This window comes from Nomascus leucogenys, chromosome 9, assembly GCF_006542625.1.
Source record: "Nomascus leucogenys isolate Asia chromosome 9, Asia_NLE_v1, whole genome shotgun sequence".
Lineage (NCBI taxonomy): Eukaryota > Metazoa > Chordata > Mammalia > Primates > Hylobatidae > Nomascus > Nomascus leucogenys.
The window spans coordinates 19,068,121-19,133,108 of record NC_044389.1 but is presented as its reverse complement, the minus strand read 5'-3'; the positions used below and the strand labels follow the sequence as shown (position 1 = coordinate 19,133,108).

Genomic DNA, 64,988 nt, shown 5'->3' with positions numbered 1-64,988 from the left:
GTGGAAAAAACATTTGTGTTTAGCTTTAAAGGTAAATTAAGTGGAGGAAAATGAAGATTTTCATTAATAACCCTAATATTAATAGACAATGGTGGTACTGAGAAGAACATCTGTCTCTTTTTAGGCTTCATGAGGAAATGATGTTTTTCAGTGTCAACAAATTAATCTCAACTGTGTGGTTTGCCCACCAAATATCATGTCTGTAATAATATACCGTACTTGGTCTACCATGTTTTAAAATGATTGGTTTCCAACTATCATGGCATAGAAGAGAACATATAGATAGTTGAAGAGTTAAAGAAATTATAGCATAAGAAGCATGCAAAAAGATTCAGTTATAGCATTATAATGACTGTCTAGAGATATTTCAAAACATTTATGAGGGGGAGTAAGTTAGCTTTTGATGAAGACTGTCACAGTCAGTGAAGCAGGTAACAGTGTTATCCAACATCGAATCAGAGGTCAAGTGATTTTCTAAAAGTGTGACCTTTACGGATATTGCCATATGTCGGGGATGGGGGTAGAAGAGTTGATCTCTTCTGAGCCCTCCACATTTTAAGTTGTATGATTCAAAATTATACATACAAACCTTGTTTTAATTATACTATATTTTAAAAACTGCAGTTATCTTTTGAGTTAGCTGGATGTGTTGACACAGGCCTGTAGTCCCAGCTACTCTGGAGGATGAGGTGAAAGGATTGCTTGAGCCCAAGAGGTCGAGGATACAGCCAGCCAGGATTGCGCCCCTGCGTTCCAACCGGGCTGATAGAGAGAGACCTCTTCTCAAAAACAAACACACAAACAAACAAACAAACAGAAATTCACGTTTTTTGTATTTTATTAAGAATTTTAACACCTCTGTTCAACAGGGACATGAGCCTGTGGTTTTCTTTTTGTGTTGTTTCCTTGTTTTGTTTTGGTATCAGGGCAATGCTGGCATGCTACAATAAGTTGGAAAAATTCCATTATCTTTACTTTTGGCATAGTTTGAGAAAAATTACTCTCAGTTTTTTTTTTTTTTTAATGTTTGGTAGAATTCAGTATTGATGGTAACAGGTTTTGGGCTTTTTTGATGAGTGAATTTTATTACTGGTTTAATCAACTTACCCATTATTTGTCTGTTTAGATTTCTATTTATTCCTGATTCCATCTTGATATGTTGTATGTGTCCAAAAATTTATCCATTTCTTCCAGGTATACCAATTTATTGGCAAACAATTGTTCCTTATAGTTTTTATAATCCTTTGTGGTTCTGTAGAACCAGATGTAATGTCTCCTTTTTCCTCTCTGATTTTATTTATTTGGATCTTCTCCCTTATTTTTCTTAGTCTAATAAAAAGTTTGTCAATTTTTTTTTAAATTTTTGCTTTACTGATTTTGTCATACTTACATTTAGTCTCTATGTTGTTTGTTTCTGCTCTGATATTTATTAATTCTTTTTCGACTTGTTTTTAGTAATGTTGTTCTTATATTTCTAGCTCCTTAAGGTGCAATGTTTGGTTGTTTATGTGAGAGCTTTCTTCTTTTTGATAAGGCATTTATTGCTATAAATTTTCCTCTTAGAACTTGTTTTGCTGTATCTCAGCTATTATGGTATGTTGTGTTTCCATTGTTATTTGTCTCAAAAACTTTTCAAATTTTTTTTTTTAGTTCCTTCATTGAGCCATTGGTTTTAAATGAACATGTTGTTTAATTTCCAAGTGTTTGTAAAGTTTCCAAGTTTTCTTCAGTTATTAATTGTTGTATACCATTATGATCAGAAAAGATTCTTGATATAATTCCTATTTTTTTCAATCTGTTACAACTTGTTTTATGACCTAACTTATGATCTATTCTGGAGAATATTCTATGTGCAGTTAAGGAGAATGTGTTCTGCAGCAGTCGAATTAAATATTCTAAAAATGTCTGTTAGATCTATTTGGTCTAGAATGTTCTTTAAGTCCAGTGTCTTTTTGTTGATTTTCTGTGGGAATTATTTTTCCATTGCTGAAACTGGGGAGTTGAAAACTCCTACTACTATTGTATTGCAATCTCTCTCTTTAGAGCTATTAATATTTGCTCTCTCTCTCTCTCTCTCTCTATATATATATATATATAGGTGTTCTAATGTTCAGTATGTATATATATGTTTACAATTCCCATGTGCATATGCTGATTTGTTGCCTTTATCACTATATAATGACTTTCATTTTTTCTTTTTCTGTTTTCAGTTAAAGTCCATTTTAGCTGATTTACACATTTCTGCTCATGCTCTTCTTTTCCAACAGCATGGAATATCTCCTTCTCTCCTTTCACTTTCAGACTGAGTCCTTAGAGGTATCATGTGTCTCTTGTAGCAAGCATATAGTTGAGTGTTTTTTTTTTTTATCCACTAACCGACTCTATGTCTTTTAATTGAATAATTCAATCCATTGACATTCAAGGTAATTATTGATAGATAAAGATTAACTATTGCCATTTGATAATTATATTCTAGTCGTTCGGCAGATTTTTTTTTCTTCCTTTCTTCTTCACTCTTTGGTGGTTAAATGATTTTTTTCCATCAGTGTTATTTGACTCTTCTCTTTTTACTTGTAATGTAATTATTATAGATTTGTGCTGTGGTTATTTGAGGCCCACAAAATTCTTATATTTATAACAGCTTATTTTACCATGATAACAACTTGTGATTCGCTTTTTAAAAGAAAAAAAACAACTCTACATTTTTACTCTACCTTATCACACATTTTGAATTTTTGATGTTACAACTCACAACTTTTAAAATTGCATATTCTCTAATCAATTTTGTAGCTATTATTTTTAATTGTTTGCTGTATTATAGCTTCACTTCTAAGTTCTAGGATATTCAGGGTGGTAATCTTGGCTCTCGGTGGTTGCTTTTAAGTTTCTGTAGGAGGGAGAGAAGCTGGAGAACTCCTACACTGCAGTTTTGCTGATGTTATTCTCTCCACGATTCTCTTATTTTAATGAATGGTATCTTAAAACACGGCTAGTATAATAATGTAAAATAAAGAATAAACAGAAGAAGTCAATGAGAGGACATGTGTGGAATTGAGTTATATTCTTCCAACAAAACATAAATTTATACCTTAAAATAAAAGATACCCGAAAACACAACTTTAAAAATATTTAAATATCAAGAATATGCTGAAACTTTTGTACTCAGTATGATCTATTGTGAATTCTGAAAATCAGTATGCTACTCTAAACACATAAAAATACAGAGAGTGGAATGGGATCCAGACACACCGGTTTGTTTTCATACAACCTTAAATAAGTAAGTTGGGTACTGGAAAGCAAAGGACAACAGAAAATTTTAGAGACATGGACCCTGAGAGTTACCCATTTAATGATTCATCTGTATGTGGAAGAAACTCACCTATTTTCCAGTGTTTAATTTTAAAATTAGTGTTCTGATTTTAAGAAGAGTATGTGGGATAAGAGATAGTATTTTGACCATTTCTCGGGGGCGGGGCGGGGACGGGAATAGTTTGCCATGCTCAAACAGCAGGATTTTCAGGAGATGAGTGTGCCAGATGTTTATTTTCAACTTGAAATCAACCCAGTTCCTACCTTCATTTTCTTCTGCGTTGCAGAAGATCAGCCCGAAACTACAGTTTCTGAAGTTCCTTTCTCCATAGCTTGCTTCTCCCTTAGATTCCCCCATGAGATGTACTCAAAGAAGACTTGGAAGAAGAGAAAGACAAGGCATTATCTGGCAGCAGCTGCTGGTAGCAGCTGAGATCACCAACAGTAGCTTTCCTTGATTCTGGAGGCTTTCCTGAGAAATATCCACTGCAGCACCATGGATAATTAGTGAGGGCATCACTAAGATTCCTGAACATCAGAGTTTTCTGGAAATAGCATTTTTGACCTTTGTTCCCTCAATTCTTCCAGTAGTTGCAGAAGCCTTTCGTTCCCTTTATGAAAACTCTCTTTACTCAAAAAATGAGAAATAAAATAAATTAATGTTTTATATTACCTTTGGATTCAGTCCATTACTGTGCCTAAATAAAATTGTACCAGTACATATCAGGGAATTAATTCCACAGAAGATTGTGAAACCACTAACTGGAATTATTGAAGGATTTTGCAAAACTCTCTGAACTTTGATATTTACTAAGTGACCTTAAAGCCCTAGCTTCATGGTAGTGTACTTAAATTCAGAACCACACTTGGTGACTAATAATGAAAGATTTCAAACCCCAAACAGTGCAACTGAAACTTTTGTATTAACATACTACTAAGAATATTTAACATGTTGTTACTAATCAACGTCATTCTGACCTTGTGGGTTTCCTATGCTAATGGACAAGGTAAGTTAAAAGAGATCTAAACACTCATCTTCCCTCTTAAATGTAACTTCATGTAATATCTAGCTTTGTATGTCTATAATTTTTTTATGAATCAAAGAGGATTTATTCACTATGCTAGTAGAAGTGACATATTTTGTAAGAGTATAACATAAATTAATTTTATAAAATATTATCTCATTTTAACTTAAAGAAAAATGAATAATGTTTTGTTTTCTAAGTTCTACAGTGTAAAAGGCATTTAATATTGATTATGGAGATATGTGAATATACTCATGAAACTTTAAGTAGAAACATGTCATTAGACAGATTCTAAGCTTAAAATGTTCAGAATTTTCTTATACGTAATACAAGGGGAACATTGGGAGTGATTGATGTTTTCATAATCTTACATATGGTGATTTTTATAGATTTATATATCAAAAAATCAAATAATACATTTTAAATTATGCAGTTTCTTATATTTCTATTATATCTTAAGAAAGCTGCTAAAACTAAATAACATTAATATCAACTTAATATTTCATTTACATTTATATCATCTCAATAGTTCAACAAAATTAGCAACATACATATATAATGAAAAAATAAAATATAAACTTACATTGGAATGACAGTAAGTTTTCATTGGCATTTCTGAGTTCACTAGCAAATGTTCTATAAGTAAATACACAGAAAATACTTTTCATAGCATTATGTCATTGTTCACTGATTTCTCCTTGATAGTCATATATTTTCTATATTAACTATCCTTTTGAATGCAGGCCTTGCATATTAAAAAACTATATCATAACACTAGCAGTGGAACCACATGGGTCAAAAATCGTGGACAATCAAGGGTGTGTGGCCATTAACGAAGAATACAAATTTTGTAATATCCAAAACTTTGTATTTCAGCCAATGTAATGGAGGGTAATATTGGAAATCCCATTATCAGTTTATGAGACTATCTTTTCCCTCAGCCACTCTTCGAAAAGCTATGCCACCTTATTTGATTCTGGGGAAGGAGCTTTAGGTTTTACAGTATTATCTGTCACATGATTTGCTAGTTTCATTTGTTGTGCAAAATCAACCTTGATGTGTGCCAAAATGGAAAAAAAAGGAATTTCACCAGTTATTTCCTTTTTTAACTGAACTGTTACAGGTACATTTCTTATATTAAATAAGAATTTTATTACTGATTTAATCAACTTACTCATTATTTGTCTGCTTAGATTTCTATTTATTCCTAATTCAATCTTGATATGTTGTATGTGTCCAAAAATTTATCCATTTCTTCCAGGTATACCAATTTATTGGCAAACAATTGTTCCTTGTAGTTTTTATAATCCTTTGTGTTTATAAAGGATTAAATATAGATTTAATTACATTAAATTACATAATTATAATAAAGATTAAATAGATTAAAGTAGAATGCAAAGAAGAAAAATAGTACTATTTTGAAATGACTAGAATTAGAGAAGCATATGCACTATACTTTCTTACTTACTTTCTTAAAAACACTATAGAAAAGAATGATGACAAATTCTTTCTTATCTGATATTCCAGTGGAAAACTTGCCTCCTCCAATGAGCTCTTTGTAAGAGTAAACTTGAGCAAAATCTCTTGTAAATTTGGGTTGCACCTATATTTCTCGAAGGAGAAAGTGACTCATTGGGTTACTTTCAATGTCTTGGGTAGAGAGAAACATCTTTGTGTATTCAGTAGCAGTGGCTTAACTGCATCCTGCCAAAATCCATTTGTTAAAGTCCAAATTCCCAATACCTGAGAATGTGACTGCATTTGGAGAAGGAGTGCTTAAAGATGTAATTAAGTTAAAGGTCAATGATTCAGGTGGGTCCTACTCCAATATAACTGGTGTCTACATAAGAAGAGAAAATAAGAACACACCATATAGAGAAAGATCACGCAAGGCCTATAGAGAATACAATCATTTACAAGGCAAAGGAAGAGGTCTCAGGAGAATCCAATCCTGTAGACAGCTATATCTCAGACTAGTAGCCTCCAGAACTGTGAGAAAATAAATTCCTATGAAATCAGTGGTACTTTGTTATGGTAGCTCTAGCAGATGAACACAATGATATTTACACAATGTATTAAAAGAATATTAATAATTAAAAACAACCTTTTACTTTTTACTCAAGGATATAGATATATATATACCCACCAACATAGATTTTACAGGGTATTCATCAGAATTTGGTAATTATGTCTTGGGTGTATTGTCCTTGCTGATTTTTGTCTTGTTGAATACTTTATGCTTACATATTATCTATATTCATCTATATTCAGAATCTAGTAAATGAAATCAACAAATATTTTTCATATGATTAATGAAGGATATACTTTTTGAGTTGCTTATGCTAAGAAATTTTTTTAATGGTGGTTGATGTTTCAGTTCTGAACAATAAAATCAGCACACCAATTCTTTTGGAAGCCACACTATTTGAAAGATAAACTTGACAGAAAATTTGTAACTGTAACCTATTATAATGTTCACTGAATTTGTATTGACCAATATTTCTTCCATCAACTCATAAGTTATTTACACTTATTTAAAAATAGGTTGTCAGGAAAATTATTTTTCATTATGAATATCCTTTCAGAATTGTATAAACTTTATATTCATCTACTAGACTTGCCATAACAAAGTGTCAAGGGTGAGAATTAGTAATATAGAGCAGAGTTGCTTCTAAATCCCTTTTAAACTGATCATTTTCAGTACCCAGTGCCTTACAATTAATTGCCATTGTACTTCTTTGGGACTCTCAAATTTATTTCAAATCTCACTAAGAAGCTGGCTTCTGTGTATATTTCACGTGTCCCCATTAAGCTTTGGCATAACAAAAGGTCCCAGGAGTTCCTTGACTTTTCCTACTACAGACCAAGTTCCAGTAATTTCTCTATGAAATTCCAGTGCCTTTTAGTGGGAGAAACGATTTTCAGACACAAACCTAAACTATGAAAAACTCACTACAGTTTCGAAATTATCATTGAGTAAGAAAAGCAATTTTTGGTCGAGCCGGAGGGCTCCCGCCTTAATCCCAGCACTTTCGGGGGCCAAGGCGCAGGGATCACTTGAGGTCAGGAGTTGGAGACCCGCCCGGCCAACATGATGGAACGCTGTCTCTACTAAAAATTCAAAAAATTAGCCGGAGTGGCAGCACACATCTGTAATTCCAGCTACTCAGGAGACTGAGGCAGGAGATTCACTTGAACCTGGGAGGCAGAGGTTGCAGTGAGTCGAGATGGTGCCACTGTACTCTAGCCTTGGCGACAGAGCAAGACTGTTAAAAAAAAAAAAAAGAAAGAAAAAGAAAAATTAAAATGATTTCCTTTAATATATGTCCCTTTCTTCCTCAGACTAAATATCCTGCAATCATAAGAAAATGTAAGAGTATCTCAGGAGGTTACACAGAGCAGGGAGGTTTAGATTTTCCAATATGGAGGAGACACTCAGCAGAAAACTGTGCATCCGTGCTTGAGGGACTGGGTCAGAGAAGCTGTCATGCGTCACCCAACAAGCCTCTGGAGCCAGTTCTGTAACTAGCAAACGTTTCCTACAAAGTAAAGATGTCACTTCTCTGAACTTAGTCTTCTCATCTGCACGCTAAAGCTGTTGTGCCGCTAGCCTCCTTCCCATACTCTCTGATTTATGATGATTCAAACTTAAAGATTTTTCTTTAGTTATATTCTTAAGATTTCATAACAAATAGAATGTAAATATTAATTTCTATCATTTGTTTCAGAATTATAAAGAACTTGATATAAAGAAACTTGTTTCAAAATTATAAAGAAACAAATTATTTGGTATTTAAATTTTGGTGGTGTTCAACATTCTCTATGTATATACATACACATATCTACATAAACATAGAATGTATGAATATATATGTATATTAGTGTGTGTACCTATATTTTTATATCAATAATATGTCTCACCTGATGTATGAATTCTAACTATGGTAAGAATGTATGCCATCTAATAGAAACAAAATGCCACAAAACTCAACAAAATGTTTTATTTCTGGAGATAATTTGCTATATCTCAGATTTTTTCTTATGTTATAGTAATATTTCTTTTCTCTCTTTTCCAAAAAACAATTATTGCTAATGTGTGCACCCTGAACTGACAGCTTTAGCACAACTTGGTATAGTTTTAGATAAACTCAGTTTAAATTAATGCTGATAAAATTTCCAGAATTGCCGAAGTGACCATACTACGTAGGAGAAGTGGATAAAGTGGAATGAGGTTCTTCTTGTCTTGTTACCTGATTTGGGAGCCACTAAGGATTTTAAGTGGAGCAATAAAATGACCACATGAAAGGTCATTCATTTATACACAGGAAAATAGATTATAAAGATGAGAGGTCAGGATCAGGAAACTAGTTATGGTTGCTGTAATCCCAGAAGAAAATGGTTGAGAGAAGATGATATCAAAGATTATTGGCAGGGTTTATTTGTGCCTGTTGTGTTTGTTTCTTTGTTTTGATAGAAAAATTGAATGAACGGGAACACCACAAATGCAGAAGTTCGGTTAATTTTGAGAGAGGTAATGAGAATGATTAATATGAATTTCCCCCAAAAAAAGTTCCATCAATAATTACCGTATTATGAATAAATAGAGCATGGGTTATTTTTGCAGCTGACTCAGAGAAAATAGCTATCACAGCAAACCTATGTCTGTATTGAAATTCACATATACATTTAAAGAATATTACTCTATACCATTTATCTCAAGAGAACTAATCTTCAAAGGAAATAAAATCAGCAACATATTTTTAATTAAAATTTTAACTTCTTTCAAAAATGCCTTTATTATTTATCTGTTAAGAGCAGATAAATCATTCATGAGGCATTCAAGTCAAAAAGAATTTTTATTTCTTTGTTGGCAGATTTACCTAGTGGAAACAACATTTGTATTTAGCTTTAAAAAGAAAATTCCATTAATATCAGATGAGGAAACATTCAACTAACAATGCAATTAAGTGGAAGAAAATGAAGATTTTCATTAATAACCCTAATATTAATGGACAATGGTGGTACTGAGAGGAACATCTATCTCTTTTAGGCTTCATAAGGAAATGATGTTTTCCAGTGTCAAGAAATTAATCTCAATTGAGTGGTTTGCCCACCAAATAGCATATCTGTAATAATATATTGCACTTAGTCTACCACATTTTAAAATGATTGGTTTCAAACTATCACGGCATAGAAGACAATATATAGATAGTTGAAGAGTTAAAGAAATTATAGCATAAGAAGCATGCAAAAAGATACAGTTATAGCATTATAATGACTGTCTTGAGATATTTCAAAACACTTATAAAGGGGAGCAAGTTAGTTTTTGACGAGGACTGTCACAGTCAGTGAAGCAGGTAACAGTATTATCCAACATCGAATCAGAGGTCGAATGACTTTCTAAAATGGTGACCTTTACAGATATTGCCATATGTTGCTGGGATAGGGGGTGGTGGTAGAAGAGTTGATCTCTTCTGAGCCCTCCACATTTTAAGTGATATGATTCAAAATTACACATACAAACTTTGTTTTAATTATACTCTATTTTAAAAACTGCAATTATCTTTTGAGTTGATTTTATAATTTATTTTTCTTTTAATTTTTGACTTGAGCTCACAAGCAGTTCCTTGGAAAATGTATTTCACTACACAATTGAGCGATCTTCACTTATAAGCATTGTTAAGAAAATATGTTAGAAAGAGGTTTATGAACACAAGAAAATGATAACCCACATTAGATTTATGTTTGGCTGATGGTATGTGGAATACCATTGTTTGTCTTCACATGTAAAAGGCTTACCAACACAAGAAGCAGATTTTCTTGTTATTTGGGAATAATTGTATTCCCAAATCTCAGTAGCTTAATAAACCAAAGTTTATGTCTTGTTCACACTTTGTTTTCAATATAGCTTAGAAGGGAATTTTGTTTATTACATGAATTCTAAGACTCAGGTGACACAGAGCTAATCTCTCTATGTGCTTCCATGATAACTCTTAACGGCTGGGAAGATAACACAAAAATTTCTCCAATGGCTTCTTAAAATTCCTCCGAAGCTGAATATTAACTCTTATTTACACCTATTACATATTACAACACTCGCAGTTAAATTGCACCTGCTTAACTTCGCTAATATAGAAAAACTGCTCCATCCCCCCTTTTCAGTTGTTAATGTCACAGAATTTCATCTTTACACATCATGTGCCCAAAACTTAATATTCATTTAAATGCATTGGTTTCTTAAGTTATGTAGAAAATGAAATGTGGAGTTATAAACCAAAGTTACAGCAATAAAAGCTTTTAGGTTAATAATTGTTTTTCTAAACTTCACTGGTCTCTCAAATCATATAGAAAAACGAAAAATAGAGACAAAAACCATTGTTACCATAATGCTAGCCTTTTTAAATTGCCCATGTATTTACCTTTATTGAGGTCATTATTTCTTCCTACAATGTCCAGTTACTGTCTAGTATTATTTCACTTTACCCTTCAGGACTCTATTAGACATTTCTTGAAAGGCAAGTCTAGTGGTCTCAAACTCCCTCACCTTTTGTTTATCTGGGAATGAATTAATTTCTCCTTCACTGTTGAAGGACACTTTTGACAGATATGGGATTCTTAGTTGAAAGACGTTTTTTTTTTCTTTTAGCATTTTGAACATATTGGCCCAATGCCATCTGGCCTATAAATTTCTGATGAGAAATCTAATAATCTTACTAAGAAATACTTACCTGTGAGAAATTGCTTCTCTCTTGCTGCATGCAAGATTCTCTCTGTGTCTTTGCTATTTTAAAATTTGATTATGACCAAGTACAGTGGCTCATTCCTGTAACGCCAGCACTTTGGAAGGCTGAATGGGGAGAGTTGCTTGAGGCCAGAAGTTTGAGGCCAGCCTGGCAAGCATGGCAAAATCCTGTCTCTAAAAACAACAATAACAACAACAAAATTATTCAAGTATGGTGAAAAGCACCTGTAGTCCCAGCTACTCAAGAGGCTGAAGTGGAAGGATCACTTGAGCCCAGGAGGTCGAGGCTACAGTGAGGCATGATCAGATCACTGCATTCCGGCCTGGGTGCCAGAGCATGACCCTGTCAAAAAAAAATTATATTAAAGTAAAAAACTTAGCCTGATATAGTAGAGCATGCCTGTAGTCCTTACTATTCAAGAGACTGAGGCAGGAGGATTGCTTTAGACTAGGAATTTGAGATTGCAGTGAGCTATGATCACACCACTGCACTCCTCCCTGGGTGACAGAGCAAGACCCTATCTCTACAAATTAAATAACTTAGTTAAATTAAAGTTTGATTATAATGTATCTTAATATCTATCTCTTTGAATTAATCTCATTAAGTTCATTAAGCTTATTGAGGGTCTCTATTAATGCCATTATTTCTTCAAACGTTATTCATCTTTCTCTTCTCCTTCTGAAATCCACTTTGTGTATGTTGGTCTGCTTCCTGGTGTCCCATGTTCCTTAGATTCTTTTCACTTTATACTTTAATCTCTTTTTCTGTTATTCAGATTCAATAATTTTGGTTTTTCTAAAATTGCTAATTCTTTTATCTGCCTGCTCTACTATGCCTCTGAATCTCTTTTTTGAATTTTTTCCTTTTAATTATTGTACTTTTTGCCTTCAGAATTTCTTTTTGGTTCCTTTTCAGGCTTTCTATCCCTTTATTCATATTTCCATTTTGATCACACATCATTTTCTTTCTTCACATCTTTCTTTACTTCTTTCACTATCTTTAATACAGTTATTTTAAAGTTTCTGTCTAATAGACCTATCAGCAGAGCTTTTTTAGGGAAACTTTCAGTTTATTTTTTTTCTTTTAATAGGCCATACTTTCCTATTTCTTTGTATTACATAATTTTTTTTGTTGAAAACTGAACATTTTAATCTAATAATGGGTAACAATGGGAATCAGATTCTCCTCCTTCTACATGTTTGTCGAGGGGCTTCCTGCATTGTTTTCATTTATTGTTTTTGTCTGAATGTTGTAGGCTATGTCTGTGTCACGAATTAGCCTGTAGTATAGACTTTAGGTTGTCTCCAGTGTTTTCCAAGCCTGCACTTTTTGCTAAGTGTTCATAGTCATCTTCTAATTTTCCCCATTCATGCGGTTGCTTTGGAATATCCGAGTGTATCTCCCCTTGGACAAATTCACATCAGCCAAGGGGAGGGACTTGCAACAATGGAGAAAGCTGCAAAAACAAAGGCCGCCTATCTTTCTGTCTGCATCTCTGTGATCAAAGAACCCAGTAATCAGAGCACAAATCTCAAATATTTGAAGAATCGAGTTGTTTTTGACACTCTCGTTCCCTGCTGCCTATGTGTAGGTTGCTGCATAAATACACATACAGCTGCCTGCCATGTGGCTAAGGAGCGCGATATGAACATATGACACTGTGCTAGGAGCTAAAATTGACTGAATGTGAGTGCAACTTACGATCCAAGTCATCCCTAGAAGTTGTAGGCCTTCAGTAGACTCCAAAAATAGTACAATCAGACAAATTCTGGCCATGCAACTGTAAAGGTGAGGAGTCAGATTCCAGGTGTTTCCTCCTCCGCCATCTTCCCAGATTTCTTTTTCTATATTTCTTAGATTGCTTTCAGTAAATAGAATAACAAGCTAATGAATTTAATCTTTATTATTATTATTATTATTATTATTATACTTTAAGTTCTAGGGTACATGTGCACAACGTGCAGGTTTGTTACATATGTATAAATATGCTGTGTTGGTTTGCTGCACTCATCATTTACATTAGGTATCAAACAAAAACACTACTAGCTCCCTCCTTTGAGTTGTTCTGAGAAGAAAAGGCAGGGCTCTGAATTCTGATGGAAGGGAACAGAAAGAAAAAAAAGGACTGAACTGGCGAAAGCACCTTTGTCTTTCAATCAAGATGAAATGGGAGAGTTCCCTGATTCCTCTCGCAGGATGTGCGAGAGGGATGTCACCTGCTTTGTCGCCCCGCAGCTCAAACCCCTAGGGGTAGCTTGCAGACGGGCAGGTGCAGAGGCCGGCATGAGTGCTTTTGAGCTCTGGCCCCACGGCAGCGTCTAGGGTAGGTGTCTGTGACTACAGAAGCCCAAGTGGACGTATGTTACAAAACTCAGATTTGCTCTCTGCAGACGGCGTGTGTGTTAATCCGCTCAATGGACCCTCTGCCTTATCTCAAGAGCCTGGGGCCAGTGTGACAGCCTTCTGTATCCTGAGCTCTTGCCCAGTGGTCCTAAAGAATTGGATCACATGCGGGCTCAAAGGATGACTGCAAGGTTTTAATGAGTGACGGAGGTGGTTCTCAGCAAGTTGGATAGGGAGCCCGAAGTGGGGGAAGGAGTGGGAAGGTGGTCTTCCCCTGGAGTTGGGCCACCCAGCGGCCAGATTTTTCTCCGACCTCCCCTAGCGGAACTCATTTCCCTCGGCATCCAGACATCGCTCCTCTCCTCTCTTTCTCTGCCGCCTTGTTCCGCTGTGATTGGTCTTCATGTTCAGCCGCCTATGTGTGCCCGCTAAGGCGTTGGGTTTATATGGGGGCTGGATGAGGAGCATGGAGGGCCAAAAGGCAACATTTTGGACAGGAAAACAGACATGCCGGTCCTCATTTAGGGTTGGGGTGGGGCCTTTGGCAGGGACCCGCCCTCTTCTACCCAGTATTTGCCTGTCTCCTTTCCGTATCAAAGACTGTCACTAAATCAACCAGAGCTAAGATATGTGTACTCGAGGAGAAAAGCTGAAAGACTTCTGTGTAGAATACATGGATGGTTAATACTGGTAAGTCCTTACTCAGGCCTTCCTTATTTGCATTTTTACTGTGTTTCTAGCAAGAATGTACTTTATTTTAATGGGTAGTGATTTCTACATAGTCCACACAGCCGTTTTCTTTTCAGAAAAAAGAAAAATGTAATCCTCCTTATATTCAAAATGGTGTCTACACACCTGAAAAGACAAAACACAGAATTGAAGACTTAATCATATGTGAGTGTATAGATGGCTTTTATCCTACAACCCAGGGAAACAGGGCAAATGCACTAGTAGTGGGTGGGTACCTACCTGCTCCAGGATGTTGCAGTAAGTTCCAATCCATATACTGACTTACATTTAAAATCCAAAATTACTTTCTCTTAAACACAAAAAAAGGGGAAACAATAAATTTCAATATTTTAGTATATGGAGTTTTGAGAAGTATTTGCTTTCCAAAGTAGATAATTCTAAGTAGAATTTAAAACAATTATTGTAAAATAAAATTCTCTTTAATGTTTGCTACTCAGAATTATACAGATGGATGTGTGTATATGAATAGATATTTCTCTATTCTTCCAATGTCCAAAATAATACACTGGGTGAGACTAGTACCCTCTAAAGCCTACCATATTAGTTATGTATGGTTGTGTAACGTATTTTGCTAAAAACATATTTGCTTAAAACAATAAACCTTTATTTTCTCACAGATTTTGTGGGTCAGGCATTTGGGAGTGACTTTGCTGTTTAGTTCTGTGTCAGATGCTCTCCTGTGTAGTTGTCAAGGATGTTGGCCTGGGCTGCAGTGACCTGACAACTTGGCTGGGCTGCAGGATCTGCTTCCAACATGGCTCACTCACACAGATTTTGGTATGAGGCCCCAGTACCTTACCACATTGTCTCCTCCACAGGTTGCTTAAATGGCAACTAAATTTCTCCAGAGCTGAAGATTCGCGCGAGAGAGAGAGTGAGGAGGAGGAGGAAGCCTTCATGTCACTTATCACCTAGTCACACACTCTCACCTGAGTCATATTTATTCTGCAGAAATGAGTCACTAAGTCCAGCACACAACAAGTGGAGGAGAATTAGGCTCCATTATTTTGAGGAAGGAGTATTGAAGAATTTGTGGAATTTCCACAAATCATCAAATGTAGCAAAATGTCTCTCACGTCAATAGGGTGTTTTATTTCTATGATGGTTCCTTTGGCTTTTTCAAGATTTTTTCTGTCTCTACAAACATATTCTTTTTTTTTTTCTATCTAACAGTGCATTGTAAAGGTGAGCCATACTTAAAGTGGATAGTCCATGACAGAAAAATGTTCTTTTCTCTTCTTTTTAAAACAAGGTCTTCCTCTGTTGCCCAGGCTGGAGTGCAGCAGCACAGTATACGTCGCTGCGATCTTGACCTCCTTGGCTCAAATGATCTTCCCACTGCAACCTCCTAAGCAGCTAGGAATATAGGCATGTACCACTATGCCCAGTTAATTTTTTATTTTTATTTTGTAGACACAAGGTCTTGCTATGATGCCTAGGCTGATCTCAAACTCCTGGCCGCAAGCAGTCCTCCCACCTTGGCCTCCCAAGGTGTTCAGATTATCGTGCCCAAACCCACATGAATTGTCAAAAGCATGAGTTCTTAAGAGAGGTAGCTATTGTAACTGTGAAACCAATTTCATCGTGCATAAAAACTATAAGGAAAATAAATAATTATTCTATAGTTGGCTTATGAAAATGCTAGATCAGCCCAAATGCTTCTGGACCAACTGAATCCCAGCTATATCTGGTTTTCTGCAAAAGTATTTCCCAAGTGACCTTCTGAAATTTGTGTGGAAAAGATGGAGAAATTGACTGGTTTGATGATTTATCAAGTAGTTTGTAGTTTTATTAAATATGTTTTACCTGATTATCAGATACAGCGTTTTATTCTCAGGCATCATTACTCTTTTGTGTCTGCCCATAGTTTAACGGTTTAGAAGAAATGCAGTATAAATTCACAAATGAAATGCTACAGCAGATGGTGATAGTGAATCTGCATTAGTATAGATTCATAATTCCAGAAGAATCCTGTGTGCAAAGCTAAATCTAAAAAAATTAAATTTAGTAGTGGTAACTGTAAGATCCTGGTCTTGGGTCAAAGGAATCAGCTGTACTAGTACAAACAGATTAGCAACCACTATAAAAATTAATGAGTATTTTAATCAATATTAAGGTCAGTTTGAGTTAACATTGTGATAGAACCATCATAACTGCTTGTGAGTCTACAATTTACATTGGTAGAAGATTAAGAAATAGAATGAGGCTGCTCTAAGTTCTGCTGACTTCAGTGCCAATCAGATCATAGGTGGAATTTTTTTTTTTTTCTTTAGAGAACTACCATGTGAAAAAGATAAAAATGGTTTAAATTTGCTCAGCAAAAAAGAAAAGTCATGAAGTGGCTCAAGCCTGTGGTATTAATGATAATGATAGCTACTTTTAATTATACTTCCTTTTTGATTTGTTGAAAAGAAATCTCAGCAGACTATGTTATTTACAATCTATGAAACACCATCATGAGATATATAACTATACTTGTTCTGAAATCAGAAAACTAAAGTTTAAATCTCTGCTCTACCATTTAATGGAAATTTTAATTGAGTTTTTTAAGGCTCACTTCCGCAAATCCAAAGACTCAAGCTTGTCCAAGGTGGAATTAGTGTTAAATGATCTATGTCGATGTATCATAATGTATCATGATGAAATTTGCAAATTTCAAAGGTAAAGAGAAAATAATACAAATCTCCAAACAGTGGTCGGGGGGGAATCAACAGAATGTAACATAGAAGGAATGAAACTAAATGAGGCATTTTAAGCTCAACTTTGGAAGTTCAAAAAATGGGGGGCAAAATCTATCAACCATGAGAGATATGGATATAGGCCAAGAAACTACACAAAGACAAGTTATTGTTCCCAGGTCTTTGTTAAAGACATTTACAACATGCAGGGATTCAAAGTTATAATCAGCATAACTAATCTGTAGAAACCGCTTGAAAAATTTTTCTAGCCAAACAAAAAGAAATAGATTGATGAATGCAAGATGTGTTAAAGACAAATTATTCATCTGACACTTGTTAAATATGACAAGACAGATTTTATTTGACTATAGCAATAGGGGAAAGAAGTCTTGAGCTAAGCTTGAAAAGCAGCACAGCTGAGGATTTATACCCTAAAATCAGAGTAATTAAAACGCTATTTATAAACAATGAAACTGAATGAATATTTGAACTTCCACATTGGAAGTTTCAAAATGTGGCAAAAAAAAAATAGTGAAGATAAATATGGACTGTAGGCCAAGAATCTATACCTAGAGAAGTTACCCACATATCTTTAAAATGAAGATACTTAAGAGATGCAAGAATTCAACATTTATAATCCACATAACAAGACTGTAGAAACTGCCTGAAAATCTTGCTAATGAAAAAATAAGAAAGAAAGACAATAAACCAGTGGACTAAAGAATAATGGAGATAATAAACAATATTGTGCGTGCGTGTGTGGTGCATATGTTGGAATTTTTTATAATGTGGAGTATAAGCTTTCTTGAACAATGATCATATTTCATAGAAAAAATGAATACTCTTCTGGTATTACAAGTAGTAAATTATCTCTGAATCATCCCATGGAAATGGAAACATTTTTGGCAATATCAAGTATAAGCCTTATAATAACATAGTGCTTAAACATATATGTCAAATATTCAATATACACAAATTCCTCAATAAACCATAATTATAGTGTGCTAAAAATATTGTATATAAAACATTAAAAACATCTTATTTTCTAATCAAAATTAAAAATCAATAAAAATGCTTATTATACTCTTAGATATTTAGATATTAAGATATATTCCTAGTTCATTTTCCTGGTTAAATAAAGAATAGAAATATTGTCTTAATAACTGGTTTGAGACATGAATTAGCAATATTATTTTGTTGTGTGATGTGATCAATGAGAAATTCCTATGTTTCTCTGTAGTTTTTACATTCCTTCCAGTCAATTTTTAAAAATCTTCAAAAAACTACTATCTCCCACTATAGAGTTGGTCTGAGAAGAACAGGCAGGGCTCTGATTTCTGATGGGATGGAACAGAAAGAAAAAGAAGACAGATGAGCTGAATGTTAAAATAAGCACCTTCATCTCTTAACCAGGACGCTCACTAATCAACCAGGGCTAGGATATGTGTACTCATGGAAGAGTACATTAAATAGGTCTGCACAGTTTTCTTCAATCTTCATTAGCGAACAGCTCTTCACATATCTAGGTCATTGGATTTCTGTAACTTTTCTTGCCCTAAAAGCTCTAATTCATTACGCTAAGAAGAGAATATAATTTATTGATCAAAAATGTCATCTGTTATATGATTATCTGTTATAGAAAAACATTATTTATACTGTTTTGTGTTTTTTATTACAAGAAGTGAAACCTTGTGAGTTTCCAGAAATTCAACATGGAGGTCTATATTATGAGAGTATGCGTAGACCATACTTTCCAGTGGCTGCAGGAAAGTCTTATTCCTATTACTGTGACCGAAATTTTGTGACTCCTTCGGAAAGTTACTGGGATTACATTCATTGCACGCAAGATGGGTGGTCGCCAACAGTCCCATGCCTCAGTAAGTAAACCTCTTTACCACAATATGTGCATAAAACTTGAAAAGAGTGAGATAACAGCAAATAAATGATTATATTGTCTTATATAACACAAATAGGACTAAAGGAAGAGTTGTTCAAGCAAAAAGACCAAAATGGATCTTTTCTGTTATGAGATCTTCATGAAAATTACATGAGAAATAAATGTGGCAACTTTATGAGAATACCTATATAATTTAAATATATTTTATCATAAAAAACTAAGGTTAAGTAACATTGAATACTGACTTTTTTGTACAAACATTTAGTAGTAGCTTTAGTTTTTCTTGAGTTATACATTATTTTCGGTATTAATGCAGTCTTATTTAAATGTTCTAAAAATTATTTTAATATACTATTTTGAACAAATTCATATCTCTAATTTACCTTTAAATCATTTTATGGTCCTTAGGACTATGTATTTTCAATTATTTGGAGAATGGATATAATAAAAAATATGGAAGAACATATTTACGACTGGTCTCCTCCTCCCAGATGCATTCGTGTCAGTTAAGTCCACTCATTTGAGATCCCAGTATGTCCGTAACTGACTAAGATCTAGACATTTAACTGGAAAATTTTGTACATCAACTCTCAAGCTGAATTTATGTCTTTTCATTTTAAATCAGAAGCCTGTCTAGTTTCCAGTTCCAAATGTGTCTGAATACATTTAAAATTTCTGGATAATTAGTGGATTCTGTCACTTAATAGGGCCAAGTAGCAATAGAAATATAAGTTAGGGGCCAGGCACAGTGGCTCACTCCTGTAATCCCAGCACTATGGGAGACCGAGATGGGCAGATCACTTCAGGTGAGGAGTTCAAGACCAGCCTGGCCAACATGGTGGAACCCCGTCTCTACTAAAAATACAAAAATTAGCCGGGTGCAGTGGCACATGCCTGTAATCCCAGCTACCCAGGAGGTTGAGGCTGGAGAATGGCTTGAACCAGGGAGGCGGAGATTGCAGTGAGTTGAGATTAGACCATTGCACTCCAGACTCGGTGATAGAGCAAGACTCTATCTCAAGAAAAGAAAAAAAAACATATATATATATGTATATGTATATGTATACACACACACACGTCATGAAGATCACAAAATACACTAAATACACATTAAAGTAACACTGCTTCAGTATTTATATCAAAGCGAATGCATTGATTTAAGTAGATTATAAAATCATAGCATTAATTAACAATGCTTGCCCAAAGGTCACTTGTACATCTCTCACAATTGTATGACATCTATTCTTATAGCTAATGATCATGCTCTTTTACTTTAAATGAAGACTTACATTCAGTTATAGATGACTTTCACTTTTTAGGTAAAGGGGTCTCTGAAAGTTTTTTTTTTTTTTTTTTTTTTTTTGAGACAGAGTCTCGCTCTATCGCCCAGGCTGGAGTGCAGTGGCGCAGTCTCGGCTCACTGCAAGCTCCGCCTCCCAGGTTCACGCCATTCTCCTGCCTCAGCCTCTCCGAGTAGCTGGGACTACAGGCGCCCGCCACCACGCCCGGCTAAGTTTTTGTATTGTTTTAGTAGAGACAGGGTTTCACCGTGGACTCGATCTCCTGACCTCGTGATCTGCACGCCTCGGCCTCCCAAAGTGCTGGGATTACAAGCGTGAGCCACCGCGTCCAGCCTGAAAGTTGTTTGTGTGTATTGTTTGCAATTTACAAAACATTCCATTATAGAAACTATATGATAATTAGGATACAATAGAGATAAAGGACAATGGGAATCTTCTTACACATTCATAGGAGCACTGCCCTCAACAACAGCCTAAGCCTCTGGAAGAGAAGTCCCTTTTTCTCCTGCCATAGGCACCAACTCTGTTATTAATTCACTTAACAAATATTGTTGTGTGTCAAGTGCCTTTATAGGTATTGAAAATAAAATTGTTTACAAGAGAAACTAAATACTGTAGTTTAGAGGCTGGAGGAGAGTAATCGAAAAGTCAGCAAGAATAGATCAGAAAACTCATGATTATGACAAATGCTTTATTATAAATATGTATCATCTTTAACATGATTAATTTTCCTTTCAGACAGTAAAATTGGTCCATTTACATTTTTTCTAATTACTAACCAAAAAAGAACATACACATTACTAATAATTTAGAACATATACATTACTAAAATAATTACTACCTTATACATATACCCATGAGTAATGTATAGAACATATACATTGATAATATATAAAGAACATATACATTACTAATATATTAGAACTTATTTTTGCTATCTTGTGTGTTTCTTCCTGCTTACATTTCCACATTTCTCTCAAACACCCCGGCTATATGGGTTTAAGCATCCACTTAAGATGACAACTATTTTAAATTCCTGGAGACAAAAGATTTACAAATTTATTTCCTTGCCCATGGTAGCAGTGTGTACTGTATCTTTGCCTGGGAAATGGCATTTGACTAACTGAGGTCTAAGACCTCTTAATAGCACCAAAAAGATTCAGGTTATTGCAAAGTAGCCAGAAACTCTTCCAAAAAATTATAGGGACTGGAGAGTCTGCTAGATCTGCATTCTTCAAGGCCTGCCAGAGCTCTGTTGACAGTCTCAAGAATTCTTTGCTTTTATTCTGCCCTTCCCTGTGTTTTCACTATTTTCTTTCAAAATTCATGGATGTCTAGGAAACTTCCAGTTTTGCTGTTTCAATTCATTAACAAATGTTTCATTGTTTTACCATATTGCCATTTTTTACTTGTTCCCTTCTATAAAAGAAGTATTCAACAAATATTTACTTTTTTCTCTACTTTTTCTATTTTAGGAACATGCTCACAATCAGATGTAGAAATTGAAAATGGATTCATTTCTGAATCTTCCTCAATTTATATTTTAAATAAAGAAATACAATATAATTGTAAACCAGGATATGCAACAGCAGATGGAAATTCTTCAGGATCAATTACATGTTTGCAAAATGGATGGTCAACACAACCAATTTGCATTAGTAAGTTATTTACATATTCCCACTCAGTTTCTGTCAACTTCTTTCCTCTCTTTGAGATGATAGTGTTTTACAGAAAAATATGGAAAACACTTTTAGGAGTAAAGAGATATAAATACTTCTAACACCATTTGACATTCTGTGCCAAACTAAGTCCTTTTTGCCTTTTTAGAGTAATGGCTGCTTGGGAAGATGATCATTCCATCTCTCTCAATTCAATTTGCCTTTACGTAAAAGCAATCCCATCAGGTACAGACTAGTTAGGGAGCTGCATGGGTATATCAGCACAATGCATTAGTTGTCAATAAAAACTTTGTTCTTTTCCCTTTCTTTGTATTTCAAAATTATCAACTGCTTGTATTGTATTCCTTGCTCACACTCAGAAAAGATGAACATGTCGGGGAAGGGATGAGTGATTAATTCTGAGTTTCTGCTAGCATCAGGAGAATGAGACCTTAATAATTTGTATCAATGATGCAACTGAGGAGAACCAACTCAAAAAACGATTTCCAGCTTATTGTCTAGTACACAGAAAACAAGTAAAGCAAAAGAGTAAGTGGGTGGGCTGGATGTTTACAAACCTCATACTTGGCAATGGGTTCCTTACAACTAAAGTTCTCTAAAACATTCCCAACTTGTAATTACTTATTAATAAAGAGATTGCATAATGAACAATGGAAATCTTGCAGTGGCAAAAGTTGATCTTTTTTGTCTTTCCTCTTTAGACATTCACGAAGATTTGTAAAGATAAATTGTTTAATGTGTTTTTAACACACGTATTGATATATAATTTACATACTGCAGAACCCACTTCATTTTCAAGGGTACAATCCAACTGTTTTTAGCCATGAGACGAAATGGAAGGACAACTGATATGTAATAGAACATGGATGAATCTCAAAAATATTAATCTAAGTGAGAAAAAAGAAGAGGATACACTTAGAAAGTGATTATCTCAAAGTTACTCTGAGATTTGGGAGCTATAAAATATCAACTCCTGCATTTCTAGAATACTGTTTCAATTACTATGCTTATCATGGGCTCTGCAAAAGACAAAGCTGTATACTTTAATCAGATTTGACCAGTTTTAATAAAAGATCTAATATAAGATTTGTAAAATAAAAGAGGATGCTTTAAAATTTTTATAGAATGTATATCAAATGAATATAATTTTAATCCAACATATACACCCTTACTGCCAGTAAATTGAGTACATAGATATGTACATTAACTTTTAAATTCACAAAATTTTATCATCTTTAAAATAATACATTATAGTAATAAAGGTAGAATGTAATAACAGCCAGTGAGGTGTTCACAAATAAAAATAGATCTGACTAAATAGTCTTAATATGTTTTTCATAGGGTTTGAATGATGAGAAGGATCATTATAGGGAAATATATTTTTCTTTTGTAATTAACTGTTACAGCACAAAAAAACACTGATTGTCGGACTATTTTTAATAGTACTCAATTTATTAATTAGCACACACTGATTGGTAAATTTTATTCCTACAATGGGACTTTCTTAGTTGAGTTGTACATCATATGGCATAGAAAAGCAATCCTCAATTTTATTTTGTTTCAGAACTTTGTGATATGCCTGTTTTTGAGAATTCCAGAGCCAAGAGTAATGGTGTGTGGTTTAAGCTCCATGACACATTGGACTGTGAATGCTATGATGGATATGAAAGCAGTTATGGAAACGCCACAGGTTCCATAGTGTGTGGTGAAGATGGGTGGTCCCATTTGCCAACATGCTATAGTAAGTATTTTATTCAAGTATTTCTTTCCACTACAATTAATTAAATAAATAAGCATACATATGTATATGTACACATATATGTGTATGTGTACCTATATGTACATATACATGTAGCCCTCATTTGAGTGTGAATTACCTTGAAACTTAAAAAAAACAAGGTTGAAAATTCAAATGTCTTACTAAGAAATCAAATAAGATACATTTAAGAGTATATAAAAAGCTTTATTCAGAAAGTTTCCAATAAAACTGTTGATTTTTCCCCAATAATAAAGTACTTTTTTCAGATTCTTCAGAAAAGTGTGGGCTTCCTCCACCTATTAGCAATGGAGATACCACGACCTTCCCGCAAAAAGTGTATCTGCCATGGTCAAGAGTCGAGTACCAATGCCAGTCCTACTATGAACTTCAGGGTTCTAAATATGTCACATGTAGTAATGGAGAGTGGACAGAACCACCAAGATGCATATGTAAGTTCTTAATATTCTGGATCTGAGAAAATTAGAGTAATAAGTTTGATCCTTGTTTATTTATACTAAAATTTTTATGGGTTATTACTCTAGAACTGTGTTCACAAACAGCTATTCTGCTGAATGTTTGCCTTTCAGATCTTAATATATAAGTGTATAAGCTTGGAAAATTTCATGTAAACAATGACAAAGTTTCCTTTTTAAAACAGGAATGTTCAGAGACCTCAATTTGTTAATGGACACAATGAGTCTTCAAGAATGATATCCATTTATTGCACACATATGAAATATAGCATCTCACCTTAACATCAATAACCATTTTCACATTATGAATACTTAGGTAAATAGTTTTTAAAGAGTTTTGAAAACACTGTTTTAAAAACCATGGAAGTGGAACCAACCCAAATGTCCAGGCCCAAATGATAGACTAGATAAAGAAAATGTGGCACATGTACACCATGGAATACTATGCAGCCATAAAAATGGATGCCTTCATGTCCATGTCAAAAGTGACATGGAGGAAGCTGGAAACCATCCTTCTCAGCAAACTATCACAAGAACATAAAATCTAGCACCACATGTTCTCACTCATATGTGGGAACTGAACAAGGAGAACAGGTGAACTCAGGGAGGGGAACATCACACACCAGGGTCTGTCACAGGATGGGGAGCTAGGGGAGGTATAGCATTAAGAGAAATACCTAATGTAGGTGATGGGTTGACGGGTGCAGTGAATGACCGTGGCACAGGTATTCCTATGTAAAATAACTGCATGTTCTGCACATGTACCCCGAACTTAAGGTATAATAAAAACCATGCACTATTAACTAAAATCCTACTTGAAAAGCTGAAATGCTTCCTGATAGAGCACATAGCTAGTTAACACTGAGTTCTTTCTCTGATTATTGTTTTTTCTTACACTTTACCAGTATTTCTAGTAAGAAAGAAAGAAATTAACAAAAAGTTCAGCCATTTCCAAATCCCAGTGCTTTCTGTTTTTACCTTCATCTCCTCTCCCCTTGTCCCAGAATGAAAATGAATACACGAAAAACCCCTCAAGTCTGTAATATAGGTATACTCTTAGAATTTTGTCCCACAAATCCTATGAACTTGAAGCAACACAATTCAAAAGATATGAGCCAAAATAATTATGGCAACAAAAAGAAAACCTAAAAGAATGTTTGCCACAAATTTCTACTAGCCTATGAGGTAGAGAACTGAGATACCCATCAGACCTTGCATATCAGATAACTTATTCCTGTCACAGCTCTTAAACTGTAAACTCTTGAGTTTTTCAAATGCTCAAGTTCCTAAGTACAGGATGATACAAGCAGTTCTTTTCTGTGATATGACTCATTTCTTTTATTTTGATGCTATGCTACCTTTTACCTTTTATATTGACTGATGATGCTGATATTTTGGCGGATCCTATGATGGGCTAAACCTTAATTATTATCCCTATTTATGTATCCACTTCTGTAGATGATCATGTGTAAGTCTAGGCTCCAAATCATGCACGTGGCAAGACTGCAGAGAAAATTAGTATCCTCAAATCAAAATAGTTTACCAGCATCTTCAAAGTTGATTTCATAGGAAAAATTAAGTGTTAGGTTTCAGAGATAAATTCTGAGTCTTAAATTAGATTGACAGCAGAGATGGACACTCCTAAGATGGGTTTCACAGCAAAAGCATTACTTCTTCTCATAATCAAGAACAGGAAAGGATTATAATTATCTGAGGACATAAGATCAGTTCCATGATACAAGCAAGACTTTCAGTCTTAAAATCTAAAGAAGCAAAGAGCATTCAAGCAGGGAATTCTAGGGAAAAAGGCAACCTTATGAAAAATATTACATATACATATGGCATGTTAAAGTAATAAGGAAAACGTTCCAGAACAGCAGGAAACTTTAGAAACTTTTGAAAAATATGTTTGGAGGAGTATGTAGTGCTCAAACAATATTTATTTTTGAATTGGAAACAGCCCCTGAATGTATTAAAGAGATCTTAAAAATTTTTGGATTTCAAAAGTGATATGTACTACGTTAAGAAATTTATTTAAGTAAGTGCTTGAAAAATGGATTAAAATATGATTTGGGGAAATGTCTAAAGAAATACTAATGTTAATAAGGGCTAGATTTGAGTGCAGAATACTTGCATCAAAAGGAGAGAAGAGGAGGGAATTATATCATCAAAAATGAAAAGCTTACCATGGAAGAATTGGGCTTAATACCTACGGTATGGGTTGATGGGTGGAGCAAACCACCATGGCACACATTTGCCTATGTAACAAACCTTCACATCCTACACATGTAACCAGGGAACTTAAAAAATAATTGTAAAATTTAAAAAAATCTAAAAGAAAACCAGCCAGGCACAGTGGCTCACACATGCAATCCCAGCCCCTTGGGAAGCCGAAGCAGGTGGATCACCTGAGGTCAGGAGTTCGAAACCAGCCTGACCAATATGGTAAAACTCTGTGTCTACTAAAATTACAAAAATTAGACGGGCATGGTGGTGGGCCCATAATACCAGCTACTCGGGAGACTGAGACAGGAGAATCACTTGAACGTGGGAGACGGAGGTCACAGTGAGCCGAGATCACACCACTGCACTCCAGCCTGGGAGACAGAGCGAAATTCCGTCCCATAAAATAAAAAGAAAGAAAGAAAAAAAACCATTATGTGGAAGGTAACATAATCAAAACAGTCATCTCTTATATCATTGTCTGTTACAGTGAAACATTATTTATACTATTTTTGTTTTTTGTTACAAGTAATGAAACCTTGTGAGTTTCCAGAAATTCAACATGGAGGTCTATATTATGAGAGTATGCGTAGACCATACTTTCCAGTGGCTGCAGGAAAATCTTATTCCTATTACTGTGACCGAAATTTTGTGACTCCTTCGGGAAGTTACTGGGATTACATTCATTGCACACAAGATGGGTGGTCGCCAACAGTCCCATGCCTCAGTAAGTAAACCTCTTTACAACAATATGTGTGTAAAACTTGCAAAGAACGGAGAGAGAAGAGCAAATAAATGATTACATTGTCTTATATGACAGAAGTGATACCAAGGGAAGAGTTGTTCATGCAAAAAAACCAAACTGGATCTTTTCTGTTATGAGATCTTCATGAAAATCACATGAGAAATAAATATAGGAACTTTATGAGAATATCTATATAATTTAAACATATTTTATCATAAAAACTAAAGATAAGTAACATTGAATACTGACTTTTTTGTACAAACATTTAGTAGTAGCTTTAGTTTTCCTTCAGTGATACATTATTTTTGAGTATTGATGCAGTCTTATTTAAATATTCTAAAAACTATTTTAATATACTATTTTGATCAAATTCATGTTTCTAATTTACTTTTTAATCATTTTATGGTCTTTAAGACAATGTATTCTCAGTTATTTGGAGAATGGATATAACACAAAATATGAAGGAACATATTTACAGGGTTAATCTGTAAAAGCTGAGGATATCCTGGCTACAGTCTTCCAAATGTGCAGACCGCAGTTCCCTGTACAGACGATGAACGGTCTCCTCCTCCCAGATGCATTCGTGGCAGTTAGTCCACTTGTTTGAGACCCCAGTATGTCCTTAACTGTCTAAGATCTAGACCTTTAACTGGAAAATTTTGTGTATCAACTCTCAAGCTGAGCATATGTCTTTTTTACTTTTAAATAGAAGCCTAACTAGTTTTCAGTTCCAAATGTGTCTGAATACATTTATAATTTCTGGATAATGAGTGGATTCTGTCACTTAATAGTCAAGTAACAATAGAAATATAAGTCATGAATAGCAAAAAATAAATAGACTACAGGTTAAAAAGTAACACCGCTTCAGTACTTATATTGAAACCATGCTAAATGCATTGATTTAAATAGATTATAAAATTATAGCATTAATTAAAAAATAAATATAATGCTTGCCCAAAGGTCACTGCTACATCTCTCACAGTTATATCTATTTTTATAGTTAGTGTTCTGTTGCTTTAAATTAAGGCTCATCTTCAGTTATAGCTGACTTTCACTTTTTAGGTAAAGGGGTCTCTGAAAGTTGTTTGTGTGTATTGCTTGCAATTTACCAAACATTCCACTATAGAAACCATATGAATATTATGATACAACTGAGATGAAAGACAATGGGAATCTTCTTACCCCTTTGTAGGAGCAACTGTCCTCAACAATAGGCCTAAGTCTCTGAAAGAAAAGTCCCTTTTTCTCCAACCATAGGCACCAACTCTATCATTAATCCACCTAATAAATATTGTTGTGGGTCAAACACTTTATAGGTATTGAAAATAAAATTGTTTACAGGAGAAAGTGAACACTGTAGTTTAGAGGCTGGAGGAGATTAATAGGAAAGTACACAAGAATAGATCAGAAAACTCATGATTAGTACAAATGCTGTATTATACATATCTATCATCTTTAACATGACTTCTTTTTCTTTCAGATAGTAAATTGGACCATTTACATTTGTTTTCTAATTACTAATGAGAAAAGAACATATACATTACTAACATCTTAGAACATATACATTAGTAAAATAAATACTACATTATACATATACCCATTAGTAATGTATAGAACACATACATTACTAATATATAAAGAACGTACACATTACTAACAGATTAGAACTTATTTTTGCTATCTTGTTTGCTTTTTTTTTCTGCTTACGTTTCCCCATTCCTATCAAGCACCATGTCTATATGGGTTTAAGCACCCACTTAAGATGACAACCATTTAAAATTTCTGCAGATAAAGGATTTACAAAATTACTCCTTGCCTATGGCAGCAGTGTGTGCCGTATCTTTGCTTGGGAAATGGCATTTGACTTAATGAGGTTTAAGACCCCTTAATAGTGCCAAAAATACCCGGGTTTTTAGAAAGTAGCCAGAAAGTCTTCCAAAATACCATTAGGGACGGGAGAGTCTGCTAGATCTGCATTCCTCAAGGCCTGACAGAGCTCTGTTGACGGTCTCAAGGATTCTTTGCTTTTATTCTGCCCTTCCCTGTGTTTTCAACATTTTCTTTAGAAATTTCTGGTTTCTTTTAAGAACACGGATGTCTAGGAAACTTCCAGTTTTGCTGTTTTCAATTCATTAACAAATGTTTCATTGTTTTACCATATTGCCATGTTTTTACCTGTTCCAAGTATTCAACAAATGTTTATTTTTTCTCTACTTTTTCTATTTTAGGAACATGCTCACAATCAGATATAGAAATTGAAAATGGATTTATTTCTGAATCTTCCTCTATTTATATTTTAAATAAAGAAACACAATATAATTGTAAACCAGGATATGCAACAGCAGATGGAAATTCTTCAGGATCAATTACATGTTTGCAAAATGGGTGGTCAGCACAACCAATTTGCATTAGTAAGTGATTTAGATATTCCCCCTCAGTTTCTGTCAACTTTGTTCCGCCCTTTAAGATGACAGTGTTTTACTTAAAAATATGGAAAACACTTTTAGGAGTAAAGAGATATAAATACTTCTAACACCATTTGACATTCTGTGCCAAACTAAGTCTTTTTTGCCTTTTTAGAGTAATGGCTGCTTGGGAAGATGATCATTCCATCTCTCTCAATTCAATTTGCCTTTACGTAAAAGCAATCCCATCAGGTACAGACTAGTTAGGGAGCTGCATGGGTATATCAGCACAATGCATTAGTTGTCAATAACAACTTTGTTCTTTTCCCTTTCTTTGTATTTCAAAATTATCAACTGCTTGTGTTGTATTCCTTGCTCACACTCAGAAAAGATGAACATGTCGGGGAAGGGATGAGTGCTTAATTCTGAGTTTCTGCTAGCATCAGCAGAATGAGACCTTAATACTTTGTATCAGTGATGCAACTGAGGAGAACCAACTCAAAAGATTATTTCCAGCTTATTGTCTAGTACAGAGAAAACAAGTAAAGCAAAAGAGTAAGTGGGTGGGCTGAATGCTTATGAACCTCATACTTGGCAATGGGTTCCTGACAACTAAAGTTCTCTAAAACATTCCCAACTTGTAATTACTTATTAATAAAGAGATTGCATAATGAACAATGGAAATCTTGCAGTGGCAAAAGCTGTTCTTTTCTGTCTTTCCTCTTTAGACATTCACGAAGATTTGTAAAGATAAATTGTTTAATGTATTTTTAACACACATATTGACATAATTTAAATACTGCAAAATCCACTTCATTTACAAGGGTACAATTCAACTATTTTTAGCCATGAGACGAAATGGAAGGAGCTATTGATACGTAATAGAACATGGATGAATCTCAAAATATTAAGCTAAGTGAGAAAAAAAAGGATACACTTAGAAAGTGATTATCTCAAAGTTACTCTGGGATTTCGGAGCTACAAAATATCAATTCCCGCATTTCTAGAATACTGTTTTCAATTACTATGCTTATCATGGGCTCTGTGTAAAGAAAAGCTGTATATTTCAACCTAACTGGATTCAGCTTTGATAAACGATCTACTAAAAGACTTGTAAAATAAAAGATAAGATGCTTTATATATTTTTATAGAACCTATTATCCAATGAATATAATTTTAATCCAACATATACACCCTTACTGTCAGTAAATTGGGTACTTAAAGATGGACATTAACTTTTAAATTCACAAAATTTTATCTTCTTTAAAATAATACATTATAGTGATAAATGTAGACTGTAATAACAGCCAATGAGGTGTTTGCAAATAAAGATAGGTCTAACTAAATATTCTTAATATGTTTTTCATAGGATTTTAATGATGAGAAGGATATATATATGGAAATATATTTTTCTCTTGTAATTAACAGTTACAGCACAAAAAAAAACACTAATTGTCGGACTATTTTTTTTTTTTTTTTTTTGAGACGTAGTCTGGCTCAGTTGCCCAGGCTAGAGTGCAATGGCACGACCTCGGCTCACTGCAAGCTCCGTCTCCTGGGTTCACGCCATTCTCCTGCCTCAGTCTCCCAAGTAGCTGGGACTACAGGTGCCCGCCACCACGCCAGGCTAATTTTTTTTGTATTTTTAGTAGAGACGAGGTTTCACCGTGTTAACCAGGATGGTCTCGATCTCCTGACTTCGTGATCCACCTGCCTCGGCCTCCCAAAGTGCTGATATTACAGGCATGAGCCACCGCGCCCGGCCCAGACTATTTTTAATAGTACACAATGTATTAGCATACACTGATTGGTAAATTTTATTCCTATAATGAAACTTTCTTAGTTTAGTTGTACATCATATGGCATAGAAAAGCAATCCTCCATTTTATTTTGTTTCAGAACTTTGTGATATGCCTGTTTTTGAGAATTCCAGAGCCAAGAGTAATGGCGTGTGGTTTAAGCTCCATGACACGTTGGACTATGAGTGCTATGATGGATATGAAAGCAGTTATGGAAACACCACAGGTTCCATAGCGTGTGGTGAAGACGGCTGGTCCCATTTGCCAACGTGCTATAGTAAGTATTTTATTCAAGTATTTCTTTCTACTAGAATTAATTAAATAAATAAATAGAAACATACATATGTATACGTACACATTTGTGTATGTGTACATATATATACATATACATGTAGTCCTCATTTGAGTGTGAATTACCTTGAAAAGTAAAAAAAAACAAGGTTGTAAATACAAATGTCTTCCTAAGAAATCAAATAAGATACAGTTAAGAGTATATAAAAAGCTTTATTCAGAAAGTTTCCAATAAAACTGTTGATAATTCCCCAATAATAAAGTATTTTTTTTTCAGATTCTTCAGAAAAGTGTGGGCCTCCTCTACCTATTAGCAATGGAGATACCACGACCTTCCCGCAAAAAGTGTATCTGCCACAGTCAAGAGTCGAGTACCAATGCCAGCTCTACTATGAACTTCAGGGTTCTAAATATGTCACATGTAGTAATGGAGAGTGGACAGAACCACCAAGATGCATATGTAAGTTCTTAATATTCTGGGTCTGAGAAAATTGGAGTAATAACTTTGATCTTTGCTTATTCATACTAAAATTTTTGTGGGTCATTACCCTAGAACTGTGTTCACAAACAGCTCTTCTGCTGAATCTTTGCCTTTCAGATCTTAATATATAAGCGTATAAGCTTGGAAAACTTCTTGTAAACACTGACAAAGTTTCTTTTTTAAAACAAGAATGTTCAGAGACCTCAAATTGTTAATGGACTCAATGAGTCTTCAAGAATGGCATCCATTTATTGCACACATATGAAATATGGCACCTCAGCTTAAGACCAGTAATCATTTTCATATTATTAACACTTAGGTAAATAGTTTTCAAAGAGTTTTGAAAACACTTTGTTCTGTTTAAAAAACCATGAACTTGGAACCAACCCAAATGTCCATCAGTGATAGACTAGGTAAAGAAAATGTGGCACATATACACGATGGAATACTATGCAGCCATAAAAATGGATGAGTTCCTGTCCTTTGCTGGGATACGGAGGAAGCTGGAAACCATCCTTCTCAGCAAACTATCACAAGAACAGAAAACCTAACACCACATGTTCTCACTCATAAATGGGAGCTGAATAAGGAAAACAGCTGGACTCAAGGAGGTGAACATCACACAACAGGGCCTGTCACAGAGTGGGGAGCCAGGGGAGGGACAGCATTAGGAGAAATACCTAACGTAGGTGATGGGTTGACGGGTGCAGCAAACCACCATGGCACATGTATACCTATTAAAAAAAACTGTACGTTCTGCCCATGTACCCCAGAACTTAAAGTATAATAAAACCCATGAATGATTAACTAAAGTCCTTCTTGAAAACCTGAAATGCTTCCTGATAGAGCACATAGTTAACACTGAGAAGTTCTTTCTCTGATTATTGTTCTGTCTTATGTTTTACCGGTATTTCTAGCAAGCAAGAAAGAAATTAGTGGAAAGTTCAGCCATTTCCAAAACCCACTGTGTTCTGTTTTTACCTTCATCTACTCTCCCCTCATCCCAGAATCAAAATGAATACACTAAAAAACCCTCAAGTCAGTAATATAGGTATACTTCCAGAATCTGTTCTCCAAGTCCTATGAACTGGAAGCAACACAACTCAAAAAATATGAGCCAAAATAATTATGGCAACAACAAGAAAACCTAAAAGAAAGTTTGCCACAAGTTTCTACTAGCCTATGAGGTAGAGCCCCGGGATACCCATCAGGTCTTGCATATCAGATAACCTATTCCTATCACAGCTCTTAAACTGTAAACTCATGAGTTTTTCAAGTGCTCAAGTTCCCAAGTATAGGATGATACAAGCAATTCTCTTCTGTGATGTGACTCACTTCCTTTGTTATGATGCTATGCTACCTTTTACCTTTCATATTGACTGATGATGCTGATATCTTGGCTGATCCTACGATGGGTTAAACCTTAATTATTGTCCCCTATTTATGTGTTCACTTCTGTATGTACTTTAGAAAGTGTTAGAAAATATGTTTGGAGGAGTATTTAGTGCTCAAATAATATTTATTTTTGAATTGTAAATAGCCCCTGAATGTATTGAAAAGCTCTTAAAAATTCTTGGATTTCAGAAGTGTTATGTACTATGTTAAGAAATGTATTTATGTGAGTGCTTGAAAGATGGATTAAAATACGACTTGGGGAAGTTTCTAAAGAAATACTAATGTTAATAAGGGCTAGACTTGAGTGAGGAATACTTGCATCAAAAGGAGAGAAGAGGAGGGAATGATATCATCAAAAATGAAAAGCTTACCATGGAAGAATTGGGCTTAATACCTAGGATATGGGTTGATGGGTGGAGCAAACCACCATAGTACACATTTACCTATGTAACAAACCTTCACATCCTACACATGTAACCAGGGAACTTAAAAAATAATTGTAAATTTAAAAAAAATTCTAAAAGAAAACCAGCCAGGCGCGGTGGCTCACACCTGCAATCCCAGCCCTATGGGAAGCCGAAGCAGGTGGATCACCTGAGGTCAGGAGTTCGAGACCAGCCTGACCAAATGGTAAAACTCTGTGTCTACTAAAATTACAAAAATTAGACGGGCATGGTGGTGGGCCCATAATGCCAGCTACTCGGGAGACTGAGACAGGAGAATCACTTGAACGTGGGAGACAGAGGTCACAGTGAGCCGAGATCACACCACTGCACTCCAGCCTGGGAGACAGAGCGAAATTCCGTCCCATAAAATAAAAAGAAAAGAAAGAAAGAAAGAAAGAAAGAAAGAAAGAAAGAAAGAAAGAAACCATTATGTGGAAGGTAACATAATCAAAACAGTCATCTCTTATATCATTGTCTGTTACAGTGAAACATTATTTATACTATTTTTGTTTTTTGTTACAAGTAATGAAACCTTGTGAGTTTCCAGAAATTCAACATGGAGGTCTATATTATGAGAGTATGCGTAGACCATACTTTCCAGTGGCTGCAGGAAAATCTTATTCCTATTACTGTGACCGAAATTTTGTGACTCCTTCGGGAAGTTACTGGGATTACATTCATTGCACACAAGATGGGTGGTCGCCAACAGTCCCATGCCTCAGTAAGTAAACCTCTTTACAACAATATGTGTGTAAAACTTGCAAAGAATGGAGAGAGAAGAGCAAATAAATGATTACATTGTCTTATATGACAGAAGTGGTACCAAGGGAAGAGTTGTTCATGCAAAAAAACCAAACTGGATCTTTTCTGTTATAAGATCTTCATGAAAATCACATGAGAAATAAATATAGGAACTTTATGAGAATATCTATATAATTTAAACATATTTTATCATAAAAACTAAAGATAAGTAACATTGAATACTGACTTTTTTGTACAAACATTTAGTAGTAGCTTTAGTTTTCCTTCAGTGATACATTATTTTTGAGTATTGATGCAGTCTTATTTAAATATTCTAAAAACTATTTTAATATACTATTTTGATCAAATTCATGTTTCTAATTTACTTTTTAATCATTTTATGGTCTTTAAGACAATGTATTCTCAGTTATTTGGAGAATGGATATAACACAAAATATGAAGGAACATATTTACAGGGTCAATCTGTAAAAGCTGAGGATATCCTGGCTACGGTCTTCCAAATGTGCAGACCGCAGTTCCCTGTACAGACGATGAACGGTCTCCTCCTCCCAGATGCATTCGTGGCAGTTAGTCCACTTGTTTGAGACCCCAGTATGTCCTTAACTGTCTAAGATCTAGACCTTTAACTGGAAAATTTTGTGTATCAACTCTCAAGCTGAGCATATGTCTTTTTTACTTTTAAATAGAAGCCTAGCTAGTTTTCAGTTCCAAATGTGTCTGAATACATTTATAGTTTCTGGATAATGAGTGGATTCTGTCACTTAATAGTCAAGTAACAATAGAAATATAAGTCATGAATAGCAAAAAATAAATAGACTACAGGTTAAAAAGTAACACCGCTTCAGTACTTATATTGAAACCATGCTAAATGCATTGATTTAAGTAGATTATAAAATTATAGCATTAATTAAAAAATAAATATAATGCTTGCCCAAAGGTCACTGCTACATCTCTCACAGTTATATCTATTTTTATAGTTAGTGTTCTGTTGCTTTAAATTAAGGCTCATCTTCAGTTATAGCTGACTTTCACTTTTTAGGTAAAGGGGTCTCTGAAAGTTGTTTGTGTGTATTGCTTGCAATTTACCAAACATTCCACTATAGAAACCATATGAATATTATGATACAACTGAGATGAAAGACAATGGGAATCTTCTTACCCCTTTGTAGGAGCAACTGTCCTCAACAATAGGCCTAAGTCTCTGAAAGAAAAGTCCCTTTTTCTCCAACCATAGGCACCAACTCTATCATTAATCCACCTAATAAATATTGTTGTGGGTCAAACACTTTATAGGTATTGAAAATAAAATTGTTTACAGGAGAAAGTGAACACTGTAGTTTAGAGGCTGGAGGAGATTAATAGGAAAGTACACAAGAATAGATCAGAAAACTCATGATTAGTACAAATGCTGTATTATACATATCTATCATCTTTAACATGACTTCTTTTTCTTTCAGATAGTAAATTGGACCATTTACATTTGTTTTCTAATTACTAATGAGAAAAGAACATATACATTACTAACATCTTAGAACATATACATTAGTAAAATAAATACTACCTTATGCATATACCCATTAGTAATGTATAGAACACATACATTACTAATATATAAAGAACGTACACATTACTAACAGATTAGAACTTATTTTTGCTATCTTGTTTGCTTTTTTTTTTCTGCTTATGTTTCCCCATTCCTATCAAGCACCATGTCTATATGGGTTTAAGCACCCACTTAAGATGACAACCATTTAAAATTTCTGCAGATAAAGGATTTACAAAATTACTCCTTGCCTATGGCAGCAGTGTGTGCCGTATCTTTGCTTGGGAAATGGCATTTGACTTAATGAGGTTTAAGACCCCTTAATAGTGCCAAAAATACCCGGGTTTTTGGAAAGTAGCCAGAAAGTCTTCCAAAATACCATTAGGGACGGGAGAGTCTGCTAGATCTGCATTCCTCAAGGCCTGACAGAGCTCTGTTGACGGTCTCAAGGATTCTTTGCTTTTATTCTGCCCTTCCCTGTGTTTTCAACATTTTCTTTAGAAATTTCTGGTTTCTTTTAAGAACACGGATGTCTAGGAAACTTCCAGTTTTGCTGTTTTCAATTCATTAACAAATGTTTCATTGTTTTACCATATTGCCATGTTTTTACCTGTTCCAAGTATTCAACAAATGTTTATTTTTTCTCTACTTTTTCTATTTTAGGAACATGCTCACAATCAGATATAGAAATTGAAAATGGATTTATTTCTGAATCTTCCTCTATTTATATTTTAAATAAAGAAACACAATATAATTGTAAACCAGGATATGCAACAGCAGATGGAAATTCTTCAGGATCAATTACATGTTTGCAAAATGGGTGGTCAGCACAACCAATTTGCATTAGTAAGTGATTTAGATATTCCCCCTCAGTTTCTGTCAACTTTGTTCCTCCCTTTAAGATGACAGTGTTTTACTTAAAAATATGGAAAACACTTTTAGGAGTAAAGAGATATAAATACTTCTAACACCATTTGACATTCTGTGCCAAACTAAGTCTTTTTTGCCTTTTTAGAGTAATGGCTGCTTGGGAAGATGATCATTCCATCTCTCTCAATTCAATTTGCCTTTACGTAAAAGCAATCCCATCAGGTACAGACTAGTTAGGGAGCTGCATGGGTATATCAGCACAATGCATTAGTTGTCAATAACAACTTTGTTCTTTTCCCTTTCTTTGTATTTCAAAATTATCAACTGCTTGTGTTGTATTCCTTGCTCACACTCAGAAAAGATGAACATGTCGGGGAAGGGATGAGTGCTTAATTCTGAGTTTCTGCTAGCATCAGCAGAATGAGACCTTAATACTTTGTATCAGTGATGCAACTGAGGAGAACCAACTCAAAAGATTATTTCCAGCTTATTGTCTAGTACAGAGAAAACAAGTAAAGCAAAAGAGTAAGTGGGTGGGCTGAATGCTTATGAACCTCATACTTGGCAATGGGTTCCTGACAACTAAAGTTCTCTAAAACATTCCCAACTTGTAATTACTTATTAATAAAGAGATTGCATAATGAACAATGGAAATCTTGCAGTGGCAAAAGCTGATCTTTTCTGTCTTTCCTCTTTAGACATTCACGAAGATTTGTAAAGATAAATTGTTTAATGTATTTTTAACACACATATTGACATAATTTAAATACTGCAAAATCCACTTCATTTACAAGGGTACAATTCAACTATTTTTAGCCATGAGATGAAATGGAAGGAGCTATTGATACGTAATAGAACATGGATGAATCTCAAAATATTAAGCTAAGTGAGAAAAAAAAAGGATACGCTTAGAAAGTGATTATCTCAAAGTTACTCTGGGATTTCGGAGCTACAAAATATCAATTCCCGCATTTCTAGAATACTGTTTTCAATTACTATGCTTATCATGGGCTCTGTGTAAAGAAAAGCTGTATATTTCAACCTAACTGGATTCAGCTTTGATAAACGATCTACTAAAAGACTTGTAAAATAAAAGATAAGATGCTTTATATATTTTTATAGAACCTATTATCCAATGAATATAATTTTAATCCAACATATACACCCTTACTGTCAGTAAATTGGGTACTTAAAGATGGACATTAACTTTTAAATTCACAAAATTTTATCTTCTTTAAAATAATACATTATAGTGATAAATGTAGACTGTAATAACAGCCAATGAGGTGTTTGCAAATAAAGATAGGTCTAACTAAATATTCTTAATATGTTTTTCATAGGATTTTAATGATGAGAAGGATATATATATGGAAATATATTTTTCTCTTGTAATTAACAGTTACAGCACAAAAAAAACACTAATTGTCGGACTATTTTTTTTTTTTTTTTTTTTGAGACGCAGTCTGGCTCAGTTGCCCAGGCTAGAGTGCAATGGCACGACCTCGGCTCACTGCAAGCTCCGTCTCCTGGGTTCACGCCATTCTCCTGCCTCAGTCTCCCGAGTAGCTGGGACTACAGGTGCCCGCCACCACGCCAGGCTAATTTTTTTTGTATTTTTAGTAGAGACGAGGTTTCACCGTGTTAACCAGGATGGTCTCGATCTCCTGACTTCGTGATCCACCTGCCTCGGCCTCCCAAAGTGCTGATATTACAGGCATGAGCCACCGCGCCCGGCCCAGACTATTTTTAATAGTACACAATGTATTAGCATACACTGATTGGTAAATTTTATTCCTATAATGAAACTTTCTTAGTTTAGTTGTACATCATATGGCATAGAAAAGCAATCCTCCATTTTATTTTGTTTCAGAACTTTGTGATATGCCTGTTTTTGAGAATTCCAGAGCCAAGAGTAATGGCGTGTGGTTTAAGCTCCATGACACGTTGGACTATGAGTGCTATGATGGATATGAAAGCAGTTATGGAAACACCACAGGTTCCATAGCGTGTGGTGAAGACGGCTGGTCCCATTTGCCAACGTGCTATAGTAAGTATTTTATTCAAGTATTTCTTTCTACTAGAATTAATTAAATAAATAAATAGAAACATACATATGTATACGTACACATTTGTGTACGTGTACATATATATACATATACATGTAGTCCTCATTTGAGTGTGAATTACCTTGAAAAGTAAAAAAAAACAAGGTTGTAAATACAAATGTCTTCCTAAGAAATCAAATAAGATACAGTTAAGAGTATATAAAAAGCTTTATTCAGAAAGTTTCCAATAAAACTGTTGATAATTCCCCAATAATAAAGTATTTTTTTTTTCAGATTCTTCAGAAAAGTGTGGGCCTCCTCTACCTATTAGCAATGGAGATACCACGACCTTCCCGCAAAAAGTGTATCTGCCACAGTCAAGAGTCGAGTACCAATGCCAGCTCTACTATGAACTTCAGGGTTCTAAATATGTCACATGTAGTAATGGAGAGTGGACAGAACCACCAAGATGCATATGTAAGTTCTTAATATTCTGGGTCTGAGAAAATTGGAGTAATAACTTTGATCTTTGCTTATTCATACTAAAATTTTTGTGGGTCATTACCCTAGAACTGTGTTCACAAACAGCTCTTCTGCTGAATCTTTGCCTTTCAGATCTTAATATATAAGCGTATAAGCTTGGAAAACTTCTTGTAAACACTGACAAAGTTTCTTTTTTAAAACAAGAATGTTCAGAGACCTCAAATTGTTAATGGACTCAATGAGTCTTCAAGAATGGCATCCATTTATTGCACACATATGAAATATGGCACCTCAGCTTAAGACCAGTAATCATTTTCATATTATTAACACTTAGGTAAATAGTTTTCAAAGAGTTTTGAAAACACTTTGTTCTGTTTAAAAAACCATGAACTTGGAACCAACCCAAATGTCCATCAGTGATAGACTAGGTAAAGAAAATGTGGCACATATACACGATGGAATACTATGCAGCCATAAAAATGGATGAGTTCCTGTCCTTTGCTGGGATACGGAGGAAGCTGGAAACCATCCTTCTCAGCAAACTATCACAAGAACAGAAAACCTAACACCACATGTTCTCACTCATAAATGGGAGCTGAATAAGGAAAACAGCTGGACTCAAGGAGGTGAACATCACACAACAGGGCCTGTCACAGAGTGGGGAGCCAGGGGAGGGACAGCATTAGGAGAAATACCTAACGTAGGTGATGGGTTGACGGGTGCAGCAAACCACCATGGCACATGTATACCTATTAAAAAAAACTGTACGTTCTGCCCATGTACCCCAGAACTTAAAGTATAATAAAACCCATGAATGATTAACTAAAGTCCTTCTTGAAAACCTGAAATGCTTCCTGATAGAGCACATAGTTAACACTGAGAAGTTCTTTCTCTGATTATTGTTCTGTCTTATGTTTTACCGGTATTTCTAGCAAGCAAGAAAGAAATTAGTGGAAAGTTCAGCCATTTCCAAAACCCACTGTGTTCTGTTTTTACCTTCATCTACTCTCCCCTCATCCCAGAATCAAAATGAATACACTAAAAAACCCTCAAGTCAGTAATATAGGTATACTTCCAGAATCTGTTCTCCAAGTCCTATGAACTGGAAGCAACACAACTCAAAAAATATGAGCCAAAATAATTATGGCAACAACAAGAAAACCTAAAAGAAAGTTTGCCACAAGTTTCTACTAGCCTATGAGGTAGAGCCCCGGGATACCCATCAGGTCTTGCATATCAGATAACCTATTCCTATCACAGCTCTTAAACTGTAAACTCATGAGTTTTTCAAGTGCTCAAGTTCCCAAGTATAGGATGATACAAGCAATTCTCTTCTGTGATGTGACTCACTTCCTTTGTTATGATGCTATGCTACCTTTTACCTTTCATATTGACTGATGATGCTGATATCTTGGCTGATCCTACGATGGGTTAAACCTTAATTATTGTCCCCTATTTATGTGTTCACTTCTGTATGTACTTTAGAAAGTGTTAGAAAATATGTTTGGAGGAGTATTTAGTGCTCAAATAATATTTATTTTTGAATTGTAAATAGCCCCTGAATGTATTGAAAAGCTCTTAAAAATTCTTGGATTTCAGAAGTGTTATGTACTATGTTAAGAAATGTATTTATGTGAGTGCTTGAAAGATGGATTAAAATACGACTTGGGGAAGTTTCTAAAGAAATACTAATGTTAATAAGGGCTAGACTTGAGTGAGGAATACTTGCATCAAAAGGAGAGAAGAGGAGGGAATGATATCATCAAAAATGAAAAGCTTACCATGGAAGAATTGGGCTTAATACCTAGGATATGGGTTGATGGGTGGAGCAAACCACCATAGTACACATTTACCTATGTAACAAACCTTCACATCCTACACATGTAACCAGGGAACTTAAAAAATAATTGTAAATTTAAAAAAAAATCTAAAAGAAAACCAGCCAGGTGCGGTGGCTCACACCTGCAATCCCAGCCCTATGGGAAGCCGAAGCAGGTGGATCACCTGAGGTCAGGAGTTCGAGACCAGCCTGACCAAATGGTAAAACTCTGTGTCTACTAAAATTACAAAAATTAGACGGGCATGGTGGTGGGCCCATAATGCCAGCTACTCGGGAGACTGAGACAGGAGAATCACTTGAATGTGGGAGACAGAGGTCACAGTGAGCCGAGATCACACCACTGCACTCCAGCCTGGGAGACAGAGCGAAATTCCGTCCCATAAAATAAAAAGAAAAGAAAGAAAGAAGAAAGAAAGAAAGAAAGAAAGAAAGAAAGAAAGAAAGAAAGAAAGAAACCATTATGTGGAAGGTAACATAATCAAAACAGTCATCTCTTATATTATTGTCTGTTACAGTGAAACATTATTTATACTATTTTTGTTTTTTGTTACAAGTAATGAAACCTTGTGAGTTTCCAGAAATTCAACATGGAGGTCTATATTATGAGAGTATGCGTAGACCATACTTTCCAGTGGCTGCAGGAAAATCTTATTCCTATTACTGTGACCGAAATTTTGTGACTCCTTCGGGAAGTTACTGGGATTACATTCATTGCACACAAGATGGGTGGTCGCCAACAGTCCCATGCCTCAGTAAGTAAACCTCTTTACAACAATATGTGTGTAAAACTTGCAAAGAATGGAGAGAGAAGAGCAAATAAATGATTACATTGTCTTATATGACAGAAGTGGTACCAAGGGAAGAGTTGTTCATGCAAAAATACCAAACTGGATCTTTTCTGTTATGAGATCTTCATGAAAGTCACATGAGAAATAAATATAGGAACTTTATGAGAATATCTATATAATTTAAACATATTTTATCATAAAAACTAAAGATAAGTAACATTGAATACTGACTTTTTTGTACAAATATTTAGTAGTAGCTTTAGTTTTCCTTCAGTGATACATTATTTTTGAGTATTGATGCAGTCTTATTTAAATATTCTAAAAATTATTTTAATATACTATTTTGATCAAATTCATGTTTCTAATTTACTTTTTAATCATTTTATGGTCTTTAAGACAATGTATTCTCAGTTATTTGGAGAATGGATATAACACAAAATATGAAGGAACATATTTACAGGGTCAATCTGTAAAAGCTGAGGATATCCTGGCTACGGTCTTCCAAATGTGCAGACCGCAGTTCCCTGTACAGACGATGAACGGTCTCCTCCTCCCAGATGCATTCGTGGCAGTTAGTCCACTTGTTTGAGACCCCAGTATGTCCTTAACTGTCTAAGATCTAGACCTTTAACTGGAAAATTTTGTGTATCAACTCTCAAGCTGAGCATATGTCTTTTTTACTTTTAAATAGAAGCCTAGCTAGTTTTCAGTTCCAAATGCGTCTGAATACATTTATAATTTCTGGATAATGAGTGGATTCTGTCACTTAATAGTCAAGTAACAATAGAAATATAAGTCATGAAGAGCAAAAAATAAATAGACTACAGGTTAAAAAGTAACACCGCTTCAGTACTTATATTGAAACCATGCTAAATGCATTGATTTAAGTAGATTATAAAATTATAGCATTAATTAAAAAATAAATATAATGCTTGCCCAAAGGTCACTGCTACATCTCTCACAGTTATATCTATTTTTATAGTTAGTGTTCTGTTGCTTTAAATTAAGGCTCATCTTCAGTTATAGCTGACTTTCACTGTTTAGGTAAAGGGGTCTCTGAAAGTTGTTTGTGTGTATTGCTTGCAATTTACCAAACATTCCATTATAGAAACCATATGAATATTATGATATAACTGAGATGAAAGACAATGGGAATCTTCTTACCCCTTTGTAGGAGCAACTGTCCTCAACAATAGGCCTAAGTCTCTGAAAGAAAAGTCCCTTTTTCTCCAACCATAGGCACCAACTCTATCATTAATCCACCTATTAAATATTGTTGTGGGTCAAACACTTTATCGGTATTGAAAATAAAATTGTTTACAGGAGAAAGTGAACACTGTAGTTTAGAGGCTGGAGGAGATTAATAGGAAAGTACACAAGAATAGATCAGAAAACTCATGATTATGACAAATGCTATATTATACATATCTATCATCTTTAACTTGACTTCTTTTTCTTTCAGATAGTAAATTGGACCATTTACATTTGTTTTCTAATTACTAATGAGAAAAGAACATATACATTACTAACATCTTAGAACATATACATTAGTAAAATAAATACTACATTATACATATACCCATTAGTAATGTATAGAACACATACATTACTAATATATAAAGAACAAATACATTGCTAATATATTAGAACTTATTTTGGCTATCTTGTTTACTTTTTTTTTTCTGCTTACATTTCCACGCGCCTCTCAAACACCACGTCTATATGGGTTTAAGCACCTACTTAAGATGACAACCATTTTAAATTCTTGGGGACAAAGGATTTACAAATTTACTTTCTTGCCTATGGTAGCAGTGTGTGCCGTATCTTTGCCTGGGAAATGGCATTTGACTTAATGAGGTTTAAGACCCCTTAATAGTACCAAAAATACTCAGGTTGTTGCAAAGTAGCCAGAAAGTCTTCCAAAATACTATTAGGGACTTGAGAGTCTGCTAGGTCAGCATTCCTCAAGGCCTGACAGAGCTCTGTTGACAGTCTCAAGGATTCTTTGCTTTTATTCTGCCCTTCCCTGTGTTTTCAACATTTCCTTCAGAAATTCGTGGTTTCCTTTAAGAACACTGATGTCTAGGAAACTTCCAGTTTTGCTGTTTTCAACTCATTAACAAATGTTTCATTGTTTTGCCATATTGCCATGTTTTTACTTCTTCCCTCCTATAAAAGAAGTATTCAACAAATATTTATTTTTTTCTCTACTTTTTCTATTTTAGGAACATGCTCAAAATCAGATATAGAAACTGAAAATGGATTTATTTCTGAATCTTCCTCTATTTATATTTTAAATAAAGAAATACAATATAAATGTAAACCAGGATATGCAACAGCAGATGGAAATTCTTCAGGATCAATTACATGTTTGCAAAATGGATGGTCAGCACAACCAATTTGCATTAGTAAGTGATTTACATATTCCCATTCAGTTTCTGTCAACTTCGTTCCTCTCTTTGAGATGATAGTGTTTTACTTAAAAATATAGAAAACACTTTTAGGAGTAAAGAGATACAAATACTTCTAAAACCATTTAACATTCTGTGCCAAATTAAGTCTTTTGCATGTTTAGAGTAATGGCTACTTGGGAAGATGATCATTTCATCTCTTACAACTCAATCTGCCTTTACATAAAAGCAATCTTATCATGTACAGACTATTTAGGGAGCTGCATGAGAATATCAGCAAAATGTGTTAGTTGCCAATAAAAACTTTGTTGTTTTCCCTTTCTTTGTATTTCAAAATTATCAACTGCTTTTATTGTATTCCTTGCTCACACTCAGAAAAGTTGTACATGTTGGTGGAGAAATGAGTGCTTAATTCTGAATTTCTGCTAGCATCAGGAGAATCAGACCTTAATAATTTGTATCAATGATGCTACTGAGGATATCCAATCAAAAAATTATCTCCACCCTATTGTTTACTACAGAGAAAACAAGTAAAGGAAAAGGGTAGGTGGGTGGGCTCAATGTTTACAAACCTCATAGTTGCCAATGGATTCCTTACATGTAAAGTTCTCTGAACATGCTTGACCTTTACTTATTATGATAAAGAGATTGCATAATGGACAAAGGAAATCTTTCAGTGGCAAAACTTGATTTTTTTTCTTTCCTCTTTATATATTCACAAAGATTTTTAAAGATAAATTGCTTAATGTATTTTTAACCCAGATACTGTTGTATAATTTACATACTCCCAAATCCACTTCATTTTCAAGGGTACAATGCAACTATTTTTAGCCATGAGATAATATGGAACCTTGATACATAATACAACATGGATGACTCTCAAAATTATTAAGCTAAGTGAGAAAAAAGAAAGATACACTTACAAAGTGATTATCTCAATGTTACCATGAGTTTTGGGGGCTATATCAATTCCTACATTTCTAGAATACTGTTTTCAATTTCTATGCTTATCATGGGCTCTGTGTAAAGAAAAAGGTGTATACTTCAATTTTACTCAGCTTTGATAAATGATCTAGTTTAAAACTTGTAAAATAAAAGACAGGATGCTTCATAAATTTTTATAAAACTTATATCCAATTAATATAATTTTTATCTAACATATACACCCTTACTGTTAGTAAATCATTACATAACTACATAAATGGTTACATTAACTTTTAAATTCACAAAATTTTATCATCTTTAAAATAATATATTATACCATCATAATAATAGACTTTAATAACAGACAATGAGATTTTTCACAAATAAAAATAGATCTGACTAAATGTTTCTAATATATTTTCACAGGATTTGAATGATGAGAAAGAATATACAGAGAGAAATATATTTAACTATTGTAATTAACTATTATAGCACAAAAAGCACTGATTGTCAGACTATTTTTAATAGTACTCAATTTATTAGCACACACTGATTGGTAAATTTTATTCCTACAATAGGACTTTCTTAGTTGAGTTGTGCATTGTATGGCATAGAAAAGCAATCCTCAATTTTATTTTGTTTCAGAATTTTGTGATATGCCTGTTTTTGAGAATTCCAGAGCCAAGAGTAATGGCATGTGGTTTAAGCTCCATGACACATTGGACTACGAATGCTATGATGGATATGAAAGCAGTTATGGAAACACCACAGGTTCCATAGTGTGTGGTGAAGATGGGTGGTCCCATTTGCCAACATGTTATAGTAAGTATTTTATTCAAGTATTTTTTTATTAGAATTAAATAAAATAATAGACACCTACATATGTATATATACACATATATGTGTGTACATATATGTACATATATATGTAGTCCTCCTATGAGTGTGAATTATCTTGAGACTTTAAAAAAAAACAAGGTTGAACATACAAATGTCTTCCTAAGAAATCAAATAAGATACAGTTAAGAGTATATAAAAAGCTTTATTTAGAAAGTTCCCAGTAAGACTGTTGATTTTTCCCCACATATAAAGTATTTTTTTTTTCAGATTCTTCAGAAAAGTGTGGGCCTCCTCCACCTATTAGCAATGGAGATACCACCTCCTTTCCACTAAAAGTATATGTGCCACAGTCAAGAGTTGAGTACCAATGCCAGTCCTACTATGAACTTCAGGGTTCTAATTATGTAACATGTAGTAATGGAGAGTGGTCGGAACCACCAAGATGCATACGTAAGTTCTTAAAATTCTAGATCATGAGAAAATCAGAGTAATAAGTTTGATATTTGCTTTTTTATACTAGAATTTTTATGGGTTATTACCCCAGAACTGTGTTCACAAACAGCTATTCTGCTGAATGTTTGCCTTTCAGATCTTAATATATAAGTGTATAAGCTTAGAAAATTCCATGTAAACAATGACCAAGTTTCTTTTTTAAAACAGGAATGTCGGCCTGGGGCAGTGGCTCACGCCTGTAGTCCTAGCACTTTGGAAGGCCGAGGCAGGCAGATCACGAGGTCAGCAGTTCGAGATCAGCCTGACCAACATGGTGAACCCCATCTCTACAAAAAATACAAAAATTAGCCAGGCATGCTGGCATATGCCTATAATCCCCGCTACTCAGGAGGGTGAGGCAGGAGAATCACTTGAACCCGGGAGGCAGAGGTTGCAGTGAGTGGAGATTGCGCCATTGCCCTCCAGCCTGGGCGACAGAGCAAGACTCCGTCTCCAAAAATAAAAAAATAAGAAAATAAAAATAAAATAAATAAATAAATAAAAAAGAAGAAGAAGAAAAGAAAAAGAGGAAAAGAAAAAACCAAGAATATTCAGAGTCTTCAATTTGTTAATGGATACAATGAGTCTTCAAGAATGACATCCATTTATGCGCACATATGAAATATGGCATCTCAGCTTAACACCGGTAATCATTTTCACATTATTAACACTGAGGTAAAGAGTTTTCAAACAGTTCTGAAAACACTGTTTCAAAAAACCACGAACTATTAAATCCTACTTGAAAACATGAAATTTTTCCTGATAGAACACATAGCTGGTTAACACTGAGAAGTTCTTTCTCTGATTATTATTCTTACTTATATTTTATCAGTATTCGTAGCAAGCAAGAAAGAAATTAACGAAACTTCAGCCATTTCCATAACCCAGTGCTTTTCCATTTTTACCTTATTCTCCTCTTCCCTTATACCAGAATCAAAATGAATACACTAAAAACCCCTCAAGCCAGTAACATAGGTATACTTCCAGAATTTTGTCCCCCAAGTACTATGAACTTGAAGCAACACAATTCAAAAAATATAAGCCACAATAATTATGGCAACAACAAGAAAACCTAAAAGAAAAAAAAAGCTGTACCCTGCAAAGCCACAGGGGTGGAGTTGCCTAAGACCATGGGAACCCACCTGTTGCATCAGCATGACCTGGATGTGAGACATGGAGTCAAATGAGATCATTTTTGAGCTTTAAGATTTGACTGCCCTGCTGGATTTTGTACTTGCGTGAGACCTGTAGCCCCTTTGTTTTGGCCAATTTCTCCCATTTGGAACAGGTTTACTTACCCATTGTCTGCACCATTGTCTGTACCATTGTATGTAGGAAATAACTAATTTGCTTTTGATTTTACAAAGGGACTTGCCTTGTCTCAGATGAGACTTGGGACTGTGGACTTTTGAGTTAATTCTGAAATGAATTAAGACTTTGAGAGGCTTTTGGGAAGGCATTATTGGTTCTGAAATGTGAGGACATGAGATTTGGGAAGGGCCAGGATGGAATGATATAGTTTGACTCTGTGTCTCTGCTCAAATCTTACCACATGTTAAGGGCAGGGCCATGTGGAGATAACTGAATCATGGGGACTGTTTCCCCATATTGTTCTCATGGTAGTGAATAACTCTCACAAGATCTGATGGTTTTATAAATGGGAGTTCCCCTGCACAAGCCCTCTTGCCTGTCACCATGTAAGATGTGACTTTGCTCCTCATTTACCTTCCACCATGATTGTGAGGCCTCCCCAGCCATGTGGAACTGTGAGTCAATTAAACCTCTTGTTTTAATAAATTACCTAGTCTCAGGTATGTCTTTATTAGCAGCATCAGAACAGACTAATACGATTGCCTTAGTTTCCTAAAATGGTACAAAAATAAATGGCAGGAAACCACAATTGTAGGAGCAACAAGCAATATCATCAGGAAGATGAAAATAAAATGTGATATAAAAGCATCAGTGGGGTTATTAAAGAGTAGAGTATGCACCTAGCAAAGTGAATTGGTGTGATAGATAAGAAATTTGGTGTAGTGGGTTTTCAAAGGGAAACCATAGAGAAATGAATGATTACAGAGATTATTAATCTGGAGAATAAACCATAAAAATCTAAGTCTAGGGAAGAAACCAGAACAATTGCAGTAAGTACAATCATCAAAATGTTCTTACATTTCTTTCTAAGCAATTATTCCTAGTGTATAGCTTAATGTGGGTCCAGGCACAGTGAGAGATAAAATCTCACAGAAACATAATCCAGCCAGTTGTTTTTTAATTATAAGACTAATGAATAAATCTTACAAATCTTTAGGCAGGAAAATAAAAATGACTGAAAAGGAAATCTTAGGGAAAATAGAATGGTTGTTATATTAAAATGTAAATATAATATACTTAGTGTGATATTTATCAAGCAAAATACCTATTTATGGGTCAGACATAGTGGATCATCTTGTAATCCCAGCACTTTGGGATGCTGAGGTGAAAGGGTTGCTTGAGGTCAGGAGTTTGTGATCAGCCTGGGAATCATAGCAAGATCCTGTCTATAAAAACAAAGAAAACTAATTAGCTGGGCGTGGCGGTGCATGCCTGTAGTCCCAGCTACAAGAGGAGGATGAGGTGGGACAATTGTGCCACTGCACTCCAACCCAGCGACACAGCCAGTCCCTGTCTCAAAAAGAAAGTAAAACAACACCCCCATTTATTAGTTCATTAATTTGTGCCTAAATTGTTTTAACACACCCATTAAGAATCATTATATGCTTTTATCTAGATAGGAAGCACATTTTGAATTTGAAAATACAATTGCTTGATATCAAGTTAACTATAACTTCTTTGAAGATACAATGCAAACACAAAATTCAGAATACAAAAATATGTAGACAGTATGTTGTTAACAATAAGGGAAGAAAACATAGGGGGGAGATTGGCAGGCAAAACAAGACATTTTGACTTTATCACTTTGAGGTTTCTTCTATTTTACAGTTATTTTATTTATTTATTTATTTTTAATTTTGTGGGTACACAGTAGGTATATATATTTATGGGGTGTATGAGATATTTTGATACAGGCATGCAATGTGAAATAAGCACATCATGGAGAATAGGGTATCCATCCCCTCAAGCCTTATCCTTTGAGTTACAAACAACCCGATTACACTCTTTAAGTTATATTTCAGGTATACTATTAAATTATTGTTGACTATAGTCACCTTATTGTGCTATCAATTAGTAGGTCTTATTCATTCTTCTAATTATTTATTTGTACCTATTGAAAATAGGTACCCACCTCCTCCCTGACACCCCCAACCACTGCCTCCCACCACTAGCCCCTTGCCTCTGGTAACCATTCATCTACTTTCTATGTTCATAAGTTCAATTGCTCTTATTTTTAGATCCCACAAATAAGTGAGAATATGTGATGTTTGTCTTTCTGTGCCTGGCTTATTTCACTTAACATGATGATCTCCAGTTCCATCCATGTTGTTATAAATAACTGGATCTCATTCTTTTTTATGGCGGAATACTACTCCATTGTATATACGTACCACATTTTCTTGATCCATTCATCTGTTGATGGACATTTAGGCTGCTTACAAATCTTAGCTATTGTAAACAGTGCAGCAACAAACATAGGGATGCAGATGTCTCTTCCATATACTGATTTCCTTTCTTTTGGATATATGCCCTGCAGTAGGATTGCTGGATCATATGGTAGCTCAATGTTTAGTTTTCTGAGGAATCTCCAAACTGTTCTCCATAGTGGTTATGCTAACTTGCATTCCCACCAACAGTGTACAAGTGTTTCCATTTCTCCACATCCTCCCAAGCATTTATTACTGGTTTCTGGATATAAGCTTGGTTTTTGGATATAAGCTTGGTTTTTGGATATAAGCCATATTAATTGGAGTTAGATGATATCACATTGTAGTTTTGATTTGCATTTCTCTGATAATCAATGATGTTGAGCACCTTTTCACATGCTTGTTTGCCATTTATATGTCTTCCTTTGAGAAATGTCTATTAAAATCTTTTGTTCATTTTTAATTGGATTATTAGAATCTTTCCTACAGAGTTGTTTGAGCTCCTTATATATTGCAGTTATTCATGCCCTGTCAGATGGGTACTTTACAAATATTTTCTCCCATTCTGTGGGTTGTCGCTTCTCTTTGTTGTTTATTTTACTGTGCAGAAGAAGATTTTTTCTTTGTGTAACCCCATTTGTTCATTTCTGTTTAGGTTTCCTGTGCTTATGGGATATTGCCCCCAAAATTTTTGAACAGGCCTATGTCCTGGAGATTCTCTGCAATGTTTTCTTGTAGTAGTTTCATAGTTTGAGGTCTAGATTTAAGTCTGTAATCCACTTTGATTTTTTTTTATATGGTGAGACATAGGGGTCTAGTTACATTCTTCTGCATATGGACATCCTGTTTTCCCAACACCATTTATTGAAAGACAGTCTTTTCCCCAGTGTACGTTCTTGGCACTTTTGTCAGAAGTCAGTTCACTGTAGGTGTGTGGATTTATTTCTGTGTTCTCTATTCTGTTCCATTGGTCTATGTGTCTGTTTTTATGCCACTATTATGCTGTTTTGATTACTATAGTTATGTAGTATAATTTGAAGTCAGGTAATATGATTCCTCTAGTTTTGTTCTTATTGCTTAGGATAGCTTTGGCTATTCTGGGTCTTTTGTGGTTCCACATAAATTTTAGAATTGCTTTTTCCTACGTCTCTGAAGAATGTTATTGGTATTTTGACAGTGATTGCACTGAATCTGTAGATTGCTCTAGGTAGTATGGACATTTTAACAATGTTGATTCTTCCAATCCATAAACATAAAATATCTTTCCATCTTTTTGTATCCTTTTCAATTTCTCTCATCAGTCTTTTATAGTTTTCATTATAGAGCTCTTTAACTTCTTTGTTTAATTCCTAGGTATTTAACTTTGTGTGTGGCTACTGTAAATGGGACTACTTTCTTGATTTCTTTTTCACATTGTTCACTGCTGACGTATAGAAATGCTACTGATTTTTGTATGTTGATTTCATACCCAGCAAATTTACCAAATTTATCAGTTCTAATAGTTTTCTGGTTGAGTCTTTAGGTTTTTCCAAATATAAGATCATATTATCTGCAAACAAGGATAACTTGGTTTCTTCCTTCCCAATTTGGATGCCTTTTGTATCCTTCTCTTGTCTGATTGCTGTAGCTAGGACTTCCTGTATTATGTTGAATAACTATGGTAACAGTGGGCATCCTTGTCATGTTCCAGTCCTTTGAGGAAAGGATTTCAGTTTTTCTCCATTCAGTATGATACTGTGTATCTGTTGAATACAGCTTTTGTTACTTTGAGGTGTGTTCTTCTATCCCCAGTATTTGAGGGTTTTCATCATGAAGGATATTGAATTTTATCGAATGCTTTTTCAGCATCAACTGAAATGATCATATGGTTTTTGTCCTTCATTCTGTTAATATGATGTATCACATTGATTGACTTGTGTATATTGCACCATCCTTGCATCCCACAGGTAAATCCCATTTCATCATGATGAATGATCTTTCTAATGTGTTGCTGAATTCAGTTTGCTAGTATTTTGTTGAGGATTTTTGCATTGATATTTATTAGAGATTTTAACCTGTAATTTTCTTTCTCTTTTTTGGATGTGTCTTTGTTTAATTTTGGCATCAGGATAATACTGGCCCCATATATTCCCCCAGCATCTGCCATACCTCAGTACCATATCAGAAAGAAGGAGCCTAGAGTATTATTCTATTTCTCTGGGATATTCTCTCACATACATGCATTCCCTCATCATTGGTCACACTTTTTGCCATTTTCTGTTTACTATCTATCTTAACCAAGCTTAGTATCTCTGGATGGAAGTCCATAAGTGAGCAATAATACCCACCCATAGAGTGCAGCAATAGCCCCTTGCATCAATAGCCTTTCCAGAACTTCCCTCTATGAACATTCCCAATAACAAAAAGTACGGTTACAAATATAAAATATGGCAGGAGTATCTCTACCACTAGTCAGGGGGCAGCATCTAGGCAGTCTTAGTTTAGTGAGAGAAATAATCATTCCTCAGCCCATTGTCCCTTTAGTAATGTACACTTAAATTCAGAGGACTTGAAGTAATGTTTTCAGCTGCAATGACTTCTTGTGGCAAAATCTACAGCTGTAATTCTAAATTGATAGAAATGGATCTGGCAAAACAGAAACAGTTTACGGGGTTGGAAGTATGTATGATCTGACCATTCATAGCATTTGCCATAATCCATGTGTCTGTACATATCTAAGCATTGCCTTTGGGATAACCACTCAATTCTTTCAGAACTTCCAGATATATTGCCTTCAATGTTATTTACCACGAATCTTGCCTTGTAATCTAGATTTTATTATCTACAAGGTGATTGCTTCACTCAAATTGGGATGTGCTATCAGAAAAACGGGCAGATTGCTTTGCACAAGGAGAAAAAGAATCACAGAGTTTAGACCATTTCAAAAAAGGAGCTAGAAGTTCTTTTGTGGATTATATCATTGGTCAAAAATGCTGGCTGCAAACTGCTTATGAATGTAACATACACCAAGAGCAACCACCAGTGGAGGGCTGCTGCATGTGTCATTTCCATATTATTAGTTTTTCTAAACTGTTCCATGCTAATTGGAATGCTTGTCTGATATTACCTATGAAATAATAGGCATTTTTAGTTTTAGATTTATTAACCACAATGGTGAGGACTATCTTCATCAAAGCTCAGTAACGAACAAGGAATTGTCTTTTAATCCCCCTTTAAAAAAATTCACAAATAGTAACCATACATATTTATGGGGTGCATAGTAATGTGTGTGTGTGTGTGTGTGTATATATACACACACACATATATATATACACACACACATCTATATATAATGTATAGTAGTCAGAGTAATTAGCATCTCCATTATCTCAAACATTTATCATTTCTTTCTGTTGGGAACACTGAATATCCTCCTTCCAGCTATTTGGTAATATATAGTATATTCTTGGTAACTGAAAAAAAAATTACATCTAAGTGTTAACCCCAGGTATCTTGAAATGCCAACTCCTAACAGTCAAAGCCTGGGAACTCATGTTAGCCTTCTTGCAACTATGCATAGCCACATAATTAATCAAAATCATTTGTGTTTTGGTGAGAATTAGCATCTGCAATGGTGAGTTTTATGTGTCAGCTTAGCTAGGCTATCAATCCAAGTTATTTAATCAAATATTAATCTAAGTGTTGCTGTGAACAAGGTATTTTATAGATGGAGTTAATAACATCTACAATAAGTTGCCTTTAAGTAAAGATTACCCTTGATAATATGGGTGGGTCACATTCAATCAGTTGAAGCAGTTAGAGTCAAAACTTAGGCTTCCCAAAGAAGAAATTTTACCTCAAGACTGTAACATCAACCTTTGTCTGAGTTTCTACTCTATTAGCCTGCCCTATGAATTTTGGACTTGCTTATACTCACAAATCAAGTAAACCAATTGCATAAAACAAATCTCTCTCTATCTCATCTATCTATACACACCTCACACTATACATTCTGTTTCTCTGGAAAACACTAATACATCATCTTACCACTTAACATTTTTAAGCAATTAAAATCTCTCACTATCTTCCCAAGATTTGGTATTACTTAATATTCGCTAGAGATGCTGGTTTGACCGATTATAAAATTCTCATTATCAAGAACAACTAAGACCAAGTGAAGACAGCCCTTTTCCAAAGTCTGACTATAAGCCGGTAATTGAATTCACTACCAAATTACAAAGCATTTATTTCAAGGAATCTGTGGAAAGATTAACCTGGCAGGCACCAATACTTTTCTGTTTTGCAAAACAGACCACATATTTAATGTTACTTCTCTAGTATTCATAGTCATCTGGTCTTTAAATCCTGGCGCTTGGAAGGTAGGATCTGTTGATGAAGGGTCAGAGTGAAGGAGTGCCATGATTTAACCTGTATCTCCCCAAGTCTCCATCAAAACCTTTGTCACACATGAAGCCAATTATATTTGGTTCAGATATTTATCTCAGTATTGCTGGGGTTGATTGTTCATTTGCTTTACTTTCCACCATGAGATGTTTTAATATCACCAAACTTGTTGGCAGCAACCAAGAAAATGTATTTCTAGTCATTTCTCCACCATTTTGTATCATATTCTAAATACATATATATAACAAACTCTTGAGTCAAAGTCATATAATCCAAACTACACTCCTATGATTCATTCCAGATAATCTTCCTCTGAGGATTTTCCCTTCAGACATAGAGTGGATTGGTAACACCCTAGCAATAAACGTTTGTCAGACCCTTCATCCTATCCTCCTTAAATTTCATGGTGCCTTTACCATATCATGAAGAAGGAAAGAAGCTCAGCGTCCACTTCTGATACCACTCTGCCACTCCTACACTGCTAAGCTAACAGCAGTGATCTTGCTTTCAGAAGTAGCAATTCACTTTTTTACCTATCATTATGTTAACTGTTGAAAATTATTTAACACAGCAATAATGTCAACAGCATAGTGAGAATTGTGACTCTTATGTGTAGTGTCTGATTATCCTGACCTTCACCTTGAATTCATATGTTTAAGAGAGATGACTCAATGAGTGTCTGTGATCTCTGAAGTTCTTCCATTTCCTTTCCTTTATTAGTTGATGAGCTCCCTCACCTGCTGCATCTTATGAAATCCCGTTATTTATTATACTTATTTTAGATGAAAAACCTAAAAAATGTGATTTGAACACCTTAACTCAGATTCTTATTTATCTTCAATCTGGTGTACACCTAAAGATTCTCTTGCAAGAATTTTAACAAGGGTCAAATTATCAGTCTTCTGTGAAATTAGAGAAAATATCACAGACTTGTTTTTAAAACTTTTCTTAAGGAAACATGCAGAAAACTCAAAAACATGGGTGAGTGCTACCTAGGTAGATAAATAAAACATTACTCTTTCATTAGAAATACAATTAAACTTTGAAAACTTAAATTTAAATATGATTTCTAAAATAGTTAAGACTTGGTTACATTTGATGACATCAATAAAGATGAACTAGGTAAGTAATCATAATGGAGTACATTCTTAAATACAATTATTTTTATGACACATACGTACCTCAGAGTGGAGATAAATTAAAATATTAGTATGTAATGTATCATAGTTACTATGTTTTTCAGATTAAAGATGTCCACAAATAATTTGAAAATCCTCTGATTAAGTGACCTATTTCCCCATCATCTTAAACTTGTGCTAGCCCATGACTTTTCTGACCAATAGGATATGGTATAAGTATCTCTATGCCAGTTACGGATATAAGTTTTTAAAAAATAGCAGCTTCTGCCTTGGTGTCTTGTAGCTTCTAATCAGCATGAGAGAATTCGGGGTACCCTGTAGAGAGGCCCTGAGAGTGACAGGAGTCACCTGAACCCCAAATTTCACTTGTTGCTGGCAAAGCACCAGATATGTGACTGAAGACATATTGAACCTCCACCCCAGAATATTAACCAGATGAATAACAATGAATGCCTCCATTAATACACAGGAAACAAAAGAATTATCCATTTGAACCCCACCAAAATTCTATGCCCCATAGAATTGTGAGATGTCATTAAGTGGTATATTAGAAAAGAAGAAATATCTCAAAACACTAACCTAAGTTCCAACTTAAGAAGGTAGGAAATCATGAATATTAGTGTAGAAATCAATGAAGCAAGTGCAATATAGAAAAAAACTGTTTTCTTAATCTTCTCAAAGAATGAATAAAACCAAAGTTAGTTCTTTGAGAAGAATAAATGATATATTTCTAGGAAGAACATGAAGGAAAAAAATAAGGAACAAATTACCTGTCATTTGGCATGGTATAGAGCATTGATTGAAATGGTTCCAATAATTAAAGGATATACAATTATTTTAACTTTTGAAATGTCCAAAGTGTCAGGGTTTTGTCTGAAAAACACACCAAAAAAAAGAGAATACCCAAAAGAGTTCCATTATTAAATGGAAATTTTATATGAAGGAAAATTCTACAAGAAGGTACAGTAATGGCCTTGGTCATATTCAAGAGTAAATACCTCCTCTTTTTCTGGGACTCACTCTAGAGACTGCTGAAGCTCTGTCTTAGGCTGTTGAAGGAAGAGTTTAAAGGGATTCTCCATTAGAACACCTGCTGCCAGAGGCTAGATGATCATCCTGTCTTTCTGATGGCAGTTCATAAATAAATGGTTACCACTCTACCTGGAAAGTTGTGGCAGATCCTCATGGAAAAATATAAGACTAAAGGAGTTCAGTGGGGTAAACTTTAATGTGTTTTCTCAGCTATTATGGAAGACATTGAGGACATAAAAGGCCAGATCACATGGGTTGATACCAATTCATGACCAGTGATTAATTAATGCAAAAATAGTTGATTCAAGCACTTCTTGCCTGAGATACTACCTTTATGGGAATTAAAAAGACTAATCAAACTGGGACAAGTTGATGCCCACCAAAATAAAACTCTACCAGGATTGGAAAGCGACTGGAGTCAACAAATAGGTATTTCGGTTCATTACCTAGAAGTAACTACTTATATACATGAAAGGGATGGTCACAGAAGGACCTAAACCAACAGAAGCACCAGAAAAGGTATAAATTGTTTACCATAATGGTCCAGTTTCTTAGCAAGATAGGTAAGATTTAAAAATTCATTAGGACATATCCACTGGGGTGATGGCCCAGCATACAGCTAGTAAATAGATTGTATTTGATGTTTGTTCTTAACACCAGGAAGATTTAAGCAAGCTTTGAAGGCCACTGAAACGTATTTGAGACTTGGTTTTTTTCATGGAAGTTAAATCTAACGTATGAAAATTAAATAATTTGAATTGTTTTTGCCCACCAAGTTACATTCTTCTGATCAAGGAAGCTATTTTACAGCACATGATATGCAACAATGGGCAAATAAACACCACATCGAATATATATATCATATCCTTTATCTTCTGCAGAGTAGTGGAAATATTTGAAATCATTAATTGAAATACCTGCCAAAAAAAAAAAAGACTGGGGCAGGTAGGTCAGTAATAAAGGATGAAAGAGCTGGTTTACTTGTTTTCAAGTTGTGCATTAAAATTAAACATGAGATGATCATGTGGTTTTGTTTTTAGTTCTGGTTTATGTGATGAATAACATTTATTGATTCATGTTTGTTGAGCCAACCTTGCACCACAGGAATAAAGCCTACTTGATTGTGGTGTATTAGCATTTTGATATGCTGCCAGATTCAGTTTGATCAGATTTTGTTGACTATTTTTGCATCTATGTTCATCAAGGATATTGATCAGAAGTTTTCCTTTTCAGCTGTGTCTTTGCCAGGTTTTGGCATTAGGATGATGCTGGCCTCACAGAATGATTTAGGAAGGAGTCCCTCCTCCTCAATTTTCTGGAATAGTTTCAGTAGGAATGATACCAGCTCTCCTTTCGTATCTGGTAGAATTTGCCTGTGAATACATCTGGTCCTGGGCTTTTGCTGGTTGGTAGGCTTTTAATTACTGATTCAATTTTGGAACTCATTTTTGCTTAGCTTGGAGATTGAATCTAAATGTCCATCAATGGTAGATTGGATTTTTAAAATGTGGTACACATTTACCATGGAATACTGTGCAGCTGTAAAATATAGTGAGATAATGTCCTTTGCAGGAACATAGATGGAGCTGGAGGTCATTATCTAAGCAAACTAACACAGGAACAGGAAACCAAATACCATATGTTGTCACTTATAAGTGAAAGCTAAACAATGAGTACATATGGATACAAAGAAGAGAACAACAGATACTTGAGGGTGGAGAATGGGAGGAAAGTGAAGATTTAACAAGCCACCTTTTGAGTACTATGCTTATTACCTAAGTGACAAAATAATTTGCACACCAAACCCCTCTGACACACAATTTACCTATACAGCAAACCTGCACATGTGCTCCCGAATCTAAAATAAAAGTAAAACATAAAACTAAAATAAAAAGTTAAACATGGAGAAACCAAAGATGATTTACTATTAGATAAATTTCCTAGATAGAGTGGTAGAGGTAAGAACGATTTGGGGATGAAACCAGCACTTATCTACAAGTCTTTTCAAACACATCACAATTTTCTTCTTTTCTGCCTTACCCCGTAATTTCTGAGTCCAGTTTAAAATGAACAGTTCTTGAAGCATCACTCATATTTAAACAGGAGTTACTGTCTGTAGTTTTTAATTTAAATGAATTCAGAAGGGATTGGTGGGCCAGATGAAGGACTGGCAAATGGCAGTCATGGGGAACTGTGGTCTCCTGCCTATTTTTGTAGGGCTCTGACTATACTGGTTTTTACATTTTGACATCTTTTTAAAATTAAAGTAAGAAAAATCATTTTAAAATTAAAATATTTATAAAATTTATATGAAATTTACATATTTGTGTCCATAAAGTTTTACTGGAACACGACCATGTTCACTAGTTTACATATTCCCCATGGCTGTTTTTACGCTATCAGGGACAACAGAGTAGTTGCAACAGAGATCACAGAAGCGAGAATGTCCCGTCCTCTCACCTGGCCTAAATGGGCCTTCGGGTGGAAATGCTTTGTTACCAAGTAGAGGTAACAGGCCAGTAAGTTTGTACATTTCTTATTTTTTTTTATTTTCTTTTTATTATTATACTTTAGGTTTTAGGGTACCTGTGCACAATGTGCAGGTTTGTTACATATGTATCCATGTGCCATGTTGTTTTGCTGCACCCATTAACTCGTCATTTAGCATTAGGTATATCTCCTAATGCTGTCCCTCCCCCCTCCCCCCACCCCACAACAGTCCCCAGAGTGTGATGTTCCCCTTCCTGTGTCCATGAGTTCTCATTGTTCAATTCCCACCTATGAGTGAGAACATGCAGTGTTTGGCTTTTTGTCCTTGTGATAGTTTACTGAGAATGATGTTTTCCAGTTTCATCCATGTCCCTACAAAAGACATGAACTCATCATTTTTTATGGCTGCATAGTGTTCCATGGTGTATATGTGCCACATTTTCTTAATCCAGCCTATCGTTGTTGGACATTTGGGTTGGTTCCAACTCTTTGCTATTGTGAATAGTGCCGCAATAAACATACGTGTGCATGTGTCTTTATAGCAGCATGATTTATAGTCCTTTGGGTATATACCCAGTAATGGGATGGCTGGGTCAAATGGTATTTCTAGTTCTAGATCCCTGAGGAATCGCCACACTGACTTCCACAATGGTTGAACTAGTTTACAGTCCCACCAACAGTGTAAAAGTGTTCCTATTTCTCCACATCCTCTCCAGAACCTGTTGTTTCCTGACTTTTGAATGATGGCCATTCTAACTGGTGTGAGATGGTATCTCACTGTGGTTTTGATTTGCATTTCTCTGATGGCCAGTGATGATGAGCATTTTTTTCATGTGTTTTTTGGCTGCATAAATGTCTTCTTTTGAGAAGTGTCTGTTCATGTCCTTCGCCCACTTTTTGATGGGGTTGTTTGTTTTTTTCTTGTAAATTTGTTTGAGCTCCTTGTAGATTCTGGATATTAGCCTTTTGTCAGATGAGTAGGTTGCAAAAATTTTCTCCCATTCTGTAGGTTGCCTGTTCACTCTAATGGTAGTTTCTTTTGCTGTGCGGAAGCTCTTTAGGCTAGCCATATGTAGAAGGCTGAAACTGGATGCCTTCCTTACACCTTATACAAAAACTAATTCAAGATGGATTAAAGACTTAAATGTTAGACCTAAAACCATTAAAATCCTACAAGAAAACCTAGGCAATACCATTCAGGACATAGGCGTGGGCAAGGACTTCATGTCTAAAACACCAAAAGCAATGGCAACAAAAGCCAAAATAGACAAATGGAATCTAATTAAACTAAGTTTGTACATTTTTATTCCTTTCCCATGTTAAGGAAAATAAACCAAGAAAGAAGCATTAGCAAGATTCTTATTTCCAGTGAATGGGTTAGCTCCATGGTCAAACCTGATATTTCTTTTTGGAGAGGAAAGTTTGGGTTAAAATAAGTGATAGATAAAAAGAAGGTGACATAATTGCCTAAATAAGAGATCTAACAAATATACTATTTAAAGGGAAAAATCAAACATAACTTTGCTTCTAGAGAGTCTGAGAGCAAAAAAATAATTTTCTCTCTTACCTTTTAGTCTGCCTGTTAGAATGAAATACCTTGTCTCTCAAAGACCCTACTGAGAGGCGACAGCGTGCTGGCAGCCCTCGCAGCCCTTGCAGCCCTCGCTAGCTTTTGGCGCCTCCTCAGCCTCGGCGCCCACTCTGACCGCTATTGAGGAGCCCTTCAGCCTGCTGCACTGTGGGAGCCCCTTTCTGGGCTGGCTGAGGCCGGAGCCGGCTCCCTCAGCTTGCGGGGAGGTGTGTAGGGAGAGGTGTGGAGGTTGAGATGCAAGCAGGAACCCGGGCTGCCCGTGGAGCTTGCGGGCCAGCAGGACTTCCGGGTGGGCATGGGATCGGCAGGCCCCGCGATTGGAATGGCCGGCCCGCGCAGCCGGCCCCAGGTAGTGAGGGGCTTAGCACCCGGGCCAGCAGCTGCAGAGGGTGTGCCGGGTCCCCCAGCAGTGCCAGCTGGCCAGCACAGAGCTCGAATTCTCACGGGGCCTCAGCTGCCTCCCTGTGGGGCAGAGCTTGGGACCTGCAGCCAGCCATGCCTGAGCCATCCCCCTGCCATGGGCTTCTGTGCAACCAGAGCCTCCCGGACGAGTACGGCTCCCTGCTCTGCAGCGCCCATTCCCATTAACTGCCCAAGGGCTGAGGAGTGCAGGTGCAGGGCGCGGGACTGGCAGGCAGCTCCGCCTGCCGCCCGGTGAGGGATCCACTAGGTGAAGCCAGCTGGGCTCCTGAGTCTAGTGGGGACTTGGAGATCCTTTATGTCTGGCTAAGGGATTGTAGATACACCAATCAGCACTGTGTGTCTAGCTCAAGGTTTGTAAATGCACCAAGCAGCACTCTGTGTCTGGCTCAAGGTTTGTGAACACACCAATCAGCACTCTGTATCTGGCTAATCTGGTGGGGACTTGGAGAACCTTTATGTCTAGCTAAGGGATTGTAAATACACCAATCAGCACTCTGTGTCTGGCTCAAGGTTTGTGAATGCACCAATCAGCACTCTGTATCTGATTAATCTGGTGGGGACTTGGAGAACCTTTATGTCCAGCTAAGGGATTGTAAATACACCAATAAGCACTCTGTGTCTAGCTCAAGGTTTGTAAATGCACCAATCAGCACCCTGTCAAAACAGACCAATCAGCTCTCTGTAAAACAGACCAATCAACTCTCTGTAAAATGGACCAATCGGCAGGATGTGCATGGGGCCAGATAAGGGAATAAAAGCAGGCTGCCCTGGACAGCAGTGGCAACCCCCTGGGGTTCCTTTCCACACTGTTCTTTCACTCTTTGCAATAAATCTTGCTGCTGCTCACTCTTTGGTTCCGCATTGCCTTTATGAGCTGTAACACTCACTGCGAAGGTCTGCAGCTTTACTTTTGAAGCCAGCGAGCGAGGCCAGGGAGACCACGAACCCACTGGGAGGAATGAAAAACTCCAGACATCCTGCCTTAAGAGCTGTAACACTCACGTGAAGGTCTGTAGCTTCACTCCTGAAGCCAGCGAGACCACGAACCCACCAGAAGGAAGAAGCTCCAAACTTGTGAACATCAGAAGGAACAAACTCCAGACACATCACCTTTAAGAACTGTAAAACTCACCGCGAGGGTCCGCGGCTTCATTCTTGAAGTCAGTGAGACCAAGAACCCACTAATTCTAGACACACTACCGTTACTAAAACAAAATGCCAGGGATCTGGGAAGCAGCAGGCTTGAGCAACATCATTACTGGAGTGATGTACAGCATATGCTTCAGTGAAACAAAGGAAATTCAGGTTTCACACACACACATGCTGATGTAGTTTGTATCTGGAGATAAAATGCATCCTGTATGACCCAGTGGTGGTAGGACAAAGAAGTCTGTGTGTGAGTTCTACGGATGGATCTCTCAATGAACAACCCTCTCCTACTGTTGCTGGGCCCTTTGCCTGTGATACAGCCTTTTTATGAGCATAAGCTATTTGAGTCCTGTGAATTCCTTCAGCAGTCCAACACCTACATTCTTACCACCTGGTAAGACTAAACAACTTAATATATATAAAAGCAAATAAAACACTTCTATGTGAAAACTATCTCAATAAATGTCTAAGTCTTTCATTAAAAACTGCTTCAGTCATTAAATAATATATATTTGTAGGAGTATATCTGCATCTCTGAGTTTCATCTACAAAATGGATATGGCATTTTTGAAATCAGAATTTAATTCACAAATGTATGTAAATAGGTTTCAGTATACTGGGCATTCATCAATATTTATAACCATATAGTAAGTATTCAATAAATCATTGAAGCTACTGTTATCATTAATATTACTCAAAGGAAAACAGAGACTTGGTCAGTAGAAGCCTGTAGAAGCCTGCTTTTTCTTTTTGCATCAGCCTGTGTAACAAGAAATCTTTTCTCCCACAAATTGATCACACAGGTAAGCAGCAGTGAGTTAAAGGCAGCTTATAGATATAACAGATACAAAATCCCACATATAAAAACTATAACAATATAATAAGCACGTTAATAGAAAAAGATGAAAGACACTACAAGAATTTAGACAAAAAAAAAAACACCCTCTTGGAGGCCAGGAAATAGATCTGAAAGGAGATTATATTTCATGTGAGGTTCAAACTTGCATATAATTTTGGTAGGTAGATATGGAGAAAATCAATACTTAGGAGAAACAGAATGTGAAAGACCAACAAGATAAAGAAAAAACATAACTGGGAAGCTTCAAAAAGTTAGCATGACTAAAACTCAGGGTATTCACTGTGATGGGTGATGTGAGGTATGGAATCAGAAAAGATTTTAAGATTTTATAGACCTGACAAGGAGACTGAACTTTACTCACAGAGTGATCAGGGGAGCCATTGATGGATTTTAAGCAAGTGAGATGCATAGACAGACAGGCCACGGTTTCATGAGCGTGGAGACTGAATTACAGTCAGGAAGTCAGGAGTTAACAACATAGAATGTTCAGATAGGAGCAGCACTATTTGAGACATCAGTTTCTACTGTGTATGATTTGTAATATCCAGTACGATATCTATGCAAAATGAATTTGACATTTATTGAGACATAAGAAATACTTTTTTTAAGTATCAGGTTTCTTACTTCACAAAGGTGAAATACCAAAATATTTGAGAATAAAAAAATGGGCATTTGTAGCCCAAATAAACCTCAATTTCAAGAAGAAAATTAATTGGAAATTCCATGCAAATCATGTACAATAAAAATTATAATCTTAAAAACTGATTCAATCTACTGAGAAAATCAGTGATGTTCCAGTAGAAAGGTATAGGCATAAATAATCCATACAGTTAAAGCAAAACAGTAAACAAGTAAATGGAAAGTGTCCAAAAAATTTAAATACTTTTGTAAAAAAAAGTAGAATTTTTTATTATAAAATTAGTAAGATTAAATATTTAAGCCTATACAGTTATGGTAAAAAGTTTACCTATACATAGTTTGAGTCAGCATAAACAGATATGTATAGGTTTATAAACAACACGCTAGGGTTTAACCAGAACCTAAAAAATGCATCAATATTTTGTCTTTTCCTTCCCACTACTCAAAATTTACGTAAATAACTTTTAAAAATATTATTTACAAACAATTTTTCTGCAACTTCACTATAACCAGAAAAACTGAGAGCACTCTTATTACCCAAAAGGAAATATTAAATTATATGACAGAAGTTGTAAATATTTAAGCTTATATTAAAATAATCAAAATCATATTAATGGTTTTAAATATAACATGAAATATGAAATCTCTATACTGTTCTTAAATGATTTTAAAACTATCCACAAATATGCAAGAAAATAGAAAATCCTTGAGAGTGGTTGACAGACAAACAAGAGAGATACTGAAGTGTAAAGCTTGACTGTTTTGGGAACAAAAAGTTATCCTGATTGAGTTGAAAAAAGGCTGAAGAAGGAAATGAAGGTGTTTTCCATTAGCAACCATTCATAAATTACTTTCAGGGCACAAAACATGATATAAAACATCTGAGAGCATTTTTAGTAAACTTGCACAATTCTGCTATGAGACATATATTTCTAAAATGGTTTGGTCTTGAGTATCGGTAGGAA

General features: G+C 35.3%; 2 protein-coding genes across 2 annotated transcripts; both read left to right on the top strand.

Moving 5' to 3' along the window:
• The first annotated feature begins 4,258 nt into the window (after nt 1–4,258).
• LOC101175861 (complement factor H-related protein 3-like) lies at nt 4,259–23,959 on the top strand. Its single transcript, XM_012501937.2, is given in 7 exon segments — nt 4,259–4,316; nt 8,809–8,865; nt 18,528–18,725; nt 19,154–19,217; nt 19,219–19,250; nt 21,522–21,704; nt 23,751–23,959. Coding segments are annotated over 7 exon segments (801 nt in total).
• A 2,752-nt stretch (nt 23,960–26,711) lies between these two features.
• On the top strand, nt 26,712–44,913 carry LOC100586937 (complement factor H-related protein 4-like). The gene is given in 15 exon segments (XM_030819402.1): nt 26,712–26,911; nt 27,340–27,422; nt 27,425–27,514; nt 29,154–29,336; nt 31,698–31,880; nt 34,266–34,467; nt 34,896–34,978; nt 34,981–35,070; nt 36,711–36,893; nt 39,257–39,439; nt 41,840–42,041; nt 42,470–42,552; nt 42,555–42,644; nt 44,299–44,488; nt 44,835–44,913. Coding segments are annotated over 15 exon segments (2,124 nt in total).
• The last annotated feature ends 20,075 nt before the right edge of the window (nt 44,914–64,988 follow it).